Genomic DNA, 72,089 nt, shown 5'->3' with positions numbered 1-72,089 from the left:
GAGGGGTGGTTGAACAGTAGCTGGTGGAGTAGCGCGCGGTGGAGGCTGGATGAACAGGAGCCCATGGAGGCTGGAGGAGGTCGACGGTAGCCCGTGGAGGCTGGAGGAGGTCAATGGTGGAGATGAACATTATCCCGTGGAGTCCTGTTTTGCGGTACGCCACACCCCTCCCGATGAACAGGACTCCCGTTTCGACCGTAGCGCTCCAACACAAGTCCGTTTCGTCCGTTTTGCGGTACGCCACACCCCTCCTGATCACCAGGACCCCCATTTCGACCGTAGGAGGCCCGTTTCCTCCGTTTTGCGGTATGCCACACCCCTCCCAATGAACATGACCCCCGTTTTGACCGTAGGAGGTCCGTTTCCTCCGTTTTGCGGTACACCACACCCCTTCCGATCAACAGGACCCCTGTTTCGACTGTAGGAGGTCCATTTCCTCCGTTTTACGGTACGCCACACCCCTCCCGATCAACAGGACCCCGTTCCGAACGTAGGAGGTCCGTTTCCCCCGTTGTGCGGATGCTAGGCCTTGTTTCCATCGCCTGTTCCGTCCAAGCCCTCCCGATGAGCACGACCATGCATTCCGTTCCGACCCAGCCGGTTGGCTCCCCATGAACACGACGACAACGCTGTTTCTTCATTCTGACCCAGCCATGTACGTATGCGCGAGTAGGCGTTCGAGACCCTGCCCGTATGTACGTACGTGGCCGTATTTTCTTTCTTGCACCCTCGCCGCTGTACGTACGTGTACATGCTACATGCGCGCCTCTAGTACGACACGTGCGCGCCTCTACTACGACACGTGCGCGCCTCTACATCGACCAGTATGTACGTACACGTTCGCGACCAGAATGACAATGCTACGTACGCTTCGACCAGGTGGGTCCCGACTGTCAGGCACTTCCTTGCCTGCGAAGATGTAGCTGGTGGGTCCCAGCAGTCAGTGGGTCGAATTGTTTTTTTGCCTGGACGCAGTTCCTTGCATGCAAAGATGTAGCTGGTGGGTCCCAGCAGTCACGGGGCGAATCATTTTTTTTGCCCGGACGCACTTCCTTGCGTGCGAAGATGTAGCTGGTGGGTCCTAGCAGTCAGGGGGGCGAATCGTTTTTTTTTGCCCGGACGCACTTCCTTGCGTGCGAAGGTGCAGCTGGTGGGTAACAGCAGTCAGGGGGAAATGTTTTTTCGCGAAATACGATGGCACGTCCGTGTTGGGGAACGTTGTAGAAAATAAAAATTTTCCTATGGTTTCACCAAGATCCATCTATGAGTTCATCTAAGCAACGAGTGAAAGGGGAGATGCATCTACATACCACTTTGTAGATCGCGAGCGGAAGCGTTCAAAAGAACGGGGTTGAGGTAGTCGTTCTCGTCGTGATCCTATCACCGGAGATCCCAGCGCCGAACGGACGGCGCCTCCGCATTCAACACACGTACGGTCAGCGTGACGTCTCCTCCGTCTTGATCCAGCAAGGGGGAAGGAGAGGTTGATGATGATCCAACAGCACGACGGCGTGGTGGTGGATGCAGCAGAACTCCGTCAGGGCTTCGCCAAGCTGCTACGGGAGGAGGACAAGGTGTAGCAGGGGGAGGGAGGTGCCAAGACACAGGGTGCGGCTGCCCTCCCCCTTGCCCTCATTTATATAGGCCCCCGGGGGGGCGCCGGCCCTGGGAGATGCAATCTCCCAAGGGCGGCGGCGGCCTGGGGGGTGGAGTGCCCCCCAAGGCAAGTGGTGCGCCCCCAACCTAGGGTTTCCAACCCTAGGCGCAGGGGGGCCAAAAGGGGGACGCACCAGCCCACTAGGGGCTGGTTCCCCTCCCACTTCAGCCCACGGGCCCCTCTGGGATAGGTGGACCCACCCGGTGGACCCCCGGGACCCTTTCGGTGGTCCCGGTACAATACCGGGTGACCCCGAAACTTTCTCGATGGCCGAAACAGCACTTCCTATATATAATTCTTTATCTCCGGACCATTCCGAAACTCCTCGTGACGTCCGGGATCTCATCCAGGACTCCGAACAACATTCGGTTTGCTGCATATTCATATTCATACAACCCTAGCGTCACCGAACCTTAAGTGTGTAGACCCTACGGGTTCGGGAGACATGCAAACATGACCGAGACGGCTCTCCGGTCAATAACCAACAGCGGGATCTGGATACCCATGTTGGCTCCCACATACTCCTCGATGATCTCATTGGATGAACCACGATGTCAAGGATTCAAGCAACCCCATATACTATTCCCTTTGTCAGACGGTATGTTACTTGCCCGAGACTCGATCGTCAGTATCCCAATACCTCGTTCAGTCACGTTACCGGAAATTCACTTTACTCGTACCGTAATGCATGATCCCGTGACCAGACACTTGGTCACTTTGAGCTCATTATGATGATGCACTACCGAGTGGGCCCAGTGATACCTCTCCGTAACACGGAGTGACAAATCCTAGTCTCGATCCATGTCAACCCAACAGACACTTTAGGAGATTCCTGTAGTGCACCTTTATAGTCACCCAGTTATGTTGTGACGTTTGGTACACCCAAAGCACTCCTATGGCATCCGGGAGTTACACGATCTCATGGTCTAAGGAAGAGATACTTGACATTGGAAAAGCTCTAGCAAAACGAACTACACAATCTTGTGCTATGCTTAGAAATGGGTCTTGTCCATCACATCATTCTCTTAATGATGTGATCCCGTTGTCAACGACATCTAATGTCCACAGTCAGGAAACCATGACTATCTGTTGACCAACAAGCTAGTCAACTAGAGGCTTACTAGGGACGTATTGTGGTTTGTGTATTCACACGTGTATTATGATTTCCGGATAATACTATTATAGCATGAATAAAAGACAATTATCATGAACAAGGAAATATAATAATAATCCTTTTATTATTGCCTCTAGGGCATATTTCCAAAAGTCTCCCACTTGCACTAGAGTCAATAATCTAGTTACATTGTGATGAATCGAACACCCATAGAGTTCTGGTGTTGATCATGTTTTGCTCGCGAGAGAGGTTTAGTCAACGGATCTGCGACATTCAGATCCGTATGTACTTTGCAAATATCTATGTCTCCATCTTGAACATTTTCACGGATGGAGTTGAAGCGACGCTTGATGTGCCTGGTCTTCTTGTGAAACCTGGGCTCCTTGGCAAGGGCAATAGCTCCAGTGTTGTCACAGAAGAGTTTGATCGGCCCCGACGCATTGGGTATGACTCCTAGGTCGGTGATGAACTCCTTCACCCAAATTGCTTCATGCGCTGCCTCCGAGGCTGCCATGTACTCCGCTTCACATGTAGATCCCGCCACGACGCTCTGCTTGCAGCTGCACCAGCTTACTGCTCCACCATTCAACATATACACGTATCCGGTTTGTGACTTAGAGTCATCCAGATCTGTGTCGAAGCTAGCATCGACGTAACCCTTTACGACGAGCTCTTCGTCACCTCCATAAACGAGAAACATGTCCTTTGTCCTTTTCAGGTACTTCAGGATATTCTTGACCGCTGTCCAGTGTTCCTTGCCGGGATTACTTTGGTACCTTCCTACCAAACTTACGGCAAGGTTTACATCAGGTCTGGTACACAGCATGGCATACATAATAGATCCTATGGCTGAGGCATAGGGGATGACACTCATCTCTTCTTTATCTTTTGCCGTGGTCGGGCATTGAGCCGAGCTCAATCTCACACCTTGCAGTACAGGCAAGAACCCTTTCTTGGACTGATCCATTTTGAACTTCTTCAAAATCTTATCAAGGTATGTGCTTTGTGAAAGACCTATGAGGCGTCTCGATCTATCCCTATAGATCTTGATGCCTAATATGTAAGCAGCTTCTCCAAGGTCCTTCATTGAAAAACACTTATTCAAGTAGGCCTTAATGCTGTCCAAGAATTCTATATCATTTCCCATCAAAAGTATGTCATCTACATATAATATGAGAAATGCTACAGAGCTCCCACTCACTTTCTTGTAAACGCAGGCTTCTCCATAAGTCTGCATAAACCCAAACGCTTTGATCATCTCATCAAAGCGAATGTTCCAACTCCGAGATGCTTGCACCAGCCCATAAATGGATCGCTGGAGCTTGCATACTTTGTTAGCATTCTTAGGATCGACAAAACCCTCCGGTTGCATCATATACAGTTCTTCCTTAAGATGCCCGTTAAGGAATGCTGTTTTGACGTCCATCTGCCATATCTCATAATCATAGTATGCGGCAATTGCTAACATGATTCGGACGGACTTAAGCTTCGCTACGGGAGAGAAAGTCTCATCGTAGTCAATCCCTTGAACTTGCCGATAACCCTTAGCGACAAGTCGAGCTTTATAGATGGTGACATTACCATCCGCGTCCGTCTTCTTCTTAAAGATCCATTTGTTTTCTATCGCTCGCCGATCATCGGGCAAGTAAGTCAAAGTCCATACTTTGTTTTCATACATGGATTCTATCTCGGATTGCATGGCTTCTAGCCATTTGTTGGAATCTAGGCCCGCCATTGCTTCTTCATAGTTCGAAGGTTCACCGTTGTCTAACAACATGATTTCCAGGACAGGGTTGCCATACCACTCTGGTGTGGAACGTGTCCTTGTGGACCTACGAAGTTCAGTAGCAACTTGATCGGAAGTACCTTGATCATCATCATTAATTTCCTCTCCAGTCGGTGTAGGCACCACAGGAACATTTTCCTGAGCTGCACTACTTTCCGGTTCAAGAGGTAGTACTTCATCGAGTTCTACTTTCCTCCCACTTACTCCTTTCGAGAGAAACTCTTTTTCCAGAAAGGATCCGTTCTTGGCAACAAAGATCTTGCCTTCGGATCTTAAGTAGAAGGTATACCCAATGGTTTCCTTAGGGTATCCTATGAAGACGCATTTTTCCGACTTGGGTTCGAGCTTTTTAGGTTGAAGTTTCTTGACATAAGCATCGCATCCCCAAACTTTTAGAAACGACAGCTTAGGTTTCTTCCCAAACCATAATTCATACGGTGTCGTCTCAACGGATTTAGACGGTGCCCTATTTAAAGTGAATGTAGCTGTCTCTAGAGCGTATCCCCAAAATGATAGCGGTAAATCGGTAAGAGACATCATAGATCGCACCATATCTAATAGAGTGCGATTACGACGTTCGGACACACCGTTACGCTGAGGTGTTCCAGGCGGCGTGAGTTGTGAAACGATTCCACATTTTCTTAAGTGTGTACCAAATTCGTGACTTAAATATTCTCCTCCACGATCCGATCGTAAGAATTTTATCTTTCGGTCACGTTGATTCTCTACTTCATTCTGAAATTCCTTGAACTTTTCAAAGGTCTCAGACTTGTGTTTCATCAAGTAGACATACCCATATCTACTCAAGTCATCAGTGAGAGTGAGAACATAACGATATCCTCCGCGAGCCTCAACGCTCATTGGACCACACACATCAGTATGTATGATTTCCAATAAGTTGGTTGCTCGCTCCATTGTTCCGGAGAACGGAGTCTTGGTCATTTTGCCCATGAGGCATGGTTCGCATGTGTCAAATGATTCATAATCCAGAGACTCTAAAAGTCCATCAGCATGGAGCTTCTTCATGCGCTTGACACCAATGTGACCAAGGCGGCAGTGCCACAAGTATGTGGGACTATCGTTATCAACTTTACATCTTTTGGTATTCACACTATGAATATGTGTAACATTACGTTCGAGATTCATTAAGAATAAACCATTGACCATCGGGGCATGACCATAAAACATATCTCTCATATAAATAGAACAACCATTATTCTCAGATTTAAATGAGTAGCCATCTCGTATCAAACGAGATCCAGATACAATGTTCATGCTCAAACTTGGCACTAAATAACAATTATTGAGGTTTAAAACTAATCCCGTAGGTAAATGTAGAGGTAGCGTGCCGACGGCGATCACATCGACCTTGGAACCATTCCCGACGCGCATCGTCACCTCGTCCTTCGCCAGTCTCCGCTTATTCCGCAGCTCCTGCTGTGAGTTACAAATGTGAGCAACGGCACCGGTATCAAATACCCAGGAGTTACTACGAGTACTGGTAAGGTACACATCAATTACATGTATATCAAATATACCTTTAGTGTTGCCGGCCTTCTTGTCCGCTAAGTATTTGGGGCAGTTCCACTTCCAGTGACCCTTCCCTTTGCAATAAAAGCACTCAGTCTGAGGCTTGGGTCCATTCTTTGACTTCTTCCCGGCAACTGGCTTACCGGGCGCGGCAACATCTTTGCCGTCCTTCTTGAAGTTCTTCTTACCCTTGCCCTTCTTGAACTTAGTGGTCTTATTGACCATCAACACTTGATGTTCTTTCTTGATTTCAACCTCTGCTGACTTCAGCATTGAAAATACTTCAGGAATGGTCTTCACCATCCCCTGCATACTGTAGTTCAACACAAAGCTCTTGTAGCTCGGTGGGAGCGACTGAAGGATTCTGTCAATGACCGCCTCATCCGGGAGGTTGATCTCCAGCTGGGACAGGCGGTTGTGCAACCCAGACATTTTGAGTATGTGCTCACTGACAGAACTGTTTTCCTCCATCTTACAACTATAGAACTTGTCGGAGACTTCATATCTCTCGACCCGGGCATGAGCTTGGAAAACCATTTTCAGCTCCTCGAACATCTCATATGCTCCGTGTTCTCAAAACGCTTTTGGAGCCCCGGTTCTAAGCTGTAAAGCATGCCGCACTGAACGAGGGAGTAATCATCAGCACGTGATTGCCAAGTGTTCATAACGTCTTGGTTCTCTGGGATGGGTGCTTCACCTAGCGGTGCATCTAGGACATAATCTTTCTTGGCTGCTATGAGGATGATCCTCAGGTTCCGGACCCAGTCCGAATAGTTGCTGCCATCATCTTTCAGCTTGGTTTTCTCTAGGAACGCGTTGAAGTTCATGTTGACATGAGCGTTGGCCATTTGATCTACAAGACATATTTTGCAAAAGTTTTAGACTAAGTTCATGATAATTAAGTTCATCTAATCAAATTATTTAATGAACTCCCACTCAGATTAGACATCCCTCTAGTCATCTAAGTGTTACACGATCCGAGTCGACTAGGCCGTGTCCGATCATCACGTGAGACGGACTAGTCATCATCGGTGAACATCTCCATGTTGATCGTATCTTCCATACGACTCATGTTCGACCTTTCGGTCTCTGTGTTCCGAGGCCATGTCTGTACATGCTAGGCTCATCAAGTTAACCCTAGGTGTTCTGCATGTGTAAATCTGTCTTACACCCGTTGTATGTGAACGTAAGGATCTATCACACCCGATCATCACGTGGTGCTTCGAAACGACGAACTTTAGCAACGGTGCACAGTTAGGGGGAACACTTTCTTGAAATTATTATAAGGGATCATCTTATTTACTACCGTCGTTCTAAGTAAACAAGATGCATAAAACATAATAAACATCACATGCAATTATATAGTAGTGACATGATATGGCCAATATCATGTAGCTCCTTCGATCTCCATCTACGGGGCTCCATGATCATCTTCATCACCGGCATGACACCATGATCTCCATCATTGTGTCTTCATGAAGTTGTCACGCCAACGACTACTTCTACTTCTAGGGCTAACACGTTTAGCAATAAAGTAAAGTAATTTACATGGCGTTCTTCAATGACACGCAGGTCATACAAAAAATAAAGACAACTCCTATGGCTCCTGCCGGTTGTCATACTCATCGACATGCAAGTCGTGATTCCTATTACAAGAACATGATCTCATACATCACAATATATCATTCATCATTCATCACAACTTCTGGCCATATCACATCACATGACAATTGCTGCAAAAACAAGTTAGACGTCCTCTAATTGTTGTTGCATCTTTTACGTGGCTGCAATTGGGTTCTAGCAAGAACGTTTTCTTACCTACGAATAACCACAACGTGATTTTGTCAACTTCTATTTACCCTTCATAAGGACCCTTTTCATCTAATCCGCTCCAACTAAAGTAGGAGAGACAGACACCCGCTAGCCACCTTATGCAACTAGTGCATGTCAGTCGGTGGAACCTGTCTCACGTAAGCGTACGTGTAAGGTCGGTCCGGGCCGCTTCATCCCACAATACCGCTGAAGCAAGAAAAGACTAGTAGCGGCAAGCAAGTTGACAAGATCTACGCCCACAACAAATTGTGTTCTACTCGTGCAATAGAGAACTACGCATAGACCTAGCTCATGATGCCACTGTTGGGGAACGTTGCAGAAAATAAAAATTTTCCTATGGTTTCACCAAGATCCATCTATGAGTTCATCTAAGCAACGAGTGAAAGGGGAGATGCATCTACATACCACTTTGTAGATCGCGAGCGGAAGCGTTCAAAAGAACGGGGTTGAGGTAGTCGTTCTCGTCGTGATCCTATCACCGGAGATCCTAGCGCCGAACGGACGGCACCTCCGCGTTCAACACACATACGGTCAGTGTGACGTCTCCTCCGTCTTGATCCAGCAAGGGGGAAGGAGAGGTTGATGATGATCCAGCAGCACGACGGCGTGGTGGTGGATGCAACAGAACTCCGGCAAGGCTTCGCCAAGCTGCTGCAGGAGGCGGACGAGGTGTAGCAGGGGGAGGGAGGCGCCAAGACACAGGGTGCGGCTGCCCTCCCCCTTGCCCTCCTTTATATAGGCTCCCAGGGTGGGGCCGGCCCTGGGAGATGCAATCTCCCAAGGGGGGCGGCGGCCTGGGGGGTGGAGTGCCCCCCAAGGCAAGTGGTGCGCCCCCCCACCTAGGGTTTCCAACCCTAAGCGCAGGGGGGGGGGGCAAAGGGGGGGGGGGCGCACCAGCCCACTAGGGGCTGGTTTCCCTCCCACTTCATCCCATGGGGCCCTCTGGGATAGGTGGCCCCACCCGGTGGACCCCTGGGACCCTTCCGGTGGTCCCGGTACAATACCGGGTGACCCCGAAACTTTCCCGATGGCCGAAATAGCACTTCCTATATATAATTCTTTACCTCCGGACCATTCCGAAACTCCTGTGACGTCCGGGATCTCATCCAGGACTCCGAACAACATTCGGTTTGCTGCATATTCATATTCATACAACCCTAGCATCATCGAACCTTAAGTGTGTAGACCCTACGGGTTCGGGAGACATGCAGACATGACCGAGACGGCTCTCCGGTCAATAACCAACAGCGGGATCTGGATACCCATGTTGGCTCCCACATACTCCTCGATGATCTCATCAGATGAACCACGATGTCGAGGATTCAAGCAACCCCATATACTATTCCCTTTGTCAGACGGTATGTTACTTGCCCGAGACTCGATCGTCGGTATCCCAATACCTCGTTCAGTCTCTACCGGCAAGTCACTTTACTTGTACCGTAATGCATGATCCCGTGACCAGACACATGGTCACTTTGAGCTCATTATGATGATGCACTACCGAGTGGGCCCAGTGATACCTCTCCGTAACACGGAGTGACAAATCCCAGTCTCGATCCGTATCAACCCAACAGACACTTTCGGAGATGCCTGTAGTGCACCTTTATAGTCACCCAGTTACTTTGTGACGTTTGGTACACCCAAAGCACTCCTACGGTATCTGGGAGTTACACGATCTCATGGTCTAAGGAAGAGATACTTGACATTGGAAAAGCTCTAGCAAAACAAACTACACGATCTTGTGCTATGCTTAGAAATGGGTCTTGTCCATCACATCATTCTCCTAATGATGTGATCCCGTTGTCAACGACATCTAATGTCCATAGTCAGGAAACCATGACTATCTGTTGACCAACGAGCTAGTCAACTAGAGGCTTACTAGGGACGTATTGTGGTCTATGTATTCACACGTGTATTACGATTTCCGGATAATACAATTATAGCATGAATAAAAGACAATTATCATGAACAAGGAAATATAATAATAATCCATTTATTATTGCCTCTGGGGCATATTTCCAACAGTCCGGTGGGTCCCCGCTGTCAGGTGGAGGAATAATTAATTTCTGCGTAATAAGGAGGCACTTCCTTGCTGCGGCCGTGGACCCAGTTGCCAGCCTCTCCACATACAGTCCACGTCCGATGGAAACCGTTCCTTGACCATGTTGACCATGCCGCGCCGAGAGCACCTGGGCGGTGGACGATGGCGAGGCCTAGGAAGGGGACGACGGGGAGCCGAGGAAGACATGGCAGTGGAAGCCTGCGCGGAGAGGAGTACGAGGGTTCACTGGTTCGGCTGCGGTGTGAGGCTGCCGTCGCCGCAGGGCCTGGCCAGCAGTTGGAATAGTAGGGGGCGGTGAGGCCTCTGCGGCAGCACATCCGGCCACGGGAAGCAGGAGCATGCGGCACGACCGACGCTGCTTTGGGCGGCTGGAGCAAGAAGACCAAAGGTTGAAGAAGCACTACGGCCGTTGGATGGACATTGTACGGTCACTGGAGCTAGAATCGTTTATATTGACTAAGTTAACAAAGCCCTCCGTCCCCGTCAACTTAGTAGGCCCACAAGTCAGCCTCCCACAAAGGTGGGTCCCAGCTAGCAGGGGGGTATTCATTTTTTTGTGTGTAATAAGGAGGCACTTCCGGTGGGTCCGAGCTGACAGCAGGGGGAACGTTTTTTTCGTGAAATACGGTGGCCCGTCGGGAGGGTCCCAGCAGTCAGGGGCAACCGTTTTTTTCGCGAAATACTGGTGGCCCGTCTGGTGGGTCCCTGCTGTCAAGTGGAGGAATAATTATTTTCCGCGTAATAAGGAGGCACTTCCTTGCGGCTGCCATGGACCCAGCTGTCAGCCTCTTCATGTACAGTATTCTTCCGATGGAATTCGGTCGTTGACCACATTGACCACGCCGCGCTGAGAGCACCACGGCGGTGGACGATGGTGAGGCCTAGGAAGGGGACGATGCGGAGCCGGGGAAGACGCGGTAGTGGATGCCCACGCGGAGAGGAGTACGAGGGTTCACTAGTTCGGCTGCGCTGCCGTCGCCACAGAATAACAGGGGGTGTGGGTGAGTGGAGTGGAGGGATGGCCTGGCCAGCGGTGGGAGTAGTATGGAGGCGATGAGGCCTCCGCGGCAGCACAGCCGGCCACGGGAGGCAGGAGTAGGCGGCACGACCGGCGCTGCTTTGGGCGGCTGGAGCAAGAAGACCAGAGGTTGAAGAAGCACTACGGCCGTTGGATGGACATCGTACGGTCAGTCGAGCTAGAATCGTGCATATATTGACTAAGTTGACAAAGCCCTTCGTCCCCGTCAACTTAGTAGGCCCCGTCAACTTAGTGGACATCGTATGGGGAGTATTCTTTTTTTCGGGCGTAATAAGGAGGCACTTCCTTGCGTGCGAAGATATAGCTGGTGGGTCCGAGCTGTCAGCGGCGGTAACGTTTTTTCCGCGAAATACAGAGGCCCTTTCGGTGGGTCCCAGATGTCAGGTGGAGGAATCATTATTTTGCGCGTAATAAGGAGGCATTTCCTTGCGTGCGGCCGTGGACCCAGCTGTCAGCCTCTCCACGTACAGTCCACTTCAGATGCATGTCGGTCGTTGACCACGTTGACCACGCCACGCCGAGAGCACCAGGGCGGTGGACGACGGCGAGGCCTAGGAAGGGAACGACACGGAGGCAGGGAAGACTCGGCAGTTGTTTCCCACGCGGAGGGGAGTACGACTGTACGAGGGTTTACTGGTTCGTCTGCCGTCGCCGGAGAATAACAGCAGGTGTGGGACTGTGGGTGAGTAGAGGGATGGCTAGGCCCGCGATGGGAGTACGGTGGGGCGGTGAGGCCTGCGCGGCAGCACAGCCGGCCGCGTGGAGGAGGGAGCAGGCAGTCCCGCCGGCGCTTGTTTGAGCGGCTGCAGCAGGAAGAGCAGAGATTGAAGAAGCACGACGGCCGTTGATTGGACATCCAACAGTATACAGGCCATCTGTGGAAAGCCTCAAATCTGTGGAAAACAGCATACAACCCATCTGCCATTATTTCAAATAGTTTACAGCCCATTTGCTAATTCTTACGGGTTTTTTGGAGCCCATATTCTTTTTGTTAGCATTACAGCCCATATTGTGGCCACGGTTAAAAAATTATACGAAATTTTGCATATGTCGGTGCGGTCTGAACTGTTTTTAATCCCGAAATTTCGAGTCACATTCAGACTGATTTTAAAAATAAATGTATATCAATATAAAATCCAATAAATTGTCCACGCATAAAAATCAATGCAATTTAAAATCTCGAAATGAAAAAAAGATATTTGAAACTAATTGCCGGTTTGATGTGTTTTAAAAATGTACAACCCATTTCTCATTACTGATAGGCCATTTTCTCGGCCAGCCGAATGAAGCTCTCCTCGTCTTGAAAGATTTGCAGCCCAACAGGCCTGATAAAGCGACTTACTTGACAAATCACAAAAAAACTGGGCTAGCCATTTTCAGAAAGAAAAAAAACTACTGGGCTGGTCTGTGGTAAACATAAAAGAAAAGGCTGTCTAGACAGGCCAGAGTGTCCCGCACAGCCCAGTTGACACCCTGCTTCCGTCTCAAAAACAAATTAGATAAATGCCACTCCAATTATGGCGATTCATAAAAATGCCACTGCAATTTCCAAACTTTGAAAAATGCCACTGCAATTTTTGCAAACTTTGAAAAACGCCACTGCAGTTTGCAAACTTTGAAAAACGCCACTCCAGACTTCGAAAAATGCCACTAGAAATGGCATGAAATGGCATTTTTCAAAGTTTGGAAATTGCAGTGGCATTTCTCGGAGGCATTTATCAAATTAACCCAAAACAAAAATAAATGGGCGAGCTGCTGGGTCCCTGGTGTCAGCCGCTCGTTGTGCAATTCTCTCGTTTATTGACTACGTTGACAATGGCATGGGACCCAGATGTCAGAAATCCACTAGGAGGAGCCATTTTTTATTGGCTTGAAATAAGGAGGCACTTGCTTGCGTACTGCCATGACCTTGGCGGGTCCCTGCTGTCATCCTCTCCACGTACAATCATCTCCTGATTGTGTACGCGTCAACTTGCTAGGCCCACAAGTCAGCCTCTAAACCCGTGGAGGACAAATACAACCCATTTAAAAAAATAACAGCCCATTCCATACGTTCAAACGGAAAGTTCAACATTCAGAGCAAAGTAACAGGTCTGATCCACATATAGAGTACTGAACTTCCACGTTGACAACCATCATAGCCAAGTTAACTATCTACTCCCACTAGACAAGTACTAACTTACTCTTAGCTAACTAGACGATGCCGGCCGCCATCTGTGGTACACGCTAAACGCCGGCACCGGCGTCCTGCGCCTCGCCTCGGACTTGCCAGAGGTGCGATAGGGCGCGTTGCTCGCGCGCGTTGGCCCTTTCCATGCCGGCGTGGTCCACCGAAGCTTCGGCTTCCAAGCGGGAAACCCACTTGACGAGCTGGTAGTAAAAATCGGCGTCGCGAACGCGTGCGTGCCCGACAGCCTCCAGGGCTATTTGCCGGGCGCCGGCCTCCACGTAGTCGGCCCAGTTGCGGGCGCTCTGCTCGCGACTCAGAGCGTCGGTGCGCTGCTGCTCCATGTCCCGCTGGCGGCGCAAATCGGCGATACGCTGCTCCTCCGCCAGGCGGTCGCGCTCCAACAACTCCTGCTCCTCCGCCATGCGGTCGCGCTCCAACAACTCCTCGATCTGCGCATTGCCATCTAAAGACAGATAGAATGCCTCCTCCCTCCGTCTGCCTTCCGGTGAAAAACCGAACACTAGTTCCGGCGGTGACCGCCTCCGGCGTCGCCTACCGCGGACGGGCGGGGGCATGGCGGACGTGGCGAGCGACGTCGGGCCGGTGGGGGCTTATGAGGATATGGCGAGTTGGGTCACGGTGGCACCGGAGAAGGCCGGGAAACAGTACTTATAGGGGGAAGGTAGCGCGACGGTCATCGGAATTCAATGCATAATGGCTTAGCGCGCCAGCTTGCCGTGGAAAACTAGGGAAACTGAAATTATGACTGTGCCGTCCCGTCCCGTCTGGGTCGCACGCCGGCATGGCGGTCAAACAAGTGCACTCGAATCATCTCCCTCCTTGTCAATAATGATTCCACGGATTTAAAAAGCCCGCAACAATTAAAGCGTATCTTTTTTCGTATCAGTTAGCTGCCTTAATTACGGCCGGCTGCATGCAGGCACTCAGAATCGCTCGCAGGCAGTACGCGAAGCAGCATGCAACGAGTCGCAGCCGAGGGCACGCATGCAGCCACTTAAATCGCTGGAATTAATTAGGCTTAAACTTCTGCATGCCGTTAATTATTGCCATGCCTTGGTCTTGCTGCTTTGCTCACGGGACTAATAAACCCGGACGGAGGGAGTACCTTGGTTGGTGAGAGGTTTGAATTAAGCCCTGCAAACCGGAAAGGAGGTACTAGTACGTGCGTGATCCGCTATTTATTCGTGTAGGATCGAGTAGGTCGTTTCTTGAATTGAGCCCTGCAAACCGGAAAGGAGGTAGTACGTGCGTGATCCGCTATTTATCCGTGTAGGATCGATAGTGTAGCTTGTCAGTTTCTTCAGAGGTAGGCATTTTTATCCGTGTAGGATCGATAGTGTAGCTTGTCAGTTTCTTCAGAGGTAGGCATTTTTATTCAAAAAACTGCCACTTCGCATCTTGCGTCGCAAATAAAACTGCCAGGAGCGCATTTGTAGGCTAGCTAGTGATCGATCAGTAACTTGTAAACACTGAGCGAACAGAAATAAGTAACTGTTAATGCATCTCAATGATTCACAGATCATATACAAATATGTAGCTCCAAAAGCAAAGATCAGCCACTTCGGATCTTGCGTCGCAACTAAAACTAACTAGTACGATTCCCATACATAAGATCAACATGTTAATGCATCTCAATGATTCACAGATCATATACAAATATGTAGCTCCAAAAGCAAAGATCTAGAAAAAACATCTGTTCTTCCTACTAACATGGATGCTTCTATTGGCCAACATTCAGTACAGACTGAAAGACAAATTTGTTTGTGAAGTCTACAATTCCTCTTGCAAACGTAAGTGGTTTCACCAACAGCTGGAACCATGAGAATGAACCACACATGATGGAGGAACATCCACTGCAATATGATTTGGTCTTCTCTCGATCACACCGCGAGACTATTTTCGGAATACAAACTTTAACTTAGGCAAAATGATGCCCATTGTATAATCAGACCAAAGCAATGAAGCACCAACTGTTGGCCAGTAAATAGTACAGTACTACTTTTCTGCAGTCCATGAAGTGACTATCCAATCTTTGTGTCTATTTTCAAATGGCACTGCATGCAGTGACTATACTATTCTCTTGTGCAGTTCAACCAAAATTGCGGACACTTTGTTTGTTTGCCAAATAGCAACGGGCAGACATCTCTGTCTGCACAAATATCAAGCAGCTAGTAACATATCAAGCAGCTAGCAAACCACTAGTATTACTATCTAATGACAGTACAAAAAGAGTAGCAAGATAGTAGCAAACCATGTACCTTCGTAATGAACAGCTCATAGTGCCACCAATTGGATATAAAGGTTTGGAAAAAAACATGCTCCTAATGTTGAACCAGTTGGACTTTTTGTGCAGCTCCACTAAAATCGAGCATCCCTGTTTGCATAGATATTGAAAGTGTGATTACTATAAAAGTGGCACTAGTTGAAGCATAGACTCACAAATATAAGCATTCCAATTTCTTAATGGGAAAAGGTAGCAAGACTGTTTCTAACAACCTGTTTGAAGGAATAAATAAAGCAACAGCGGCTGATGTCAGGAAGGCATACATAGTTTTTTCTGAAAAACTGAGCCATTCCTGACCTTTCCTCTTCTTTTAAGCAAATTTTGTGCAGTTCTACTAAAATAAAATGCCATCACCGCCTTGACAATTCAGTGACACTGTACAAAAGGAAATGACTTAACATTACATCATGATGTCAGGTATGTAGTCGACAGGCATTAGAGACAAACATACAGACCTCCTCCGATAACATAATGAACATTAATTTTAACAAAGGTGTGACTAGCTTTACCGGGATAATTTGAGTGAACTCTACACCATTCGAATACTACAAATATACACTAATCCAGTGGCTAGTGCAACAGTAGAGTAGTTAGTTTATTACAGGGTACAGTACAATGGTTTTACTGAACAGATTTCAATAAACTCTAGCACTGGAAGGTTTCTATAAGAATTAACAATACAAAATGTAAAGGTAACAAGTTTCAGCATTGGTATACTAGTGGCATTAGACAAAATGTAAAGGTAACAATACATCCACAATCAACAGCTAACCCTGAAATAATCCAGTGACATTAAATGGCATTGCTTAAATTTATCGGTGGCATTAGACTGAGAGCGGCATTAGTTAAATGTGGCTTCACTTTAGCAGTAGCATTGCTTGACTTGACTGCTGGCGTTATACTAACAGCAAAAAAAGTGGCAATAAGAGCATGGGAGGCCCATTCGGACAGTGGGCGCACCAGTACGATGTACCTCCACGGACGCAGAGTGGTGAGGGAGGTATGGTTGCCCAGAGCAACAAATATCCAGGCAGCATATGTGGATTACGTCCCATTTTTGTTCTCTTTAGCCACCTTTTTCCTATGTGAGGACAACAAACCGATCGACCTGGTCATTCTCTATTGCGTTGTCATGCCTTTCTACCCTTCTTCAACCAAGAGACACGAGACTCGTTCCTTAGCTACTGATTTTCCCCTTTTCAACCTAGATGCGGGTTCGATGCCTACTCTCTTGGACAGTACAGTCTCCCTTCCTTTCCTTATTCAACCCAGACATGGATTAGTCTGCATGAAGTAGGGTTTCCTTTAATAGTGCAAATTATGGTTTTCGTCTGCGTGGCGAGCAGAGCAGAGGATAGCAAATTGGGAAGATGGTGGAGTGGAAAAAGATCCACATGCAACGACGTGCCAGATGGGGCAATAGAACAAGGGTATGGTTCGAAAAGAGGTAGCATACCTGAGGGTCGGCGGGAAGTGGCTTCGCTCGTGGTCGTCGTCCTCCGCACACACTACGGCAGCGAGCTTGGGGACGGAGGCCATCCAGCGCGGGCGCTAGGTCTGAGAGGACGGCCTTGTCGTCAGTGCGTGACCTCGCTCGCCGACGACGAGTGCGTCAACGCTGCACGTCCTTTTCTTCCCCGGCGGATCTGTGACCACCGGTGAGGAGGGAGAGAGGGGCCGTCTTTTTTAGATCTGGAGAGAGGGTGGTAGTGTGAGAAGCAAGTGGGCAGCCCTTGGCAAGAAAGCGCTGAAGCTCCAGCCTATATATCTTTTTTATACTACTAGTACTGGAGGTGGAGTAGTGGTAGAGTAGTTTATATTTTCTCTGCGTACAGTACCAGTTAGTCGTGCTTCAAAACTGAACGGCACGCCATTAAAAAAATAAAGGTCGATAACTAATGCGGCACCTCGGGCCAACGCGGCCAGATCGCATTTTGCACGAGAAATTACACACCATGTTTCGTTGACATGTGGTCCCGTTCCAACATATCAGTGAGACGACGGCGAGTAGTAGGAGTATTTCCGAACCGACGTGTAGGCCGGGGCGCCCCTTCGTGAACCGTGGCAAACTGGCAACCGCCCACCGACTCTTCGCCTTTCCCTCTCGATTTGGAACTGCTGTCGCACGCTCTTCCTCTCCCTCCTCCATTTTCCTTCAGCCCTTCACCCTTTCTTCTGCCATTGTTCGATCATCTTCTCCATGGAGGGAACAGGACGGAAACGACCCCGTTATTCTTGCCCCGATCTGAAAGATGACGTGGTGGAGGAACTCATTGATCGGTGCGACGTCATCACCTCGGCTAGCATGGCAGGTTCGTTCAAGCCCATTCTTGACTCAACTAATAACATCATTACAAGGAACCCAAGAGTCAAGGAGCGGTTTGATCTCCCCTATCTTCTTCGCCGTGACCCTGATGACTGGCGCCGTCACGACGGAGGCCTCGCCCTGTGCAAGTTGATGCCGCTTGATAATGATACGTATGATGTTAAGATGCCATCGCTTGAGGGCAAGGCTTGGGCAGGCGCAAATGGAGATTGGGTTGTTTACATTGGGTCCAACTGCGAGTGGGAACTTGTGAATGTGTACACTCGTGACCGGGTTCCACTTCCAAAAATCTCAGCAGACTGCCCAGAGGTTGAGCACACCGGTATTGTACGCACGTTCAAATACAATCATGGTGACTGTCTTCTACGGAAGATAGCAATTTCTCGAGTTCCCAACCGCTCTTGGAATTACAACAACTATGAAGTTGTTGCTATCTTCGACAAGCTTGTTGCCGTCCTTGCTGGTTTGACTCGATGGATATTGCTCAAAAATCAGTTTCTGTACACGGATGAGTACTGTGATGCAATTGAATACGAGGGCCTTGTGTTTGCTGCCACCACTCGTGGCACTGTTTTTGCATGGAGTCGTTGTTTCGGTACGTTTGTCTTCCACCGTAATTATAATTGTTTCATCCACATGCATGCGGGTTAGCAAGTTTCCCTTTACTAATTAACCTTCTTCTTGTGTTTCCAAGGTCCTGCGAACATTCCACCACCTATACTTGAAGATTTTTATAACCAAGGGGGAGATGACGATGGTGATGATCACGAGCATGAGGACGAGCAGCGCCCATATACTATTTGGCGCCTGGCAACTAATTCCGATGGATCACCTCTTCTCGTGTGTATACAGCCCACTGATGATGTTACTGCTAAGGAAGCAGGTGTAGTCTCCCATGGTCGCACTCTCCGGACCTATTCCAACACCCGTTGCATGGTATTCGGGATGGATACTAGTGTGCTAGCGCCAACTCCTTCTCCCTGGTACAGAATTGATAGTCTTGGAGAAAACTCGCTCTTCCTTGGACAAAACTATCCAATGATGGTGAAAGGCGATCCAACTGCTGTTGACACAACGTTACTACCATTTATGAGAAGCAACTGTGTCTATACCTCGGACATTTGGGTGGTTCCCTACCCTGGTACTGATATAGTAGGCCGCTTCAGCCTGGATGATCAGTCCTGCGTTGGTCTCCAGATCGACAATGGATGGCCCGTCCCAGAGAATCACTTGTGGTTCAAAGCAAGCGTTTCCAACGCCGAGGAATGGTTGAGTTGAAGTTCATTTCATTGCTTGTTATTTGTTGTGTGGTGAAAACTTTAGTATTTATAATGTATCCTCGTTGTCGATGTGGGTTGATGACCTGTTGTATGTAATAAAATGATATGCCTGTGATAAACTTACTAAATTTATGAATGGCTTTCGAGTCGCTTCTGTGAGTGAGTGGTGCGACGAGGCAAAAAAATATTTTCCGAATACATAATTGTACGTGCATTGCAACAGGTTATCGGATGAGGCCAATCAACAATAGTAGTACACTATTTGTACTAGCTTCACATGCTTCGCGCGTTGTGCGGGTGTTTTTACTGTAGCCATATTGTACTACGTAACCAGCACCTCGAATCCTCGATACTAGTAGTACTATATATAGTAAGTAGTAGGAGTAGTAGGGTGGCATGGGCCAGAACAAGCATTCACGTCCAGGAGTACGGCACACGCCACCAGCACGACTTCCATCTGACACCATATTTCTTGGAGTCCGTGCTAGAGCAATCTCTTCAACCTCATCGTTTCTCTAACTCAGCCATCGCGCGGCGGGCGAGGTGGGGGTTTGCCGATAGTCGGTTTCCTTAACTGCGGTCCCACTTGTAAGGCCAACTGCAACGCACGACCCCAAACGGACCTCCGTTTTGCACGAACTCCAACGATAATTTTGACTAGAAAAGCAAGACCAAAGAAAACAAGAACCACAAGAATACATTTTACTACTCCTGTAAGTTGGATTAGTGCCTTCTCGATGCATTCATTGTTGATCTGCGGAGGCTCGATCTTGCGTGCTTCTTTCTTCTTCGAGTGTAAAGAAGTAGACGTTGCTTCCTCGCATCTAGTCTCATGTCTAGCCTCTATTCTAGTACTCCCTCCGGTCCGTTTTTCTCTGCGTCTAAGCAGCAACACGCATACCAAGTAGGAGTATCAACAAGTGCACTAATCTCATCTATAGCCTCTGTGCTAGCTAAAAGTGATAGAACATCTACTAAATTGCGCTCTATCAATATATGGATGTACTCTTCTTCCCAATACAAAAACTTGCATCCATTCTACTCCCTCCGTTGCACAATACATGCCTTCTATTTGTCAAAATATATATGTATCTAGACATGTTTTAGTATATAGGTACATCCATTTTTGGACAAATGGAAGTCAAGTATTTTGGAACGGAGGGAGTACACAATAAAATTTTTAAGTTAGCACAACTAGTCTAATCCGAGAGCACAACCGAAGATTTGGTCGGGTTCTTCCTCCTTTTGCCGACACGTGGGACATCCAGCATCCAGGTCGTGTCATGAAAGAAAATAGAGTGGTAGTTGAAGCCACGAGATGTGCATCTTGGGTTAAACTGTAAATAGAATCTTACTACTCTTGAGTAACTCCAAAAGCGGCCACCGAAGATCTTTCTTGGATTTGTTTTTCATCACCAGCACGTCGAGGTGAAAGATGTGCAGGTTCAGTGGGTCCTCTTGCGTTTTCACTGACATGTGGGGCCGCATGTGAGCAAACAGACGATGGGCTCCGCGCGTCCGCTGGCTGGCTGAGAAGAGAGATAGAGGAGGGCTGAGCACGGACTGCAGGAAATTTGTTCTACGTACCTCGATATAGGCTCGATATAGTGGGCTGGCATGGGCCATAACTAGCATTCACGTCTAGCAGTACGGCACACGCCACCAACACGAGTCCCATCCGACACCAATTTTCTTGGAGTCCGTGCTACAACCATCTCTTCTCCCTCCTGTTTTCTCAGCCATCGCGCGGTGGGCGGGGTGGGGGTTTGCCGATAGTCGGTTTGCTCAACTGCGGTCCCACTTGTAAGTGAAAATGCAACACCGCACGCATTCCCGCTTGAGCGGCGTGCCGGACCAACCGTGTGGGGGTGCGACGCGAACACGGCAGGCTTTTCCTTTTGAACTCGTAACTTGTAAAATTTGGTTCTGCTCCATGGCGCGATCGATAGATAGAAAATAACGATTTTGCCTAGAGTAATGAGAAGTTTGGTTCTGGCGCCGTTCATGCATGGAGTACGTACGAAAATTATGAAGTTGATGCGAAAGGTAAGATAATTACTGTAGTATCATATACTACTACATGGATTTGACGGAAAGATAAAAATACATACGGATCCATCAACGACATCCTCACGCCCTAGTGCGCCGGGTCACCAACCGACGTGTGAGGAGCAGCGGCGTTGGCGGCGAGCTCAACGTGCTTCTGAACAGTGCCGTCCAAGGTTGCCCTGCGGTCCAAGAAGGCCAGCGTCCTATCGTCCTCCTCTTGCATGTAGTAGTCCTTGTGGACGATTTGCGCGTAGACGTGGGTGATTATGTCGATGGTGTCTTGCTGCGCCAGGCGCTGCGCGGCGAGCGCGACCTCGAGGTGGACATTCTCCGGCGCGACGGCGGGCAGTCGCAGGGCCACCAGTGCGTCGAAGAGGTTGTCACCATAGTGGCCGTTGAGGGTGGCGGGCATCGCAGAGCCTGGGCGCGTCGGCTGGAGGCTTACGTCAAAGTCGTCCGCGAGCTTCTTGACGACGGTGAACTTGTCGAGGAAACCGACGAGGACCTCGTCGAACAAGGAGACGAAGCTGTCGTCCAAGCGGCCCCTCGCCCTGGCGGCCTCAAGCAATACTACCTGGAGACGTTCCTCGTTGCCGGGCCGCAGGCGGCGTCGTGGACCATCTGGCACAGCCGGCTGATGCTCGCGCTCATCGCCTCCATGGGTCAACTGATCTTGCGATTCGAGTGATCACTCTTGCCCTTGGTTAGCGTGCGTAGGTGCGTAGGATTTCGTACTACTCCTCGGCCCTCTACTGCACCTGCCTTTGGCTGTATGATAGGTGGGCCAGCCACCCCCTGGGCCCACGTGTCATTCACCCAAAGGCAGTTGCCGTAAGTCAATGAAGCTGCGTCCCCCTCCGTGCCGGTGCAGTATAGTCATCTCACCGGACCTCTAGTTGGGGCCAAACGAGAGAAGTTTGATGTTTACTGGTTTATTGGTCCCCTTTGCATTTTGCGCCAAGTTTTGACCTTTGATTTAACTAATAAAATGTTAATGCATGTAAACAAAAATGTTGTGTAAGTCACATTACGAAAACCAAATAATCCCAAAACACTTAGGCACGGTGCATTAACTCCCTCCTTGTTTCTTATTTCGTGACATATCAACCAATGAGAGATGTGGGCCGTGCATGCTTTCAATGACTTGAGACTACCAAACATGACATGCAGTGTTTAGTTCATTGCATGTAATCCTATTAGTAGTTAGCAAAAAAACATTAAGTTCTCTCGCCGATAGGAATAAAACACCATGTATTTATTTACAGAGGGAGTAGTACATTTTTTGTGACATGCATTACTACTAGATATTGCTAGTCAAATACTAAAATCCAGATGGACGTGGTAGTACTCCTAAATCCAGACGGTGGTGCTACTAGTACTAGCACTGTACTACCCGTTGGTCAAATTATTACGTGCTGCTCCTCACAGTGAAGTGACAAGACCCTGCGCCGGAGATGACACCTGAGTATAGGCGCCGTGTTCGGCATACCATAGTCAGCCTCACCGTCTGCAGTCACTATCATCATGGCTGTAGAGCTAGCCTGCTTACAACTAGCCCTGTTCGACATAATTTCCCGTGCGTAGATGCCCGTGCATTGCACGGAACACCAAGATTGGGGGTGGACGGCTCCGGCAGCGGCCATCGCGCCAGATTTTTCCACCGCCTTCTAGATGTGGTGGGGAGGAGATAAGGCTGATTGTGAGAGACAAGGAGTTGTTTGTAAATAGGGAACAAGTACGGGCATCTTTTTGCAAAAATGGAGAAGCTTGGTTTGTATGCGTCAGATCTAGATCCGACGGCTATTGGTGAAAGATGGGAGGCACAACATCATCACCAACTCAGGACCTGTTTGATTCGCAGGATTTTGAAAACGCAGGAATAGGACACGGCAATATTACAAGTTTCAAACTGATATTACAAATGTTAGGAGTAATGCTGCACCTAGGAAGAGGGAATTACTAGGAAGTTTACGTAAGAACTTTCGTTACTTTAGGTGGATGCAGCATTATCATACAAACTAAAATCCACCGCCCTGACAAGTTACTAATGGGCAAATAAGTTTTCGAGTCTCTGGCCACTTGATGTTTCAAAAACAAATTCAGCTTCTGCGGAGACTTTGTCATTTAGGCTTAGACGCTTGCGGTGATCAGCACGCCATTCATTGTTGCGCCAGAGAACGCCAAACCTCATTACCTTGAGCACACTTGCCTCCAGAACAAAGAACCTGGCCAATTTAATCTCAGATGTGCTGCCTCGGTAGTCGATCAAATCAATTTCTGTAAGATGGAGATCAAGGCATTCGATGAGATTGTTATAGTGCAGCACATTTTTCACTTTCGGGTCTTTTTTTATCTGCAAAAGAAGAGAACATATTAGAGCAGCTGGCTGCATAAGATTGCCGTGTCATCAAGAGGTACCAATATCATTCGCTCATACGATAGGGTTGGCTGGCTAGTGATATTTTTTCACTCTCTCTCTCTCTCTCTCTCTCTCTCTCTCTCTTTCTGTTTCCTCTCATTTAACTAGGAGCACGTGAAGAGCTTGGGCATTTGTTGCCTTCCACTATGTGGCCGATGCCATATTTCGCAAAAGTATGCCACATAATACGCATCGATGTCAAATCAAAAGATTTTGGCACCGCTCTCGCGATGTGAGAGAGTTGGCACCGCTGTGCACACAGACCCACATGTATAAACAAATCAATCAAACCAACTACACCAGCCTCTCACTCTCCCAAACAAGTGTTTTTTATTGCCTCAGTCCTCTCTCTCTCCCACGCAGTGTTTTTTCATTGCGTGAGTTAATTTGGCACCGGAGCAAAGTAGGTGATCCAGATTGGGGCACCAGGTGAGCAATGGAGGGGCATCGATGCCAAATGCATCACAAGTGAATTTGGCACATGTTTTGGCCTACATAGCCCACTTTTGTACTCCCTCCGTCCCAAAATTCTTGTCTTAAATTTGTCTAAATACGGATGTATCTAGTTACATTTTAGTGTTAGATACATCCGTATCTAAACAAATGTAAGACAAGAATTTTGGGACGGAGGGAATACTACCTCGTATTTAGTATAAAATTTTGACCATAGATTTACCTAAGAAAATGCCAATGCATGTCACTAAAAATTACACCATTTGAAATTATGTTCAAATACGAATCCAACGATATAGTTCTTAGTGACATGCATTAACATTTTGTCAGTTAAATCTATGGTCAAATTTTGATACTACAAAATTGGAAGAGTAAACCAGGACGGAGGTAGTACTTGCTCTTAGGGTAACCATAGAGTTACTGGAGTAGTCTAAGTTACTTTCCACTATGACTAGCCTAGGCTACTATAGTAGTAGTACAACATAAAAACGATGCAGGTGATCACGTGAGAAAAAATACTAAAAACATTTCTTTCGGTGCAGTGCGTAGATGCAGTTTTGAACACTACACTTGTCATCGTAATTTGGGAAAATTACGAAAAAATTGAGCTACGTTGTGATTACCGTTTACTTATAGGAAAGAAGTTTCACCTCGATGAGTAGCTTCTCCGTGCACGGAAAGCATGTAAGGAATCCAACAACTTGATCCAGATTGGGGCCGATAGATTTTAGTGCTAAGATCTTCACTGTGCGCATGGACTGGGTCAAGCTTGTGGGAATCATTTTCTGGAAGACGGTCGTAAATACATCAAGAAGAAATTTAAAAATGTGAATTTCAAGAAGACGGAGAAGAAGATGAGTGTTGTACCTGAACGATTACGGATCCAATAAAGAGTTCGGAGAATTTGGCAGACGAGTACACCAACGCTGTCAATTTCGGCGCGTCAATGACCCTGATTTTTGTTGGACCTTCTAGATCCGATACAAGCAATCTCTCAAGGAAAGGCGCATTCTCAATGACCATAACGTGGAACAGCTGGAATGATCTCTTCCCAATTGATGTCTTGTTGCGGGGCCAGCAAGACACATAAATCCATCGGAGATTCGTCGAGGCGATGTGGAGGCTAATGAACCCGTGGATCTGCTCAAGACGAAGGTACTCGAGCGCAGTACAGCTGCGGAGCAGGTGCTCCATAGCCTTCTTCGAGATGACAACGTCGAAGAGGTCGAGCTGCTTGAGTTGAGGGAGAAGAAGGGCGGGCGCGGCATTAATCTGGGGAAGATAGCAGGAGCTGAAGCTGGCGCGGCGCAGCGTTGGCGTGAGGCGGAGCGCGGACGGCGGCAGAGAGCGACATCGTCCAGCTTCAAAGCTGAGCTCCTCGAGCTGATCTAGGGCGGGGGATAAGAACCACTCGTCGAACTTGGGTTGGACCTTGCAGTTGGTACTGAACATGCGGATGTCAAGGCGTCTGGCTGGCCCAGGGTGCGATGAAAGGATCTTGGAGACTGCGGCCATGCGTTTGCAATCCCCGTCGCAGAGGCAGCTGTCGACGGTGAGGTTGAGGGGGACGCAGCGCCAGAGGGGGCGCCACCGCCGGGAGAGCAGGGCGGTCCGCACGGCAGATTTGGTGGGGAGGAGGCCGATGATGACGAGCAGCATGTCATCGGGGAGGCTGCTGATGAAGTCCAGGCTCGCCGGATGCGGTTTTGGCTCGAGCCGCCTCCGCTTGTTGGCTGCCTCGCCGTCCATCTCAACCGGCGGCGACGCCGGTGTACACGTGTGCTGGTGTGTGTTGTGTGCTGGGTGTGCGCGAGTGCGTCCTTCTGTGCATGCCGCCGCGCAGTGGTGAATTGTGCGCGAGTGCGTCCTTCGCGCGCAAGAAGTTTGTCCTCAATGCGCCCTCAATTTACTAGCGTGCGGGGTGCTACCCCGAGTGGTTTCAACTTTGTTTACTTCACCGCGTGTCAGATGGGCCTCTAGTTTACTTATTTTCACCCACTGCCACATGGGCCAGCACACCAAGATACAGAACACGAGCTGACAACGCAGCATGTGGATTGGTTGACCGGTCAACTAAACAATATACGGAGCTATACGCTGACACAGTGAGCGTATAATCCGTCGGTATAGAGAGTTCGAGTGAGAGGGGAGGCCCGTGAGAGATAGCAGAGAGAGAGAGAGAAAGAGCTACTCCCTCCGTTCGATAATGTAGTTACAACATTTTTTTAAGTCAAACTTTTGAAACTTTGACCAAGTTTATAAAGAAATTACTTATATCTACAATACCAAAGATAAATGATAGTATGAAGTAAGTACATGTTGTGATGAATCTAATGATCGTTCCAGATGTAAATGTTTTTCTCCACATATACCTGGTCAAACTTTTCTGAGGTTTGACTTTTCAAAACATCCATATGCTTATGGACGTGACAGAGTCCCTAAGAGAGAGAGAGAGAGAGAGAGAGAGAGTGAAAAAAGTGTGTGTGCGTGTGTGAAAGAGACATGGACAACACACGATAAAAGTAGAGAAAAAGCGTGCGTGTCTTATGCAAACATATCACACATGCATCTTCGACAACGGAGGCAAGGTGAGGAGATAGTGTGTGGTTGTTTGGAACCGAGAGAGGAAGACCCCTAGCACGTGGCCAAGAGGGGTCTGACAAACAAGGGAGAGAGGTCGAGAGAGACGTACGGAGAAAATGCAGACATGGGGAGGAGAGAGTGTATGTTTGTCATAGAGAGATCCCCTGGAGATCGTGATGGGACTACATGGGTGGGAGATCGAGTGACAAGGTGTGTGCGCGATAGAAGATGCCCCGAGAGATATCGAGATAGACGTATGGATGGAAGGAGACAATACGTGTGTTCCTGATGGCTAGTAAGAGATAATCATACTTAGGAGGGGGGGGAGTGCTTGCGCCTATGGCCCTGTTTGGATACTCTAACTCAGTTAGAGGTTAGAGTTAGATTCATACCCTGAACTAACCCTGAACTAACTCTAAGTAAAGAGGTGTTTGGATGGCAGGGTTAGATGGAGCGCGGATACGGCGAGGCACCTTCACGGGCGGTGCGAGAGGGAGGGAGGGAGAGGACGAGAAGCTTCGAGGAAGTGGGGAGGGATCTGCTGCGGGGAGAGCGAGAGAAAAAAGTGTTTATTAGTGGTCCCGAGAAGAACTAACCCAAATAAGCACCTCTTGGATGGGTTAGTTTTTTTGGATGGGTTAGATGCATCTAACCTAAACTAACCCTCCTGTTTGGATCTTTTTGGGTTAGTTGACTCCAAACTAACCCAAACTAACTCTAACCCATGGATCCAAACAGAGCCTATGATGGAGTGAGGGATTATGGTACTTAGGGGGGTGCGTGTCACATGGAGAGAGAACAAGGGCGGAGAGTGTTGGATGGGTCTATATGTATAGCGCGAGCGAGACATGTGTATGTGTGAACCAGGGAGATATAAGGCCAGTTTGGCTTGCGTCGTGAGCATCTTTTGCGTGGCCTGGGGTTGTGGCTGGATTTCATGCACGCTTGTTTGGTTGCTACCCTGTGAAAAAGAAAGCCCGCCTGGGCTGGGTTCCCTTGCATTTAATTAGCCTGGCTGAACTCCAGACACTGCAAGTAGCCTGGCCCAAGCGACCGATTTCGAACGCCTGGCCGTGCCTGGTCGTGCGGCCACGAGGCTAACAGCAACATGGATGGATATTAGCATTAATAATTGATGCATGGATTGATTGATGGGACGTTGATGCTTTGCCTGGCCCAGGCATGAACCAAACGCTTCAGCACCACACAAGCCTGGCCAGGCAGAAATATTTTACATCTCACGTCCACACCAGGCAGTACCGGCCATCAAGGCATGAGGGTCAGGTCACGAACCAAACTGACCAATAAAGTTTGAGAGAGATTGAGGAGCCCCGATAAGGCTGAGTGGTGCGTCAGATAGCTGAGAGGGGGAAAGAGATATTCCATCCGCTCGATAATGCAGTGCATGTAAATTTTTTAGAAGTCAAACTTTGGAAACTTTGATCAGGTTTACGCAAATGTTATTTATATCTACAATACCAAAGATACATCATACAAAACTACATCTCATGGTGAATCTAATGGTATATGTTTGCCGTACTAGATGTAATTGTTTTTCTCCACGTACATGGCCAAACTTTGTGATGTTTGACTTTTCAATAAATCTATATGCTATGGACGGAGGAGAGTGCCTCAGTCGAGACAGATCAAGTGCGTGTGAAGGAGAATGAGTAAGTGTGCAAAAAGAGTATGTGTGTGAAAGAGAAAGTGACAACAAACGATAAATTAGAGAGAGAGAGTGTGTTTTTTCGTTTCTTATGCGAACATATCACGCATGCATCTCCGAGATGGAAAAGCGAGGCGAGGACATACACGAAGATAGCTAGTGTGTGATTGTTTGCAACGGAGAGAGACACCCATGTAGCACATGTCCAATAGAGGTCTGGCCAACAAGGAAAAAAGGTCGAGAGGGACACATGGATGGCATGGACGCATGGGGAGGGAGAGAGGGTGTGTTTGTGATAGAGAGATCCCCTCGAGATCGTGAGGGGACTATATGGGTGGGAGATCGAGGGAGTGCGTGCGCGATAGAAAGATGCCCCGAGAGAAATCGAGATAGACCATGCACATGTTTGTGATGGAGACTAAGATTAGCTAGTCATATACATATAGGGGGGACTGCGTGTGCCTACAATTGAGTGAGAGACCATCATACTTGGCTAGCTGGGCATGAGATTGTGTGTGTGTGCGTGTGAGATGGAGAGAGAACGAGGGAGAGAGATAGAGTTTTAGATGGGCCTATCGAGTGCGAGTGAGATATGCATGTGTATGTGTGACCCAGGTGGATGGAGAGTTTGAGAGAGGGGGGGAAGAGCTCCGAGACGACATAGTGGTGCGTGAGAGAGTTATAGGCAAAGAGCCAATGAATTTGTGTGCGTACAATGAGTGCACCCAAGATATCTAGCTTGGACTAGCTAGAGTATCATACATAGTGTGCGAGAGAGACCTATAGATGGTGTATATATGAATGCGAACTAGAAAGACCCCCCCCCCCACACACAAAGAGAGAGAGAGAGAGAGAGAGAGAGAGAGAGATGGAGAGAAAGGGAGAGGGACCAACAAGGTTTTTTTGTCGGATGCGTGCGACCAAATTGAAGATTGTTGGCGAGAGAGAGTGAGAGAGAGAGAGAGAGAGAGAGAACAGGAGTCCGGGAGAGGGGGAGGTCGCGTTTTATGCATCAAAGACTGATATAAACCATGTTTCGATATAAACTTGCATTCAAATATTTAAATTGGAGAACATGTTGTCTGCAATCCACACATGAACGGATATATGCGTATATCAAACAAGTTCATTAATTTGACTTTCAACATGTTCATGGAGTACTATAATACTGTACAACATGCTACTCGATTGAGGTGTTCAATTTTGGATTTAGTTCACTATTTTGACCTACTGAACGAGCTAGTTCATTGAATTGAGATATTTCATTTTGGGTTTGATTCGTGTTTTTGAGTGGGTCAACTATTTGTCATATAGTAAATCGCTAGCAACGAGCATGTAAAAACACATTACTCCCGAGCATCATCTCTCCATCTAAAAAAGAAGTGGCAAGCTAATATTTCAAAATTTGATTCGAATCGACTTGGTAAGGTAGACGTGGATGCTCGTTCTCCCAAAATTTGAACGAACCGTTAAACATCCTCTCTGCTCGGTGGAATTCGCCCGAGCAAATAAATGGGAGACGCGAAATTACCGTCCTATGTGGGACACGCATCAATTGGCCCGTTGTACATCGAGGGTAGGTTCGTAACTTCATCCAAGTGCGCCTTCTCCTCGGCCGAAATGACATGTGCCAAATAATTCATAAACCATGGTCGGCAAAACACGCTCTCCTCGCACGAAATAGCTCGCGCCCACTATTTCAAAAACGCTCTCCTCGCCCGAAATCGCTCGCGCCCACTATAGTTCAAAACACGCCCTCCTCGCCAGAAATCACTCCCGCCCACTATTTGGGGAGAAGCAAAGTTACTCTACTATCCCCGACCCTCAGTACACAGACCAAAGCCGAGAAGCCTATAGGCAAGGGTAGAACTGTAACTCCCCCTCACATTTCGGACAAATGCGTCTGTAAGACATGGTTCCACTCCCCTCCCAATTCCCCCCCGCCCGCCCCCATTCATACCTCGTGGGCGCCAAATCACCTTCTCCTTGGGAAGCTCCCTTCTCCCGAGCCGCGAAACCTCAGCCCCACCTCCATGGCACCCCCCACCGCACCAATTTCACAGCCGTCCTCCTCCCTAATGCCGGAGACGCTGTCCAATTGCCGTCGTGCACTGGGCCGTGTGCCTCTTACTCCGTGCTGCTGGTGCTACCTCGACGACGGCCGCGTGAACCGTACCGGAGCCGACTCACCCCCGCCGTTGTTCACGGCGCCGGAGCGGCTCCAACTTCGGATCTGTCCAGAGTCCTGGCGCTGCTTCCGCGTAGCCGTCGACCGTCGCGACATCGCTCTTTCCCTGCCGCCGGTCGCCACCACAACCGCGCCGGCCTCACCGACTCGGCAGCTGGACCTGCCTACTTCACCATGCTGCCAGATAGGTTGCACCCTCATCTCAAATCACTTTATTTAGGCGTTAATTGTCTGAATTTTTATTCTGGGCCAATCGATTCCCAATGGGAAGCAGAACCCCTCGAGGCGGCGGAGCTCCTAGGCTGTCGGTTGGCTGGTGTCTAACGTAAGGGTGCAGGGCCGCAAGTTCGCCGCGGAAGCAGCGCTTAGATGGCTATCTTTTAGAGTTATGTGGGTTGAAGGTACTACCGCCGCCGGATCTGGATGACGGGGAGTCTTTGTGGATTGGCCCGGGGGCGGCGCAACCACGGCAGTGCGGTGGGGCGGGGAGCGGGGTTTTGGCCGGGGTCACAAACGGTGGAGGCAGGTTTCTCTATCGTTGATCGCTGGCTCTTCGGGGAAGATTCCGAACAGTGTCAGCCGGGAGGCACAAGACGGCCATCAAGCCATCCGGCGTAGATCGGACAGTACCAAAATAAAATAAAATCGTGTGACCCCAATTTAGTCTTCACTCAACAGACGTGTGACCACTCTCGTACCTTGCTGTTGATCTCTTAGTGTATTTCTTCAGATCAAAGAGATATGTCGTTTTTAACATTATGTGTTATCTGCATCTTCAGACACACCGTCTTCCGACTCACCGCAGCTGCTCCAACAAGGGAAGCATACACCAGAAGGGAGCTACAGTCCCCACTCAATAGTTCCCTGCATCGAATGCGCATGCCCGACATGGACAGCCACAACAACTGCAGGGCCATCGACAAGTCAGCACATGATGCTCACTCCTATGGATGGCAGCCAGATAGGTTGTACCCTCATCTTACTTGTGTGCAACATTTATGGCTTTGTTATTCATCTAAGCACGGAAAATAGATCATCACATTTCACTGTATATTCATGCTGATCTCTTATGGGTCTTGTTCAGGAGTTCACGCTGTTCCATAGTTCAGCTAAGATACTTGTTCTTTAGGTAACGCTGTTCCATAGTTATCATCCATCAGCCAATGCTATCCCACAGGCTGGTGATTATAGTATTATACCACTTCTAGTATTACCTATGTTGTTCTTTAATACTTTTGTGTGCCATCTAGTTAATCTCGAGTACAAACGATACATATTCTGTAGCTTTCATCTGTGTTCTCCCTTTAGTTTATGAGACCTGTTGCTGCTAGTTAACCCCAGTCCTACTATTTATGTCGTCTCCTACAGGCACTCATTTACATAAATCTAACTACTAGTTGTCTTCCATGCATGTCAGATATAATTGCACACACTGATATATCCACAAGAACCTCACGGAGCAATGTAAAGGCCAATAAACTTGATGTCAATGATACCCAATATGATGGAACATGTAAAGGCAGTTCTTCAGAAGACTTGCAGAAAGATGATGAATCCTCTTCACCCCACAAGGTCCTTGCTCTAACTTGGCCTGTGATATGGGTACAACATGCATATAATGTCCTGGAGTGTATCTACTCTGTTGCAATGCCATGTGCTTAGCATGCTGATCATGCATGTAAATATGTCATGCCTTCCTGTTTTTCAGTACCTATTCCATTCATGATAACATGTTTTCAAATTCAAGTACTGTCATTCTACTCTATCGCAATGCCATCTGCTTAATTTGGACATCATGCTTCTGAATATCTTATGCATTGTTATTCATCAGTATGTACTTCATCTGTCTGCCATACCATGTTTTTTTACATTGAAGTGCTGTTCTAGTGCTCTGTTGCAATGCCATCTTATTTTCCCAATCATACACGTGTATGTTGCCTTAGTTATTTCTGTACGTATTCCGCTAGCATATAGTTTTACATTCAACTAGTGTTTTTTTGCTGTGTTGTCCTGTCGTATCCCTAGCTCTTACACCATACTCCCTCCGTCCGGATTACATGTTGCCGAAATGGATAAAAAAGGATGTATCTAGAACTGAAATACGCCTAGACCCATCCATTTTTTTCCGGATGGAGGGAATACATGTCAATATGTCATGCCTTTCTATTCTTCAGTACCTATTCCATCTCTCTGCTGTCGCATGTTTTATAATTAAAGCACCATTCTTCTATACAAGGCATGCAAGGGGAAGACGACTATGTTAGAATCTGAAGGGTTACAAACAAGGCCTTTGCAAAAGATCCAAACGCCAGGAGATAATAAACCAACTCCAGTTTTTATAGATACTGCTCCAGCATAGAGAAACCCAACTCCTACTGATAATAAGCAGATTCCAGTGGCCAAAGAACTAGTCCGCTCCAGTCCAGCAAAAATATGTCAACTCAATTCTAAGAAGCGTGTGCGTATCCTTGCATCATGAAATTTTATAGCATGCTGATCATATTTTCTACATGTTTCTTACCCATCTCTCTTTTAGAAAATAAGCTTAACAGATAGAAGAATTTCTGCAATGGTATCGTTTATGAGGAAAGATTTTTGCAGGAATTCTCTGTGCTCCAATGTAGATGTAAGTACCTGTTGTATATCACTATATTTTTACATCAGCATGTATTTTGTTAATCAGCGTGAATCCAACCTTTATCTGATCTAAATTTAGTTGTAGCAAAATGTATGATTAAAGGCCACAATGTTGATTTTTGTAAGGAAAACTGCCTGGTAGTTTTGCATCCTGAGCTGCATGAGTGTACTATCTCATATCAGTGGGTTTGAATACTTTGGTTCTGCAGTGGGTTTTTCAGTGTTTTTTTACTGTGTTGTCCTGTCGTATCCCTAGCTCTTACATCATACTCCCTCCGTCCGGATTAAATGTCGCAGAAATGGATAAAACTGGATGTATCTAGAACTGAAATACGCCTAGACCCGTCCATTTATTTCCGGATGGAGGGAATACATGTCAATATGTCATGCCTTTCTATTCTTCAGTACCTATTCCATCTCTGTTGTAGCATGTTTTATAACTGAATCACCATTCTTCTATATAAGGCATGCAAGGGGAAGACGGCTATGTTAGAATCTGAAGGGTTACAAACCAGGTCTTTGCAAAAGATCCAAACGCCAGGAGATAATAAACCAACTCCATTTTTCATAGATACTGCTCCAGCACAGAGAAACCCAACTCCCACTGATAATAAGCAGATTCCAGTGGCCAAAGAACTAGTCCGCTCCAGTCCAGCAAAAGAATGTCAACTCCATTCTAAGAAGCGTGTGCGTATCCTCGCATCATGAAATTTTATAGCATTCTGATCATATTTTCTACATGTTTCTTACCCATCTCTCTTTTAGAAAATAAGGTTAAACGATAGAAGACTTCCTCCATTGGGATCGTATTCGAGGAAAATATCTTGCGGGAATTCTCTGTGCTCCAATGCTGATGTAAGTACCTGTTGTATATCACTATATTTTTACATCAACATGTATTTTGTTAATCAGCGTGAATCTAACCTTTATCTGATCTAAAATTAGTTGTAGCAAAATGTTAAAGGCGCCAATGTTGATTTTTGTAAGGAAAACTGCCTGGTAGTTTTGCATACTGAGCTGCATGAATGTACTATCTCATATCACGCACATTACTGAATTGTAGTGCTTCTTTGGTTGCCCATTCATTCATTGTGTCAATGTTGCTTTCGTGCTACCTTACCTAGCTGATGATAGCTGTGCCATATTGTGTTAATTTGGTGTAGGCTAGTTGCCCAAACGTTTGTTGTGTCAATGTTGCTTTCCTATTATCTGACTTGGCCAATGATAGCAATGCTAGTGTGTTAATTTTGTGCAGGCTGCTGAAGATAAGAAGACAAACTCTGAAAACAGCAAGGCAACCCCATTGTTTCTTTCCAGTAAATCTAGGCCAGGTAATATGGCAATAACTCATGATTAATCTGTTTGGCTCTCGTCCTAATTTATGTTATGATGCAGTGGTCGAGACACTCTCCACTATCAATAATACAAGCCTACCAAAATTGCCATCTGAATCTGTTCAGTATCCTCTGTCTCGAATGCAACGGAATAAATGTATGTTTGTGAACCAATTAATGGCTGAAGCAATGATGGAAATGGTGGATGAATCAGAGGTGCAGAGTCGTGCGACACAACAACTGATCAATGTTTTCAGAGACAGTGTAGCAAAGCAGAAAGAACTTGCCCACATGCTTATGGGCATCATCTGTGCTGAGGTTGCAGATTGTGACGTTGTAGATGGTTAGGTTCTACTCATTTATTTGCACTGGCAACAATCTTTGATTGCCCAGTGGATGTAATTTCCTGTAATATATGCTGGATGTGCAACGTTATTCCCTGTATGCCGTACCTTTGCTTGATCGGTTTTGGTCCTGTGCATAATTGCTCGTCGTAATGGGCTCAAATTATCTAATTTGGCCTAAAGACATGTACGAACTTTAGTGGGCCCATTAAGTTAATGGGCCGTTACTAGGCCAAAAGTTAATGGTCGACCCTCTTACCTCCCGGGTCGTTAACAGGCCAACATCGAAGTGGGCAACATGTGGCCCCAATTTATTTCACGGGCCATTAACAGGCCGTTACTAAGTTTGGGCTACATATGGCCCAACTATACTGTAGGCCTTTAGCAGGCCGAAAGAGACAGCGGGCTTGTACTGGACCATGAAGACCATGGGCCGCTAAGAGGCCGAAAGTCAGGTCGTATTGTAAATGGCCCAACTGTGTTGTGGGCCTTTAGCAGGCCGAAAGAGAAACCGGGCTGGTATTGGACCATGAAGGGCATGGGCCATTAAAAGGCCAAAACTAAGGTCCGACTGCAAATGGCCCAACTCATTTATGGTCCGTTAACAGGCCGAAAGGCACACATGGCCGAGAATTGGCCCAACACTTAAATGGGTCGCTAAAAGGCCAAAACTCAGGTCCGACTACAAATGGCCCAACTGATTTATGGGCCGTCAACAGGCTGAAAGTGACACTGGGCCAGAAATTGGCCCAACACTTAAATGGGCCGCTAAAAGGCTAAAACTCGGGTCCGATAACAAATGGCCCATCAGATTTATGGGCCGTCAATAGGCTGAAAGACACACCGGGCCGGAAATTATCCCAACATTTAAATGGGTCGCTAAAAGGCCAAAAGATGTACATCCTGAAAATTGGCCCATCCATTAAATGGGCCGTTAATAGGCCAAAATCTCATCGGGCCGATATTGAGCCCAAATATATAGCGGGCTGTTAACGGGCTCGAACTGACGATGGGCTGCAATGGTGTCAAATCTTTAACGGGCCGTTGACGGGCCGAATTGGCACATCTCGTATGGGCCGTGGGCTTAAATGGACCTAACACAAGTAGGCCTTATATGGGCTGGCCTGCTAATTTTTACTGGGCCGACCTTTTCACAGGAATGGGCCTCTATTGGGCTGTGCCACATGTCGACGTATCATAGGCGCCTTCCGTCCAATGAGTGGATGACATCTGTCCCAACGATGAGCCGACACGTGTTTCCTCCAGCCAATGATGATTTTACATGTGGAAAATCCCCATTGGTCGGGGCTGTTAACGGGTTATCGGATTCAAAACCCGACCCGATAGCTTAACGGTGTTCCGTTATGGTGGATGCCACGTGTCGGTCACCCTTGACGAAAGCACTTCTGTGACGCGCGATTTATCGTCATGGAAGTGGACACTTCCGTGATGATAATTTTGGTAATGTCATGGAACACTTCTACGACAACACAGGTATGACTATCTTGATTCTGTCATAAATTTGTCATGGATGTACATGCATGACAAAAAATGCGACCTACTGTGACAAACACGTATCATCACGGAAGTGTATTTTTTTTGTAGTGAAAACCAACCCTAACTCTTGTTTCCCCACACATACGGACTCTAAAAATAGCCTATACTTATGTATTTCGAAATTACATGGGCCTGGCCCAATAAAAAGGTGACGCATCACCTAGAATAGCTTTTGGACGAAAATTATGAAGTAGCATCTTGTATATTTCGTCCAAGGCTTCATGCACTCATTATGGTGGCTTCAATGTCCTGAAATCATCACTTGTAACTTCGTTCTTGTTCCCCTTGTGCATGCCATCATCTCCATGCTTGTTCTTGCTCCAATGTTCAGCCTTCTCCAAGCTAGACCCTTCATTTGTAAGCAAAACAAATGTATCCAATTTAGGCAACATCATATTCTCATGAACATTAGAATTATTACCAAGAAACGAAAGTACCTGGTAATTTAATTGGCGTGCGCGAGCTCTAGTAATTGGTCCAGTATGTATAGTAGCAGGGGCTGTGGGTGTAACAATGGTATTGATGTCCTCATCATCCTCCCCTTCTTGAAATGAAGTCGTCCTCGATGGAAGTTCATCTTCCTCACCCAAATAAGGCTTCAAATCTGCAATGATAAAAGTGGGACTAACCCCAAAATCTGCAGGCAGCTCAAGTTTATATGCATTATCATTTATTTTCTCTAACACCTTAAAGGGACCGTCGGCACATGGCATTAGCTTTGATTTGCGCAAATCAGGAAATCTATCCTTACGCAAATGTAACCAAACAAGATCTCCAGGTGCAAACACAACATGTTTTCTACCCTTATCTCCAGCAAGTTTATATTTAGCATTCATACGCTCAATGTTTTCCTTAGTTAACTCATGCATTTTTAAAATCAATTCAGCACGTTGTTTAGCATCAAAATTAACCTTCTCCGAAGATGGAAGAGGCAACAAATCAATAGGTGCATGAGGTAGGAAACCATACACAACTTCAAAAGGGCACATCTTAGTAGTAGAATGCAATGAACGATTATATGCAACTTTAATATGAGGCAAGCATAGTAGACAATGTTCTATTGACTACTTCAGTTTGTCCATTAGTTTGGGGGTGACAAGTAGTACTAAAAAGTAGTTTAGTCCCCAACTTAGCCCATAAACATCTCCAAAAGTGGCTAAGAAATTTAGTATCACGATCTGAAACAATAGCATTTGGCTCACCATGCAAGCGAATAATTTCATGAAAGAACAAATCAGCAACATTAACAACATCATCGCTTTTATGACATGGTATAAAGTGTGCCATTTTCTAGAATCTATCCACGACAACAAATATGCTATCCCTCCCCTTCTTCGTTAGAGGTAAACCTAAAACAAAGTCCATAGATATATCCTCCCAAGGAACACTAGGTACAGGCAAAGGCATATATAAACCATGAGGATTGGGTCGTGATTTCGCTTTTTGACATGTAGTGCAGCGAGCAATAAAACACTCAACATCCCGTCTCATCTTTGGCCAAAAGAAATGTGTAGCAATTATGTCCTCCATCTTCTTCACGCCAAAGTGTCCCATTAATCCTCCTCCATGCGCCTCCTGCAACAACAAAAGATGAACGGAGCTAGCTGGAATGCATAGTTTGTTAGCACGGAACACAAATCCATCATTAACGACGAACTTGTTCCACATTCTTCCTTCTTTACAATTCTGCATTACATCTTTAAAATCAGCATCGTGCACATATTGATCTTTGATGGTCTCCAAACCAAATATTTTGAAGTCAAGTTGTGAAAGCATATTATAGCGACGAGACAATGCATCAGCAATAACATTTTCTTTTCCCTTCTTGCGTTTACTGACATAAGGGAAAGTCTCAATGAATTCAACCCATTTAGCATGTCTACGATTCAGTTTAGCTTGACTTCTGATATGTTTCAAAGATTCATGATCAGAGTGTATAACAAATTCTTTGGGCCATAAATAATGTTGCCATGTTTCTAAAGTCCGAACAAGAGCATATAATTCTTTATCATAAGTAGAATAATTCAGACTAGGCCCACTCAATTTTTCAGAAAAGTATGCAACAGGTTTGCCATCTTGTAATAACACACCTCCTAATCCAATTCCACTAGCATCACATTCAAGCTCAAAAGTCTTATTAAAATCAGGAAGTTGGAGTAAAGGAGCATGTGTCAACTTATCTTTCAATACCGTGAAGGCTTCTTCCTGTGCGGTACCCCAAACAAAAGACATATCTTTCTTTGTAAGCTCATTGAGAGGTGCAGCAATGGTGCTGAAATCTCTCACAAAACGCCTATAGAATCCAGCAAGGCCAAGAAAACTCCTCACTTGTGTGACCGTTTTGGGCTGCGGCCAACTCTCAATAGCTTCAATCTTGGCTTTATCAACTTCAATTCCCTATGGAGTAACAACATAGCCAAGAAAAGATACTCAGTCGGTGCAAAAGGTGCACTTCCTAGGGTTACCAAACAAACGTGCATCACGCAGAGCAATAAAAACAGCACGTAAATGTTCCAAATGTTCCTCCAAAGATCTGTTATAAATCAGTATATCATCAAAATAGACTACCACAAATCATCCAATGAGAGCATGTAAAACTTCGTTCATTAATCTCATGAAAGTACTAGGTTCATTAGTTGACACAAAAGGCATGACTAACCACTCATATAATCCAAACTTAGTTTTAAATGCAGTTTTCCATTCATCCCCCAATTTCATACGAATTTGATGGTATCCACTACACAAATCAACTTTGGAGAATATTTTAGAGCCACTCAATTCATGAAGCATATCATCTAACCTAGGAATAGGATGATGATAACGAATAGTAATATTATTAATGCCTCTACAATCAACACACATACGCGATGTACCATCCTTTTTCGGTACTAGAATAATAGGAACATCACAAGGACTAAGGGATTCGCGTATATAACCTTTGTCGAGAAGCTCCTGTACTTGACGCATAATCTCCTTTTCGTCCCCTTTGGATTGGTACGGTATGGCGCACGATTCTGCAGTGAAGCACCGGGAATTAAGTCAATCTGATGCTCAATCCCTCGAATAGGCGGTAATCCCGGTGGCACGTCTGGTGGAAAGACGTCAGCTAACTCCTGCAAAATGTTAGTGACAGCAGGAGGCAAAGAGGAAGGCACGTCCTCGAATGAAAATAATGCCTCTTTGCACACAAAAGCATAGCAAACAGATTTGCTGAAATCTAGCTCATCAATATCAGTTTTGGTGGCAAATAAACATGCATTTTTCAATTTAATTTCAGAAACAACACTAGATGGTTTATTATTAGGCTTCATTTGTTGCTCAAATTCTTTTGCCGCAATCTGTTTTTCACTCTTTTTTTCTCCTGTTTTGCTTTATTAGCTCTATTAATATCATCTTTCAAAATGGAAGCAGGAGTCATAGGAAGCAAAGTAATATTTTTAACCTTATGAACAAGAGTATACTGATTGTTTCTACCATGGTGCACATAATTTTTATCAAATTGCCATGGTCGACCATGTAATAAGGAACATGCTTGCATAGGTACCACATTACAATCAACATAATCAACATATGTAGAGATACTAAAATGCACACGAACAATACGTGTTACCGTAACCTTGCCGATGTTGTTGAACCATTGGATGTAGTAAGGATGTGGATGTGGTCTTGTGGTGAGAGAAAGCTTCTGCACCATCTCCATGCTAGCCAAGTTGTTGCAGCTCCCTTCGTCTATGATGACACGCACAGAACGTTCCTTCACAACTCCCTTTGTATGGAACAAAGTGTGCCTCTGATTTTGCTCAGCTTGTGTGACCTGCACACTCAAAACACGTTGAGAAACTAAACATTCATACCTGTCAGCGTCTTCAAGATCCATGTATTGCGTTTCATGATCAGAATCATCTCCACCATGTTCTTCACGTGTAATAAGAGCCAAAGTCTCCTCATCATAGTCACTAGCGGACTCATACACACCATACTCAGTAGCAATCATCACACATTGAGATTTGAATTCTCTCGCATAATGACCTCTTCCCTTACAACAACGACAAATAATATCACTTGTGTGCCCTGCTGATGCCATGGAAGAAGAAGAACTTTGTGCAGGCCCGACAGGTGCGCTCTTGGCAGATAATGGTGGTTGTGCCTGCTTCCTTGTATCACGGCTAGAGGTGGCACCTGATGGAGGTGCTGGTGCAGTGGAAGTAGAAGATGCATGCGATGTCCATGATGAAAGTCGACCTGCAAAAAAGTTAGTTCGCGCCAATGCTTGTCGATCCCGCACTTCACGTTCAGCTTTATAAGCAAGATGGAATAAACGAGTGATATTAGTATACTCCTTATACTCTAGAATGGTCTGAATCTCTCTATTTAATCCACCCATAAAACGTGCAAGCATAGCTTCATTATCCTCAGCAATACCACATCTAATCATGCCAGTTTGTAATTCCTTATAATATTCTTCTACAGAATTTTTCGCTTGTCTTAAACGCTGCAATTTTTGAAGCAATTCACATTGATAATATGGTGGAACCCAATGAGTACGCATAGCAGTTTTCAAAGCAGCCCAAGTAGTTGGAATAGGATATAATCTACAATGTTCAGACCACCATACACATGCAAAACTAGTGAAAGCACAAACAGCAGCAGCAACCCGTCTCTCCTCGGGATATTGTAAACATGTAAAATGTTGTTCAGTTTCTAACTCCCAAGTAAGATATACATCAGGAATGTATCTGCCCTCAAATGGCGGAATATTCAATTTTAGTTTAGGAATATGGACATCATCTTGTACCTGAGATGGTGGTGGTGCAGGCCTACCGTTGCGAATATATACCTGAGGTCGACCTGCTGGTGGTGGTGCTGGTGGCTGCACGTAGTGCTGATTTTGATCAACCTCATCCTCGTAATAGTCCGCCACCTCTGCAGTAGCAGCAGGAGCTACAGAAGCACCACCAGCAGTAGGAGCGGCACCAGCATTTTGTGCTGGCTCAATAGGAACACGCTGTGCTCACCCTACTATATTGTGGCGTAGCGCTGGTTGTAGGAGATGTTTGAGTAATTCATCGAACTTGGCGTCCAATTTGGTGTCAATTGTCTTCTCAATGTCATCCATCTTCTCCATTGCCTTTCTAAAGCTGACCATCACGTCTTCCACCTATTGACCCAACATTTGATGAAACTTATCATGAAGCTCCTTGTTCGTCAAGTTCTCCCAGTCAATCTCATCGGCTTGTGATCCTGCCATGGTTAGCAGCAATAGAAACACACAAGAATATGATCCTACAGACTACTAACAACTGGTGATGGTGGGTGTCACAAATCTGTCAAGCAAATCCCAAATTCTTACCAGTTCTTACCCAACAGAAGGTGGTGATCAGCAACCGTTGTAGTCAAAACTCTCAAAGCTTGGATAGCGCGATTACCAGGGATAGTCAAACGCACGGCGTAGATGTATGTGGAACTGGGAAGGCTTATAATATGGTAGCAAAAAGGGTCAGCAATAATCAATTCAGAGATGCAAAGTAGAATAAACGCTCAACGACGGTATGTGCTGGTCCTAGGCTAGACCGTGCTAGAGACGCGAGCCTACAACACTAACAAAATCACGGCGCGACACGTAAACAAGGGAAAAGCACACTCTGGATTTTTTTTCGCTCTTTTTTTTGCTCCTTTTTTTTGCAAAAATTCACTATAATGGCGAGTGTCTCAAAACTCTTCCCAAGTGAGGGTAACAGGATAGACACGAAATTTTTTGACTACTAATTTTTTTTCGACTGCCCGGATCCAAAAACTGGAAACGGCTCAAAAAAAACTTTCTATAACGGTGACTGTCTCAATACGCTTGGAAACACCTAAAAATAGGATAGCCAGATTTTTTTGTTAAGTGCGTCTTTGGAAAATTTTGGGCCTAAACGGAGGGTGGTTTCCGGACTCTTTTTTTTCGAAACCTACTCCGGCAAGGAAACACGAATCGGAAATTAGATGGATCTCGAAAACAAACCTAATATGAAAAGAACTCGGATTGTGGTGGATATATGGTGGTATATGGCAACGGTGGTGGTATATGGCAGCGATGGTAGGATATGACAACGGTGGTGGTATATGGCAGCGGTGGTGGTATGTGGCAGCGGTGATAAGATATGGCAGCGGTGGTGGTATATGGCAGCAGCGATGAAGATGGTGCGGCGGCGACGTGACAAACTGTGACAAAACTCGAAACTCTAAAGGACTCGACGCTAAGACCAGCAACTAGACACGACGATGCAACCACAAATTCAACAAAGCAAAATACTGAAAAGACTATGCAATGGCTCAGACTCGTTCGGATAGGATGAACTAACCCTAATTTTTTTGGCTTTTTCGTGGACTGTAAGTAAGAAGAACAGACTCGATCTAACTATGAAAAACAGTAAAATCTCACTGAGCAACCTAGAAATCTGATACTACTTGATAGAGGCAAAAGGTGTCCCGTCTTTCAATGAGATGGTGGCTATCGTTTTGGTGGAAGTCGACTTTGATGATACGACTACGAACGTGCGAGGATGTCGCACCTTAGCAATTGCTAAACCAACTCCGAGATGTTATTGACCACGTCGGAGCACAATCAACCTGACCACGAAGGTCTATTTCCTGCGAGCAAACGAAGAACAAGCAAGAAACCGAGATTGCAATCTGGATAGTGCGAATATAAGATGAAAGCTTTATTGATCTAGATGGGGTTCTGTGACGTCTTTGTCTGGTCGTTGAACACAAACGAAGTACATGAAGTTGCAGCTATGGCGAACTTTAATCTAAACAAAACCCAAAGTCTAAACGACACCCTAAGGGCTATATATATGGAGGAAGAGGGGGGGGGGGATTTCGTGTCCCCTGAGGGAGGGGTCCGAGACCAACCCTAACTCTTGTTTCCCCACACATACGGACTCTAAAAATAGCCTATACTTATGTATTTCGAAATTACATGGGCCTGGCCCAATAAAAAGGTGACGCACCACCTAAAATAGCTTGTGGACGAAAATTATGAAGTAGCATCTTGTATATTTCGTCCAAGGCTTCATGCACTCATTATGGTGGCTTCAACGTCCTGAAATCATCACTTGTAACTCCGTTCTTGTTCCCCTTGCGCATGCCATCATCTCCATGCTTGTTCTTGCTCCAATGTTCATCCTTCTCCAAGCTAGGCCCTTCATTTGTAAGCAAAACAAATGGATCCAATTTAGGCAACATCATATTCTCATGAACATAAGCATCATTACCAACAAATTGAAGTACCTGGTAATTTAATTGGCGTGCGCGAGCTCTACTAATTGGTCCAGTATGTATAGCAGCAGGGGCTGTGGGTGTAACAATGGTATTGATGTCCTCATCACCACGAGGGTGGAGGGTGCCCCCCCATAGGGCGCACCCCCTGTCTCGTGGGCCCCTTGGGCACCCACCGATGTACTTCTTCCTCCCATATATACCCATGTACCCCCAAACCATCAGGGGAGCCACCGAAGAAATATTTCCGCCATCGTAACCTTCTGTATCCGCGAGATCCCATCTTGGATCCATCACCGGCGTTCTGCTGGAGGGGGAATCCACCATAGAGGGCTTCTACATCAACACCATAGCCCTTCCAATGAGTTGTGAATAGTTTACTACAGACCTTCGGGTCCATAGTTATTAGCTAGATGGCTTCTTCTCTCTTTTTGGATCTCAATACCATGTTCTCCCCCTCTCTTGTGGAGATCTATTTGATGTAACTCTTTTTGCGGTGTGTTTGTCGAGATTCGATGAATTGTGGGTTTATGATGAAGTTTATCTATGAGAAATATTTGAATCTCCTATGAATTCTTTTATGTATGATTGAGCTATCTTTGCAAGTCTCTTCGAATTATCGGTTTGGTTTGGCCTACTAGATTGATCTTTCTTGCCATGGGAGAAGTGCTTAGCTTTGGGTTCAATCATGCGGTGTCCTTTCCCAGTGATAGCAGGGGCAGCAAGGCACGTATTGTATTGTTGCCATCGAGGATAAAAAGATGGGTTTTATATCATATTGCATGAGTTTATCCCTCTACATCATGTCATCTTTCTTAAAGCATTACTCTGTTCTTATGAACTTAATACTCTAGATGCATGCTGGATAGCGGTCGATATGTGGACTAATGGTAGTAGATGCAGGCAGGAGTCGGTCTACTTGTCACGGACGTGATGCCTATATACATGATCATACCTAGATAATCTCATAATTATTCGCTTTTCTATCAATTGCTCGACAGTAATTTGTTCACCCACCGTAATACTTATGCTATCTTGAGAGAAGCCTCTTGTGAAACCTATGGCCCCCGGGTTTATCTTTTATCATATAAGTTTTCAATCTACTTTTATTTGCATCTTTACTTTTCCAATCCATATATAAAATACCAAAAATTTATTTATCTTATCATAAGTGGTCGTGAAGGGATTGACAACCCCTTTATCGCGTTGTGCGAGTTCTTTGTTTGTTTGTGTAGGTTCGTGGGACTTGTGAGGAGCCTCCTACTGGATTGATACCTTGGTTCTCAAAAACTGAGGGAAATACTTATGCTACTGTGCTGCATGACCCTTTCCTCTTCAAGGAAAACCAACGCAAGCTCAAGATGTAGCAAGAAGGATTTCTGGTGCCGTTGCCGGGGAGGTCTTCGCTCAAGTCAAGACATACCAAGTACCCATCACAAACTCATCTCCCTCGCATTTACATTATTTCCCATTTGCCTCTTGTTTTCCTCTCCCCCACTTCACCCTTGCCATTTTATTCGCCCTCTCTTTCCCAATCTGCTCTCTTTCGCTTGCCTTTTTCTGTTTGCTCGTGTGTTATTTATTTATTTCATGGCCATGGCTGAGTCAAGAAGATCTAAAGGTGTGCTTCCAAGTTCTAGTACCTTGGATAGTCCCTCTATTCTCTCTAAACTCCTTAATAACAATGCTTTAGAAAAACCTACCGGGGTTATTAAGGAAAATTTAAATAATTTTGATGAAGAGGACCCCAGAATCTTTCGTTATTTATTTGATGAGTCTTCCAAAGATGCTTGGGATAGGTTATTAAGAATTCGGGCTAGTTATGTGCCACAATATCAAATTGAGGTTTACTTAAAAAGTTTCTATGTTGGCTTACCCGCTTCTTTCAAGCAAGTTCTAGATTCTATTTTTGAAGGGGGTTTTCTTGAAGGGGATGCTATAGATACCTATGAAAGAATGAAAACTATATTTGGGCACCCCATGCATGATAAGGTTGAATCTACCACCCTCTTATGTTTCTATCAAAACAAAATTATCAAAGAAATGAAGGCTAGCTTAGATGCAAATTTCCGTAACATGCTTAATCTTACTTCCTCCATTAATGGCAATGTGCTCTCCCAAAATAGAAGAATGAATGCCATAGAAAGGAAATTCGCTCTTTTCTTTCCGAGTGTCAAAGATGGCACTAGTTAGATCTATCTTCGCTTTTATGCATAGCTAGGGGCGTTAAACGATAGCGCTAGTTGGGAGGCAACCCAATTTTATTTGTGTTTTTTGTTTTTGTTCCTGTTTAGTAATAAATTTTGCTTCTACTTTCTGTTTAGATGTGTTTTCATGTTTTATTTAGTGTTTGTGCCAAGTAGAACCTATAGGATAACCTATGATATGAGTTAATTTTATTCTGCTGAAAAACAGAAACTTTGCGCTCACGAGAAAAATTTCAATAAATCATAGAAACTTGCTTTGGCGTTGATTCTTTTTGCTGTAGGTCAATAGACAAATTGTTTAGGAATTCCTATTTTTTTGGATTTTTGGAGTTCCAGAAGTAACCGAAAGTTATAGATTGCTACAGACTGTTCTGTTTTTGACACATTCTGCCTTTCATGTGTTGTATGCTTATTTTCATGCATCTATGGCTAGTATGTAAGGGTATGAACCATACATAACTTGGAATACAGTAGGTTTAACACCAATATAAATAAAGAATGAGTTCATTGCAGTACCTTATGTGGTGGTTTTTCTTTCTTGCACTAACGGAGCTTATGAGATTTCCTGTTGAGTTTTGTGTTGTGAAGTTTTCATGTTTTGGGTAAAGATTTGATGGACTATGGAATAAGGAGTGGCAAGAGCCCAAGCTTGGGGATGCCCATGGCACCCCAACATATTCAAGAATAGCCAAAAGCCTAAGCTTGGGGATGCCCCCGGAAGGCATCCCCTCTTTCCTCTTTGTTCATTGCTAACTTTACTTGGATCTATATTTTTATTCGCCACATGATATGTGTTTTGCTTGGAGCGTCGTGTATGATATTAGTCTTTGTTTGTTAGTTTAACACAATCATCCTTGCTGTAACACACCTTTTGGGGGAGGCCTACTTGGTTGGAATTTATTAGAATACTCTATGTGCTTCACTTATATCTTTTGAGCTAGATAATTTTTGCTCTAGTGCTTCACTTATATCTTTTAGAGCATGGCCGTGGATTAATTTTGAAGAAAATTTTAACCTCTCATGCTTCACTTATATTATTCTGAGAGTCTTATAGAGCATCATGGTATTTTCTATGGTTATAAATTTGGTCCTAGAATGATGAGCATCCAAGTTGGGTATAATAAAAACTATCATAGAAAGTGAATTGGATGCTATGATCAATTTGATACTTGATAATTGTTTTGAGATATGGAGGTAGTGATATTAGAGTCATGCTAGTTGGGTAATTGTGAATTGAAATAATACTTGTGTTGAAGTTCGTGATTCCCGTAGCATGCACGTATGGTGAACCGCTTTGTGATGAAGTTGGAGCACAATTTTATTTATTGATTGTCTTCCTTATGAGTGGCGGTCAGGGACGAGCGATGGTCTTTTCCTACCAACCTATCCCCCTAGGAGCATTTGCGTAGTACTTTGTTTTCAATGGCTTGTAGATTTTTGCAATAAGTATATGAGTTCTTTATGACTAATGTTGAGTCCATGGATTATACGCACTCTCACCCTTCCACCATTGCTAGCCTCTCTTGTGCCGCACAACTTTCGCCGGTACCATACACCCACCATATACCTTCCTCAAAACAGCAACCATACCTACCTATTATGGCATTTCCATAGCCATTCCGAGATATATTGCCATGCAACTTTCCACCGTTCTGTTTATTATGACACGCATCATCATTGTCATATTGCTCTTTGCATGATCATGTAGTTGACATCGTATTTGTGGCAAGGACACTTCATAATTTTTCATACATGTCGCTCTTGATTCATTGCATATCCCGGTACACCGCCGGAGGCATACATATAGAGTCATATCTTGTTCTTAGTATCGAGTTGTAATCTTGAGTTGTAAATAAATAAAAGTGTGATGATCTTCATTATTAGAGCATTGTCCCAGTGAGGAAAGGATGATGAAGACTATGATTCCCCCACAAGTCGGGATGAGACTTCCGACTTTATAAAAATAAAAGAGGCCAAAGAAGCCCATGAAAAAAAGAGAGGCCAAAGAAGCCCACCAAAAAGAAAAAAAATAACAAAATAAAAATAAATAATAATAATAAAAATAATGAGATAAAAATAGAGAAGGGACAATGCTACTATCTCTTTTTCCACACTTGTGCTTCAAAATAGCACCATGATCTTCATGATAGATAGTCTCCTATGTTGTCACTTTCATATAATAGTGGGAATTTTTCATTATAGAACTTGGCTTGTATATTCCAATGATGGGCTTCCACAAAATGCCCTAGGTATTCATGAGCAAGAAAGTTGGATGCACACCCACTTAGTTTCTTTTGTTGAGCTTTCATACATTTATAGCTCTAGTGCATCTGTTGCATGGCAATCCCTACTCACTCACATTGATATCTATTGATGGGCATCTCCTTAGCCCGTTGATATGCCTAGTTGATGTGAGACTATCTTCTCCTTTTTGTCTTCTCCACAAACACCCTTCTATTCCACATATAGTGCTATGTCCATGGCTCACGCTCATGTATTGCGTGAAAATTGAAAAGGTTTGAGATTACTAAAAAATGAAACAATTGCTTGGCTTTTCATCGGGGTTGTGCATGATTAAATACTTTGTGTGATGAAGATAGAGCAACAGCCAGACTATATGATTTTGTAGGGATAACTTTCTTTAGCCATGTTATTTTGAGAAGACATGATTGATTTGATTAGTATGCTTGAAGTATTACTATTTCTTATGTCAATATGAAATTTTATTTTGAATCATTTGGATCTGAACACTCAAGACACAATAAGGAGAAATACATTGATAATTATTCTAGGTAGCATTCCACATCAAAAATTATATTTTTATCATTTACCTACTCGAGGACGAGCATGAATTAAGCTTGGGGATGCTTGATACATCTCCAACGTATCTATATTTTTTGATAGTTCCATGCTATTATATTACCTGTTTTGGACGTTTATGGGCTTTACTTTACACTTTTATATCATTTTTGGGACTAACCTACTAACCGGAGGCCCAACCCGTATTGCTGTTTTTTTTGCCTATTTCAGTGTTTCGAAGAAAAGGAATATCACACGAAGTCCAAATGGAATGAAACCTTCGGGAGCGTAATTTTTGGAACAAACGTGATCCAGAGGACTTGAAGTGCAAGTCAAGAACCTCCTGAGGCAGCCATGAGGGTGGAGGGTGCCCCCCCTATAGGGCGTGCCCCCTGGCTTGTGGGCCCCTCGGGCATCCACCGACGTACTTCTTCCTCCCATATATACCCATGTACCCCAAAACCATCAGGGGAGCCACCGAAGAAATATTTCCGCCATTGTAACCTTTTGTATCGGCGAGATCCCATCTTGGAGCCGTCGCCGGCGTTCTGCTGGAGGGGGAATCCACCATGGAGAGCTTCTACATCAACACCATAGACCTTCCGATGAGTTCTGAGTAGTTTACCACAAACCTTCGGGTCCATAGTTATTAGCTAGATGGCTTCTTCTCTCTTTTTGGATCTCAATACCATGTTCTCCCCCTCTCTTGTGGAGATCTATTTGATGTAACTCTTTTTGCGGTGTGTTTGTCGAGATCTGATCAATTGTGGGTTAATGATCAAGTTTATCTATGAGAAGTATTTGAATCTCCTTTGAATTCTTTTATGTATGATTGAGTTATCTTTGCAAGTCTCTTCGAATTATCGGTTTGGTTTGGCCTACTAGATTGATCTTTCTTGCCATGGGAGAAGTGCTTAGCTTTGGGTTCAATCTTGTGGTGTCCTTTCCCAGTGATAGCAGGGGCAGCATGGCACGTATTGTATTGTTGCCATCGAGGATAAAAAGATGGGGTTTATATCATATTGCATGAGTTTATCCCTCTACATCATGTCATCTTTCTTAAAGCATTACTCTGTTCTTATGAACTTAATACTCTAGATGCATGCTGGATAGCGGTCGATATGTGGACTAATGGTAGTAGATGCAGGCAGGAGTCGGTCTACTTGTCACGGACGTGATGCCTATATACATGATCATACCTAGATAATCTCATAATTATTCGCTTTTCTATCAATTGCTCGACAGTAATTTGTTCACCCACCGTAATACTTATGCTATACTGAGAGAAGCCTCTAGTGAAACCTATGGCCCCCGGGTCTATCTTTTATCATATAAGTTTTCAATCTACTTTTATTTGCATCTTTACTTTTCCAATCTATATCATAAAATACTAAAAATATATTTATCTTATCATATTATCTCTATCAGATCTCACTTTCGCAAGTGGCCGTGAAGGGATTGACAACCCCTTTATCGCATTGGTTGCGAGTTCTTTGTTTGTTTGTGTAGGTCTGTGGGACTTGTGAGGAGCCTCCTACTGGATTGATACCTTGGTTCTAAAAAACTTAGGGAAATACTTACGCTACTGTGCTGCATCACCCTTTACTCTTCAAGGAAAACCAACGCAAGCTCAAGACATAGCAGCGGGGCTCGGGGGCTCTCTTTCGGAGGGCCTCAGACCTAGCTGACATGACAAGGGAGGCACTCGGGCACCACTTGGAGGTGTGCTTCGCGGCACGTTTCCCTCAGGAAAGCACAGGGCATGGAAAGCCCAACATTCAGGAGTTCATTGCCAAGACCACTCAGGAGCTTCAGAAAGCAAGGGCCATACGGGTTGACTGCCGCTCGCCTGGCGTGGCTCCCCATCCGGGCGAGGATGGTGGGCTGCGTGTCTGCATCGATGTCCCGGGACTCAACTGAGCCGCATCTCAGGAGCGCTTCTGGCCTTCGCGCGTGGGATGCTGCAAGGGTCCACCACATAGCTACATTCGCATGCCTTTCGGCCTGCCGAACACGGCTGCCACCTACCAGGGTCACATGCAGAGCATCCTGGCGGCTCAAGAGGCCAGGCACCATGCGATCCTAGGGGAGATGGAGACGGTCCTCAAGGGACCACATGGCCCCCTAGAGCCTCCTGAGGTTCAGGGCCTCGGTGGCTCGTGAGGGTCGGCTCCTTCACCGCGCATCTCCAGCTGCCCCAACACCTCCTCTACAACGGAACCAGGTGACATCTCTCAAGTTCATTTCAGCTAGGAGCCCCCTCAGGGCTGCATCATTCCCAGGCCGCGTGGGTCCGCCCCTACGGCATGTATCTCTTTTTATGTCTTTGGCTTACCTTTTTGGGGGCGCCCCTCGGGCTGCATCATCCCCAAGCCGCTTGGGCTTGACCCAGTGGCATGTATCCATTCCACATTTACCTGAGCTGATTGCCCTTCATGCTTAATCTGCCTATGATTATCACCTACTCAATTGCCACCTACCACGGGAGCCGCTCGCGCTGGTGCCGCGTTTGCGCATGGGTCCATCCCTGCAACGCCGACAAATCTGAGTGGCTGAGCTCTGGCCCGCGGTATGCCCTGCGCGCTTCACCTCACCAGGCCCTCAGTGCCCTTCCTTTCTCTTGGAGAAACCAGTGGTCGACTGGCAATCATAGTGGCAACCCATGCCTTTCTTGTGCTGATTTGCACGAACCTATGAGGTCTACAGTGGGCGGCACCACGAGCTCCCTTAAAAGGGGGGATCCTGAGCATCGCGACTCATGAGCTCTTACTGGCTCTCCAGCCCTCACCCCCTGGCCTTGACCACGGCATCATGACCTGGCATACCAGCGGTGGCTGAGCTCGCTCGAGGGCCGGGACCCGAGGACGTAGATCATGAAGGAGAGTGCAGGGAATAAGGGGGAGGCTCGCACGGGCCTAACCTAGCTGTGCCATGGCTGCCGATGCTCAAGTCTGGCGCAACGCAAGGGGACAACTCCAGATTACCGAGATAAGTCTCGCGCTTGGAAAAACTGATTGTTACAACGCGAAATTCTCACTTGATGCGGCCCTGTGGCGGAAATGTTGCCTTCCTTTATTACCTCTCGGTGGCCGCTTGCGCGCTAAAGGGGACCTCCTGAGCATCGCGCCTCAGGGCCTCATACTGGACCTGGGGCCGCTCACCTCCTGGCCTTGACCACGGCATCGCGACCTGGCATACCAGCGATGACTGCAACCTGCCTCGGGACCGGGACCTGTTAGCATAGAGCACCGAGCCGCCGCAAGGTTAGAAAGGGGGAACCAAGCCGGGACAGGACAAGCATTCGCACGATTTAATAATAAGGATAACATCAACAAAAGACATCACATACCCTTTATACGCCCCCGCGGGGTGTTCCACGATTCCTCACAGGGAACGAAAGACAAGAACTTTGTGGAGCCCTAACTACACGCGCCTTCGTGGCCGACGCCATCATCAACAGTGGGCCATGAGAGACCGGTGCCAACCCCATCTAGATCAGCGGCGGCGATGGCCAGACGCCGCCGCCTTGCTCCGGGCACGGCGAGAGCTCGGGGGTGCGTAGCTATCGTCGCTCGTCTTTGGAGTCTCGTAGAGTCGGGAGAGTCGCTGCTGCTGCAGCCGGAAGAGCCGCTGGAGGAGCGGATGGCGGGCCCAGCCCCTGCCGCATCGATATCTTGACTGCCCCCTCCGGGGCAGCACTCCAGGCGGCTGCCTTCCTTGTCGAAGACCTTGAAGGACAACGTGGAGGCGCCATCGTATTCAAAATGGATCGCGAGGGCGCCCCCCATTCGGCAGACCCGAGCGACCTCGCCCCAGCCCCCGATCATGAAGATCTTGCTCGAGGGAACGACTTCAACCTCCGCTCCAGTCGTTGGGGCGCCACAATTGGCGTGCTGCAGCCAAAGCTCGAGAGGCCCCCTCGGCGGCATCTCGGTGGAGAAGAACGAAGGGAAGCGGATTGAGGTGCTTGGAGGCATCGCCGCCTGCAGCACGAGCTCGCGAGAGGAGTCTGCGGCGTGGACTCCAAGGGCGACAGCGCGCGCCACCATGGCGTGCCGACCGTGGCTGCGGCACGAGCGACGCCGCTCGCCGCCCCTTTCTCCGGAGCCCTCGGCTTGGGTGCACTGGGGTAGCTGGTACCTAGGAGCTGGCCGCTCGCACCAAGGCCTCGCCATCTCCAGCCTCATGACCTTGCCACGGCAGTGGACCGGCCTCTGTTGGAAATATGCCCTAGAGGCAATAATAAAAGGGTTATTATTATATTTCCTTGTTCATGATAATTGTCTTTTATTCATGCAATAATTGTGTTATCCGAAAATCGTAATACATGTGTGAATACATAGACCATAATATGTCCCTAGTGAGCCTCTAGTTGACTAGCCCGTTGATCAACAGATAGTCATGGTTTCCTGACTATGGACATTGGATGTCATTGATAACGCGATAACATCATTAGGAGAATGATGTGATGGACAAGACCCAATCCTAAGCATAGCACAAGATCGTGTAGTTCGTTTGCTAGAGCTTTTCCAATGTCAAGTATCTTTTCCTTAGACCATGAGATCGTGTAACTCCCGAACACCGTAGGAGTGCTTTGGGTGTACCAAACGTCGCAACGTAACTGGGTGACTATAAAGGTATACTACGGGTATCTCCGAAAGTGTCTGTTGGGTTGACACGGATCGAGACTGGATTTGTCACACCGTATGACGGAGAGGTATCTCTGGGCCCACTCGGTAATGCATCATCATAATGAGCTCAAAGTGACCAAGTGTATGGTCACGGGATCATGCATTATGATACGAGTAAAGTGACTTGCCGGTAACTAGATTGAACGTGGTACTGGGATACCGACGATCGAATCTCGGGCAAGTAATATACCGATTGACAAAGGGAATTGTATACGGGGTTGCTTGAATCGTCGACATCATGGTTCATCCGATGAGATCATCGAGGAGCATATGGGAGCCAACATGGGTATCAGATCCCGCTGTTGGTTATTGACCGGAGAGCCGTCTCGGTCATGTCTACGTGTCTCCCGAACCCGTAGGGTCTACACACTTAAGGTTCGGTGACGCTAGGGTTGTAGAGATATTAGTATGCAGCAAACCTAAAGTTGTTCGGAGTCCCGGATGAGATCCGGGATGTTACGAGGAGTTCCGGAATGGTCCGGAGGTAAAGAATTATATATGGGAAGTCAAGTTTCGGCCATCGGGAAAGTTTCGGGGGTCACGGTATTGTACCGGGACCACCGGAAGGGTCCCGGTGGTCCACCGGGTGGGGCCACCCATCCCGGAGGGCCCCATGGGCTAAAGTGGGAGGGGAACGAGCCCCTGGTGGGCTGGTGCGCCCCCCTTGGGCCCCCCTGCGCCTAGGGTTGGGAACCCTAGGGGAGGGGGCGCCTCCACTTGCCTTGGGGGGCAAGGCACCGCCCTTGGCTGCCGCCCCCTAGGAGATCCCATCTCCTAGGGCCGGCGCCCCCCTGGGGACCCTATATATAGAGGGGGGAGGGAGGGCAGCCGCACCCTTGCACTTGGCGCCTCCCTTCCCCCTTGCTACACCTCTCCCTCCCGCAGACGCTTGGCGAAGCCCTGCCGGTATCCCTGCTGCATCCACCACCACGGCGTCGTGCTGTTGGATCTTCATCAACCTCTCCTTCCCCCTTGCTGGATCAAGAAGGAGGAGACGTCACGCTGACCGTACATGTGTTGAACATGGAGGTGCCGTCCGTTCGGCGCTAGGATCTCCGGTGATTTGGATCACGACGAGTACGACTCCCAAAACCCCGCTCTCTTGAACGCTTCCGCTCGATCTACAAGGGTATGTAGATGCACTCCTCTAGATGAACTCGTAGATTGATCTTGGTGAAACCGTAGAATTTTTTTTATTTTCTGCAACGTTCCCCAACAGTGGCATCATGAGCTAGGTCTATGCGTAGTTCTCTTTGCACGAGTAGAACACAAATCTGTTGTGGGCGTAGATGTTGTCAACTTTCTTGCCACTACTAGTCTTATTTTGCTTCAGCGGTATTGTGCGATGAAGCGGCCCGGACCGACCTTACACGTACGCTTACATGAGACAGGTTCCACTGACTGACATGCACTAGTTGCATAAGGTGGCTAGCGGGTGTCTGTCTCTCCCACTTTAGTTGGAGTGGATTCGATGAAAAGGGTCCTTATGAAGGGTAAATAGAAGTTGAGAAATCATGTTGTGGCTTTTTTGTAGGTAAGAAAACGTTCTTGCTAGAACCCTATTGCAGCCACGTAAAAGATGCAACAACTATTAGAGGACGTCTAACTTGTTTTTGCAGCAATTGCTTTGTGATGTGATATGGCCAAGAGTTGTGATGTATGAGATCATGTTCTTGTAATAGGAATCACGACTTGCATGTCGATGAGTATGACAACCGGCAGGAGCCATAGGAGTTGTCTTAATTATTGTATGACCTGCGTGTCAATGATTTAACGCCATGTAATTACTTTACTTTATTGCTAAACCGTTAGCTATAGTAGCAGAAGTAATAGTTGGCGAGCAACTTCATGGAGACACGATGATGGAGATCATGATGATGGAGATCATGGTGTCATGCCGGTGATGAAGATGATCATGGAGCCTCGAAGATGGAGATCAAAGGAGCTATATGATATTGGCCATATCATGTCACTACTATTTGATTGCATGTGATGTTTATCATGTTTTTGCATCTTGTTTACTTAGAACAACGGTAGTAAATAAGATGATCCCTCGTAATAATTTCAAGAAAGTGTTCCCCCTAACTGTGCGCCGTTGCGACAGTTCCTTGTTTCGACGCACCGCGTGATGATCAGGTGTGATAGATTCTAACATTCACATACAACGGGTGTAAGACAGATTTACACATGCAAAACACTTAGGTTAACTTGACGAGCCTAGCATGTACAGACGTGGCCTCGGAACACAGAGATCGAAAGGTCGAACATGAGTCGTATGGAAGATACGATCAACATGGAGATGTTCACCGATGATGACTAGTCCGTCTCACGTGATGATCGGACACGGCCTAGTCGACTTGGATCATGTAACACTTAGATGACTAGAGGGATGTCTAATCTGAGTGGGAGTTCATTAAATAATTTGATTAGATGAACTTAATTATCATGAACTTAGTCTAAAATCTTTGCAAAAATGTCTTGTAGATCAAATGGCCAACGCTCATGTCAACATGAACTTCAACGCGTTCCTAGAGAAAACCAAGCTGAAAGATGATGGTAGCAACTATACGGACTGGGTCCGGAACCTGAGGATCATCCTCATAGCTGTCAAGAAAGCATATGTCCTAGAAGGACCGCTAGGTGAAGCACCCGTCCCAGAGAACCAAGACGTTATGAACGCTTGGCAGTCACGTGCAGATGATTACTCCCTCGTTCAGTGCGGCATGCTTTACAGCTTAGAACCGGGGCTCCAAAAGCGTTTTGAGCAACAAGGAGCATATGAGATGTTCGAGGAGCTGAAAATGGTTTTCCAAGCTCATGCCCGGGTCGAGAGATATGAAGTCTCCGACAAGTTCTATAGTTGTAAGATGGAGGAAAATAGTTCTGTCAGTGAGCACATACTGAAAATGTCTGGGTTGCACAACCGCCTGTCCCAGCTGGACATTAACCTCCCGGACGAGGCGGTCATTGACAGAATCCTTCAGTCGCTCCCATCGAGCTACAAGAGCTTTGTGATGAACTACAATATGCAGGGGATGGTGAAACACATTCCTGAAGTATTTTCAATGCTGAAGTCAGCAGAGGTAGAAATCAAAAAGGAACATCAAGTGTTGATGGTCAATAAAACCACCAAGTTCAAGAAAGGCAGGGGTAAGAAGAACTTCAAGAAGGACGGCAAGGATGTTGCCGCGCCCGGTAAGCCAGTTGCCGAGAAGAAGTCAAAGAATGGACCCAAGCCTGAAACTGAGTGCTTTTGTTGCAAAGGGAAGGGTCACTGAAAGCGGAACTGCCCCAAATACTTAGCGGACAAGAAGGCTGGCAACACTAAAGGTATATGTGTTATACATGTAATTGATGTGTACCTTACCAGTGCTCGTAGTAGCTCCTGGGTATTTGATACCGGTGCCGCTGCTCATATTTGTAACTCAAAGCAGGAACTGCAGAATAAGCGGAGACTGGCGAAGGACGAGGTGACGATACGCGTCGGGAATGGTTCCAAGGTCGATGTGATCACCGTCGGCACGCTACCTCTACATTTACCCACGGGATTAGTTTTAAACCTCAATAATTGTTATTTAGTGCTAGCTTTGAGCATGAACATTGTATCTGGATCTCGTTTAATGCAAGATGGCTACTCATTTAAATCTGAGAATAATGGTTGTTCTATTTATATGAGAGATATGTTTTATGGTCATGCCCCGCTGGTAATGGTTTATTCTTAGTGAATCTCGAACGTAATGTTACACATATTCATAGTGTGAATACCAAAAGATGTAAGATTGATAACGATAGTCCCACATACTTGTGGCACTTCCGCCTTGGTCACATTGGTGTTAAGCGCATGAAGAAGCTCCATGCTGATGGACTTTTAGAGTCTCTCGATTATGAATCATTTGACACATGCGAACCATGCCTCATGGGCAAAATGACCAAGACTCCGTTCTCTGGAACAATGGAGCGAGTAACCAACTTATTGGAAATCATACATACTGATGTGTGCGGTCCAATGAGCGTTGAGGCTCGCGGAGGATATCGTTATGTTCTTGCTCTCACTGATGACTTAAGTAGATATGGGTATGTCTACTTGATGAAACACAAGTTTGAGACCTTTGAAAAGTTCAAGGAATTTCAGAATGAGGTAGAGAATCAACGTGACCGAAAGATAAAGTTCTTGCGATCAGATCGTGGAGGAGAATATTTAAGTCACGAATTTGGTACGCACTTAAGTAAATGTGGAATCGTTTCACAACTCACGCCGCCTGGAACACCTCAGTGCAACGGTGTGTCCGAACGTCGTAATCGCACTCTATTGGATATGGTGCGATCTATGATGTCTCTTACCGATTTACCGCTATCATTTTGGGGATATGCTCTAGAGACAGCTACATTCACTTTAAATAGGGCTCCGTCTAAATCCATTGAGATGACACCGTATGAATTATGGTTTGGGAAGAAACCTAAGCTGTCGTTTCTAAAAGTTTGGGGATGCGATGCTTATGTCAAGAAACTTCAACCTGAAAAGCTCGAACCCAAGTCGGAAAAATGCGTCTTCATGGGATACCCTAAGGAAACCATTGGGTATATCTTCTACCTTAGATCCGAAGGCAAGATCTTTGTTGCCAACAACGGATCCTTTCTGGAAAAAGAGTTTCTCTCGAAAGGAGTAAGTGGGAAGAAAGTAGAACTCGATGAAGTACTACCTCTTGAACCGGAAAGTAGTGCAGCTTAGGAATATGTTCCTGTGGTGCCTACACCGACTGGAGAGGAAATTAATGATGATGATCAAGGTACTTCGGATCAAGTTGCTACTGAACTTCGTAGGTCCACAAGGACACGTTCCACACCAGAGTGGTATGGCAACCCTGTCCTGGAAATCATGTTGTTAGACAACGGTGAACCTTCGAACTATGAAGAAGCGATGGCGGGCCGAGATTCCAACAAATGGCTTGAAGCCATCCAATCCGAGATAGAATCCATGTATGAAAACAAAGTATGGACTTTGACAGACTTGCCCGATGATCGGCGAGCGATAGAAAATAAATGGATCTTTAAGAAGAAGACGGACGCGGATGGTAATGTTACCATCTATAAAGCTCGACTTGTCGCTAAGGGTTATCGGCAAGTTCAAGGGGTTGACTACGATGAGACTTTCTCTCCCATAGCGAAGCTGAAGTCCGTCCGAATCATGTTTGTGATTTCCGCATACTATGATTATGAGATATGGCAGATGGACGTCAAAATGGCATTCCTTAACGACTATCTTAAGGAAGAACTGTATATGATGCAACCGGAAGGTTTTGTCGACCCTAAGAATGCTAACAAGGTATGCAAGCTCCAGCGATCCATTTATGGGCTGGTGCAAGCATCTCGGAGTTGGAACATTCGCTTTGATGAGATGATCAAAGCGTTTGGGTTTATGCAGACTTATGGAGAAGCCTGCGTTTACAAGAAAGTGAGTGGGAGCTCTGTAGCATTTCTCATATTATATGTAGATGGCACACTTCTAATGGGAAATGATATAGAACTTTTGGACAGCATTAAGGCCTACTTGAATAAGTGTTTTTCAATGAAGGATCTTGGAGAAGCTGCTTACATATTAGGCATCAAGATCTATAGGGATAGATCGAGACACCTCATAGGTCTTTCACAAAGCACATACCTTGATAAGATATTGAAGAAGTTCAATATGGATGTCAGGACCCCGACTCAATGCCACATCGATCTAGCATGTAACACCTCATATCACTTTGCGGCCTCACGCACGGTATTCCCACGGGTGTCGCCTTACCTTAGCCCGGGACCGTTTGCGCCTTTTGGCACACGTATATGACGGTGTCGCTAGCATCCATATGATAAGGAGCCCGGGCTGACATGGCTAGTCGTAAACCCAAAGTGGCACAGACTTACAGGGACAGGCATCCATGACCCAACATCGAACGTGTCGGTCATCAGCGAGTGAATCCAGGCTGTAGCACTGGGCTAGCAGGACTCCGGTGAACCGGGCTGTAGCGGGCTAACAGGACTCCAGTATTCATCGCGTGACATTTCCCCGAAGGGACAGACACAGGAACGAAGAAGGACACATGCCGGCCAGCCTAAGTGTTCCGGAGCAGTAGCAAGCTACCATGGCTCAGTGGAAACACTAGGAGACATTTCCCGGTAAGAGAGGCTACTAAAGATAAACAACTAGATGGTCAGATCCCACACATACCAAGCATTTCAATAACACACACACAATATGCTCGATATGTGCAAATACAACATGGCATCACAACATGACTCTACGACTCAAGTAATTTATTCAATAGGCTCCGAGGAGCGAGGTATTACAAACAGGGGTCTCACGACCCAACATTCAGAGCATACAAGTCAAAGCACAAGCGGAAGCTATCATGTCTGAGTACAGACATCTAGAAATGAAAAAGGCTGAGAAGCCTGACTATCTACCAGATCCTGCCGAGGGCACAAGATCGTAGCTGAGGTAACAAGCTAAACGTCGAAGACCACGCGGAAATACTAGTGAGACTGAAGTCTCTCTGCAAAAACATAAAATAGGCAAACGTGAGTACAAATGTACCCAGCAAGACTTACATCAGATCTATCTACATATGCATCATTATCAACAAAGGGGTGGTGGGGTTTAACTGCAGCAAGCCAGCTTTGACTCGGTGGCTATCCTAAACTACGACTGCAATGTAACTCTTTTGAGGTGGCGCACACGAGTCCACATATTCACCATATCAATACACCACTATGGATCCGCTCCCGTCTCCCTACGAGAACGCCATCCATAGCACTCACGCTTATCTTGCGTATTTTAGAGTATCCACTTTCACTTGTCTATGAACTGATATAAGCAACCCAGAGGTCCTTTTCCGTGGACACGGCTATTCGAATAGATGATGTTAACCCTGCAGGGGTGTACTTCTTCACACACGCTCTCACCACTTACCGCCGTTTACACGACATGTACTCGGCAACCTTCAAGCGGAAGCCCAACGTGGGTGTCGGCCACGGCCTACCTAAACACTCAAGTCTCTAGTCCAGGTTTATCGCCTATTCGGGTTCCATCCATGAGGAGATCCGGCCGGAGTTTCGCTCACAGCCCCAAACGATGTGTACAGGGTTCCGTGACACCAAACGGGCGCCCGGTTTACCCGGCCACGTGCCTACCGCATCACAGCCCACCCCTACGGTCAGCGCTGTCCACGGCCTCCAGCATACTACAAACACCAGAAACTACTTGCAACTCCTGGACAGAGGACAAGGGTGATTAAGAAGCCGAGAGGGTCCATTGGTTTCGGGCCCAATGCGTGGTAGTAGCTGAATCATGGATCACAAACACAGAACTCAGTTCCTGAGGACGGCTGCAATGAGACAACCCACCATGTACTCCTACATGGCCTCTCACCGCTACCTTTACCAAATCGTGTTCACACACTTAGCTCACACACAGTAGGACATGTTCACACACCTCTGATTCATCCCCGATGAATCAGACCTGACTCAACTCTAAGCAGTAGCAGGCATGACAACAAGCATGAATGAGTAGGCACAACAGGGCTCAAACAACTCCTACTCATGCTAGTGGGTTTCATCTATTTACTGTGGCAATGACAGGTCATGCAAAGGACAAAGGGGTTCAGCTACCGCAGCAAGTAACAGATGAATCGGTGTTGTCCTAATGCAGTAAAAGAGAGCAGGAGCGAGAGAGTAGGATTGTATCGGAATGAACAAGGGGGTTTTGCTTGCCTGGCACTTCTGAAGATAACATTGAGTCTTCATCAGTGTCAACGATCACATCATCGGTATCACGTCTATCGAGAGGGGACAAATACCGGCAACACAGAAGGGAACACAATCAATGCAATGCACAATATGATGCATGATCATGACATGGCAAAATGAATGTGTTTTGGGCTAATGCAACTAGCACCAGATTAAATGAAGTTGGTTTGAATCCAAGATTCAAATTCAAACTCCATATGTGGATATTTAAATGCCCTTTATTTGATTTGTGCTAAACAGCAGCTATAAGTTGTTCTAACATGCATGAAAATGGTACAGATGGATTCCTTGAATTTTTCTGATAATTTTTCATATATAACTTATTTCATTTGGAGTTACGGTTAATTTTCTATGATTTATTGAAGTTTTAGCTATTTTCTGAAATTTATAAATCATTTAGGATTTATTTAAATTCCAGAACAAATACTGCGTCAGCATGACGTAATAGTGACATCAGCAGGGTCAACCGAGCGCCCCAGGTCAAACCTGACGTGTGGGACCCACACGTCAGTGACAGGGGGGGTTAACAGGGGTTTATTTAGTTTAATTAAAAGGTTAGGGGGGGGGTCGGGCCCACTGGTCAGCGTCAGGGGGGGTTTATTAATTAAAATAAACTAACTAATTAACAGGGGGGGCTGGCCCCACCTGTCATCGACCCAGGGGGGGTCAAACCCCTGGTCAGCGGGGCCTAACCCGCCGGCGGCTTGACGCCGGCGAGGCCGAGACGGCGGAGAGGGTCGGAATTCCTCCTCCGGCGACCAAATGGCCGGCGGAGGGCAGCTACGTGACGCTGAAGATCCCGCGCGTCGAGTGGTGCGGTCAGTTAGGCCGGGGGCGACCTATATCGACGGCGGCGAGCTCAAAGGCGGCGGCCGGAGTTCGGTGGTTGCGGCTGGAAGGGCTAGAGGGCACGGCAGGTTGCACGGGTGGGCGCGCTCGGCTCCTGGAAGGGTGCTGAGCACGTTGCCGTGCTCGGGAGTTGGCTACGGTGACTCTAGCACCGTCTGCGACATCGCCGGCGGCGAGGAGCTGTCGGCTCCGACAGCCGGGGTGGTTAGAAGGCACGGACGGGCACGGGGAGAGAGGGGAAATGGACAGGGGCTCACGAGGGGTCGGGAGAGAAGCTCGGTGGGCTCGGGGAGGCCTCTGCAACGGCGAATTGACGACGGCGATCTCCGGGCACCGGAGATGAAGACGACGACGCTCCGGTCGACTGCGGCCTCCTCTGGTCGCGTGCGTCGCGTGTGTAGCTCCACGGGGTCAGGGCGGAGCTCAGGGATGCATAGTGGGAGCGAGGGGGTGGCTGGCCGCGGTGTTTCTCAGCGGAGTGGCCATGGCGGCTTCGGCCATGAGGGGAAAGAGCAGGGGAGTGAGAGGGAGAGAGCAGGGAGAAGTGAGAGGGGTCGGGGCTGCGTGGCGTCGCGGGAGGAACCAGGGGAGGAGGAGGCAGCAGGAGGTGGAAGCAGGAGGTGGCGCTCGGGCGCGGGCGCGTCGACACGCCTCTGCCTACTGGCAGAGGTTGAAGACGGTGGGGAGCTGGGCTGGGCCTCAGCCGCATTGCTGGGCCAGGTGGGGCGCCAGATGGGCTGCAGGTGAGTAGGTAGGCTTCTGCTCTTTTATTTCTGTTTTGTTTTATTTTTTTCTATTTCTGCAATTTGTTTTTGATTTGTTTTAAATATCAAATCATTTTATAAAATCCTGGAAATAAATAAGGGTGCTTTCTGAATTATTCCAGTGACCCTTATCAATTTCCAACATTTATTTGAGCATTTAAATTATTTATAGTATTTAAATGCCCAAAGTCAAATACAATATGATTTAATTCAAAAATCCAAAAATGACCTAAGGATATATTCATCATTTTTGGCAGAGGTTTCCACCTTAACCAGAAATCATGAACTTTTCTTAGGGGCCTTTTGGGTTTATTGAAAAGATTTTAACTTACCCTAGTTGAGTTGATTTAATGCTAGGGTTTGAACATCCCCATTTCAATTTTAGGCAAAAATTTAAACATGATGCATCACCAAAGGCTAGTACTAGTGCAATGCCAGAAGCTAGGGATGTGACAACTCACCCCCACTAAACAAGAATCTCGTCTCGAGATTCAAGCGTAGGGTAAGGTGAAAGGTAAACGCAACTAGTATAATCTTCACGATCCAGGTTGCACTTCATAGAAACGTTGATTCGAACACCATCTTTGTCTTGATGTCTTGTTCTGAGAAATCCTGTCAACATGACCTGGAGAGAAGGAGACTCTAGAAGGGTCGATCTCCTCGAAGATCGAACAACTCACGGAATGAGACATAGGACCATCTCTCGGGTTGAGACACGAGATACACATCAAGAGGGGTGAAAAGAAACGGATGACGAAGGTTCACTAGGTAGACAACAATTCCACACCTAGGAAGGTGGTAAACGATTGCCAACGTAGCGAAGAGTTGAGTTGCCATGATACCACGACGAAACATCCTGGAGGAAGGTGATCGTAGAGTATTACCTTAAGTGGCAAAAAGAATTACTTTTGATTCAGAGATCATTGAAACTCTTCATACCAGCATAAGGCAATTCACAACGATCGTTTGGAGGGGGTCTGTAGAATGGCATACTCGGACTTGGATGATGTGGATTACCTTGTTGAAGACAACGTAATGGATGAATTTGCTTATCACCGGAGGTGGAAGAGACCCATGGTAGAATGGCACATTGGCGGTGCAAGCTGGGAACAAAATGCAAATGCTGGGAATGATTCTGGTAACTGGGGAAGAACCCAACAATAGAGAGTGAATTCACTGTTGGAGTGGTTATAGCATAACCGAGGAAATCTGGGGCAATCCCAGCTAGTGCCGATGATAAGACGTAGCGCTTGTGCGTGCTCTCAAGAACTTGAGCATTTCCACAATCATCAAGGTTTTATCAACAACCGCGTCAAGGGTGCTGACAACACAACATACTACCATGATGAATAGCGATGGACGATGCAGATGCAAAGGAGGATAACACTTTCTCAGATTACACCTTAGCGAGGCCAAGGAAACAAAATCTGGACGATCGACCGAGAGACATTTAGCACTCCGCTTCTAATGTTCTCCTTGATGTGCTAGTGTAACCCATTCATAGAAATGGTTTGATATCTAGAACATCAAGTAAAAAGGTCGGACTTCGGGAGCACAAGAATCCATAAGGAACAATTAGGGAGGTAAATCCTACGAAATCCTTATGGGGAGGTGGCCAACTGCTTCAATCAAGATACCACAATAATAGGTCCTTCGGCTGGGTGGTGCTGGCCACGACATCCACCTTACCGGTTATCAAGGGACCAATATTATAGTTCTTGGGAAATGTTCCAAACCATCATATCTGCCTGAGATTCAGATCTGGTTGGTGTCAGGATATTCCAGACTCATCGAGTCTAGGAAGAAAAATGAAAGTTTGCAACACAAATCGACGAGATAATGTTGCGGGATTCTCGGGGAGTGAACTACGATAGCAAGCTCCAAAACATGAGCTGGTTCTGCTACAAACATGTGAACACGTTGTCCCAGACAAGCATGACCATAAAGTAGTCTTATAATAAAACACTACCGAGTTCAGGAGGGGGAACCATCAGCGAGGATATCGAAGTTTTGTACAAATCCGTCTGGTACCTTCGGGACTAGCACTTAGAACTTATTAATCTTGAACAAATCAATCAGTGGCTTGGTGTGCTAGGGACCCATATGGAATGGAGGTTGCAAGTCTCCGAACCACAGAATACTTCGCATGTATGCATGACTGATTTGGGATGATTCCAAAGGAAACAACATTGACTTTCTCGAATCCACGGCGGCAACTTGCATCAAATGCACATGGACTGGAGGAAGTCACTTCTTACATCCGAACATTTGCTCCATGAACTAGCATGAAGAAATGCTTTCAAAAGTTTCCAACACTAACTTAATGTTCAACAACATCATGGAGGAGATAAGAATGTTGTCAATGGGCTCAACAATAACTCATCAGAATTTCCATATCACTGGACTTCCACCATCGTGTGAACACGGTGATAGCATTGGTCAGCCCCAAAGATATAATGGTGTATGCTCGAGGGATCAACCACGAGTAAGACAACACTACGAACATCGTTGGTTCTGACTTGATTTGACGATAGCCCACACTCAAATCAAAGGATTGATAAGACAATAGGTCCAACAACTGATCACAAGGACCAATCGATGAAGATATCATCTTTCTTCAACACACACTACACAAGAATATCCCTTTGGAACGAACTAAGTCAGACAAGCTTTTATCTTCCAACTCTCCAAGTTGTTGTCTAGCTTAACCAACTAGCTCAGGGATATCTAACACCGATTCTTGGAGAGAAGGTGGTTCACAAGAAACCAACTTGATCACGAACTCAACATAGCGGTCAGGTGACAACCCGGTAACACCTCCAAGAAGATATTTGGAAAGTCACGAACCACCGGTATGTTACTAAGCTCGAGAACAATCTTGCTTTTGAGGGCAAGACGATATGATCAAATGAGTGAGGACTTGACAAAATCCTAACTCATCAATCAAAGAGTGCACCAGGAAATAAAGACTAGGTAGCACGATCAATCTTAGAATGGTGATTCAATAACCAACATACTAAGAATAAGATTATTGTCCATTAACTACCAAGCAATGGGGTTGCTAGGAGTATTGAGTTCACACATCATGATTCACTTGTCGGCACTCCGGCTGCAACAACACGGAACCGAGGAATGAACAATGATGGCAAGAAGTATCACTGTACCAAGAGTTCATAGGATGGTGTGCAATTCCTATAACAATCCCGATATAAAGATGGTAATACTTCAGGGTAGAACAGGATCAAAGGCTGGATTAGCAATTTGATCTGCGGGGCACAACTTCTTTGACCCAATCCTGGATATGGAAGAGGTACTGGAGTTTGTTTCTCCTAGTCATTCTGCGATAGAATGGCTTGACGGACCACAAGAGTATTAGGCATCGATAAACGAACGCACGCATACTCTTGACTATCAATTGATAGACGAGGGTCAGAATGCAACTAAAGAGATCAACTCAAAGGATCATATAATTTTCTGAGTTGTGGACGCATAGATTAGTATGTCGAACCAAGTTCAACATGTTTCTTCCGGATAACCCATGCAGAAAGGTAGAACTAGCAGAGTCACGATTTATGAATGGAGAACTCCTCAAGAGTACTCTAATTGTGATCTTTTGATCCAATAAACATCTGCCATAAGCGGTTCATAGTATTTGGAAGAAGGAAATACCACGGACCTCGAGGACTATCGCAAAGTTACTAATATCCTGAAGGAACTAGCAAACACTATCAACATGAAGTAAGTAGAGTGAATCTCGGGTTCAAAGCTCAAGGAGTAGAATACCTACTACTAAGTAGCATCACGGAATGCTTTCGAGAATAAAGGCCAGAATCTTCACACTAGGACACAAATCATGGCTAGACCACTAGATGATCCCCTAAGCACTTAGGGTCATAATAATAATTCCAACATATATGTCGAGGCAATAATTACCTCAACACACCGATTAGTGTGGTTAATCTGGCCCATGGGAACATCGGAAACAGAAGGAAGGGATTTGCAAATGCATCAGACTACTTAGAAACCTGGGATGACTCGGACAGCATAACGGCTGTAAATGCTCAGAAAAGATTTGAGACATTCACAAAAATGGTGGCATAACCACTCAGAAGCACAATATCAAGGTTCCGAGATCAACAATTAACATACGGAAGTAGTAGGAGCTGAACTGAGGCTTGAATCAACAATCTTATAAGTCTACGGATTAGTAACACGTGATCCTGATAGAAAGAAGAGATATCCTAGTTCTTAATCCCCGTAGAAGAGAAGATGACTCAGATCAGAGGGGCATAAGGTATAAGGAATAAAAAGAGCCTTACGTTCCATCCCACAATCAATTCCCTTATATAACTAAAGAATTTCTAGACTCAACTTCGACCAGTTTGGCTTGGTAATCCTACAGGCAGTCAAGCTCTGATACCAACGCTGTCAGGACCCCGACTCAATGCCACATCGATCTAGCATGTAACACCTCATATCACTTTGCGGCCTCACGCACGGTATTCCCACGGGTGTCGCCTTACCTTAGCCCGGGACCGTTTGCGCCTTTTGGCACACGTATATGACAGTGTCGCTAGCATCCATATGATAAGGAGCCCGGGCTGACATGGCTAGTCGTAAACCCAAAGTGGCACAGACTTACAGGGACAGGCATCCATGACCCAGCATCGAACGTGTCGGTCATCAGCGAGTGAATCCAGGCTGTAGCACTGGGCTAGCAGGACTCCGGTGAACCGGGCTGTAGCGGGCTAACAGGACTCCGGTATTCATCGCGTGACATTTCCCCGAAGGGACAGACACAGGAACGAAGAAGGACACATGCCGGCCAGCCTAAGTGTTCCGGAGCAGTAGCAAGCTACCATGGCTCAGTGGAAACACTAGGAGACATTTCCCGGTAAGAGAGGCTACTAAAGATAAACAACTAGATGGTCAGATCCCACACATACCAAGCATTTCAATAACACACACACAATATGCTCGATATGTGCAAATACAACATGGCATCACAACATGACTCTACGACTCAAGTAATTTATTCAATAGGCTCCGAGGAGCGAGGTATTACAAACAGGGGTCTCACGACCCAACATTCAGAGCATACAAGTCAAAGCACAAGCGGAAGCTATCATGTCTGAGTACAGACATCTAGAAATGAAAAAGGCTGAGAAGCCTGACTATCTACCAGATCCTGCCGAGGGCACAAGATCGAAGCTGAGGTAACAAGCTAAACGTCGAAGACCACGCGGAAATACTAGTGAGACTGAAGTCTCTCTGCAAAAACATAAAATAGGCAAACGTGAGTACAAATGTACCCAGCAAGACTTACATCAGATCTATCTACATATGCATCATTATCAACAAAGGGGTGGTGGGGTTTAACTGCAGCAAGCCAGCTCTGACTCGGTGGCTATCCTAAACTACGACTGCAATGTAACTCTTTGAGGTGGCGCACACGAGTCCACATATTCACCAACCAATACCCCACTATGGATCCGCTCCCGTCTCCCTACGAGAACGCCATCCATAGCACTCACGCTTATCTTGCGTATTTTAGAGTATCCACTTTCACTTGTCTATGAACTGATATAAGCAACCCAGAGGTCCTTTTCCGTGGACACGGCTATTCGAATAGATTAGGTTAACCCTGCAGGGGTGTACTTCTTCACACACGCTCTCACCACTTACCGCCGTTTACACGACATGTACTCGGCAACCTTCAAGCGGAAGCCCAACGTGGGTGTCGGCCACGGCCTACCTAAACACTCAAGTCTCTAGTCCAGGTTTATCGCCTATTCGGGTTCCATCCATGAGGAGATCCGGCCGGAGTTTCGCTCACAGCCCCAAACGATGTGAACAGGGTTCCCGAGACACCAAACGGGCGCCCGGTACACCGTGCCACGTGCCTACCGCATCACAGCCCACCCCTACGGTCAGCGCTGCGCACGGCCTCCAGCATACTACAAACACCAGAAACTACTTGCAACTCCTGGACAGAGGACAAGGGTGATTAAGAAGCCGAGAGGGTCCATTGGTTTCGGGCCCAATGCGTGGTAGTAGCTGAATCATGGATCACAAACACAGAACTCAGTTCCTGAGGACGGCTGCAATGAGACAACCCACCATGTACTCCTACATGGCCTCTCACCGCTACCTTTACCAAATCGTGTTCACACACTTAGCTCACACACAGTAGGACATGTTCACACACCTCTGATTCATCCCCGATGAATCAGACCTGACTCAACTCTAAGCAGTAGCAGGCATGACAAACAAGCATGAATGAGTAGGCACATCAGGGCTCAAACAACTCCTACTCATGCTAGTGGGTTTCATCTAATTACTGTGGAATGACAGGTCATGCAGAGGATAAAGGGGTTCAGCTACCGCAGCAAGTAACAATATGTCGTTGTTGTCCTAATGCAGTAAAAGAGAGCAGGAGCGAGAGAGTAGGATTGTATCGGAATGGACAAGGGGGTTTTGCTTGCCTGGCACTTCTGAAGATAACATTGAGTCTTCATCAGTGTCAACGATCACAACGTCGGAACATCCTCTACTGGGAGGGAACAGATACCGGCAACAAAGAAGAAATACAATCAATGCAATGCACAATATGATGCATGCTCATGACATGGCAATATGAATGTGTTTTGGGCTAATGCAACTAGCAACAGATTAAATGAAGTTGGTTTGAATACAAGATTCAAATTCAAACTCCATATATGGTTATTTAAATGCCCTTTATTTGATTTGTGCTAAACAGCAGCTATAAGTTGTTCTAACATGCATGAAAATGGTACAGATGGATTCCTTGAATTTTTCTGATAATTTTTCATATATAACTTATTTCATTTGGAGTTACGGTTAATTTTCTATGATTTATTGAAGTTTTAGCTATTTTCTGAAATTTATAAATCATTTAGGATTTATTTAAATTCCAGAACAAATACTGCGTCAGCATGACGTAATAGTGACATCAGCAGGGTCAACCGAGCGCCCCAGGTCAAACCTGACGTGTGGGACCCACACGTCAGTGATAGGGGGGGGTTAACAGGGGTTTATTTAGTTTAATTAAAAGGTTAGGGGGGGGTCGGGCCCACTGGTCAGCGTCAGGGGGGGTTTATTAATTAAAATAAACGAACTAATTAACAGGGGGGGCTGGCCCCACCTGTCATCGACCCAGGGGGGGTCAAACCCCTGGTCAGCGGGGCCTAACCCGCCGGCGGCTTGACGCCGGCGAGGCCGAGACGGCGGAGAGGGTCGGAATTCCTCCTCCGGCGACCAAATGGCCGGCGGAGGGCAGCTACGTGACGCTGAAGATCCCGCGCGTCGAGTGGTGCGGTCAGTTAGGCCGGGGGCGACCTATATCGACGGCGGCGAGCTCAAAGGCGGCGGCCGGAGTTCGGTGGTTGCGGCTGGAAGGGCTAGAGGGCACGGCAGGTTGCACGGGTGGGCGCGCTCGGCTCCTGGAAGGGTGCTGAGCACGTTGCCGTGCTCGGGAGTTGGCTACGGTGACTCTAGCACCGTCTGCGACATCGCCGGCGGCGAGGAGCTGTCGGCTCCGACAGCCGGGGTGGTTAGAAGGCACGGACGGGCACGGGGAGAGAGGGGAAATGGACAGGGGCTCACGAGGGGTCGGGAGAGAAGCTCGGTGGGCTCGGGGAGGCCTCTGCAACGGCGAATTGACGACGGCGATCTCCGGGCACCGGAGATGAAGACGACGACGCTCCGGTCGACTGCGGCCTCCTCTGGTCGCGTGCGTCGCGTGTGTAGCTCCACGGGGTCAGGGCGGAGCTCAGGGATGCATAGTGGGAGCGAGGGGGTGGCTGGCCGCGGTGTTTCTCAGCGGAGTGGCCATGGCGGCTTCGGCCATGAGGGGAAAGAGCAGGGGAGTGAGAGGGAGAGAGCAGGGAGAAGTGAGAGGGGTCGGGGCTGCGTGGCATCGCGGGAGGAACCAGGGGAGGAGGAGGCAGCAGGAGGTGGAAGCAGGAGGTGGCGCTCGGGCGCGGGCGCGTCGACACGCCTCTGCCTACTGGCAGAGGTTGAAGACGGTGGGGGGCTGGGCTGGGCCTCAGCCGCATTGCTGGGCCAGGCGGGGCGCCAGATGGGCTGCAGGTGAGTAGGTAGGCTTCTGCTCTTTTATTTCTGTTTTGTTTTATTTTTTTCTATTTCTGCAATTTGTTTTTGATTTGTTTTAAATATCAAATCATTTTATAAAATCCTGGAAATAAATAAGGGTGCTTTCTGAATTATTCCAGTGACCCTTATCAATTTCCAACATTTATTTGAGCATTTAAATTATTTATAGTATTTAAATGCCCAAAGTCAAATACAATATGATTTAATTCAAAAATCCAAAAATGACCTAAGGATATATTCATCATTTTTGGCAGAGGTTTCCACCTTAACCAGAAATCATGAACTTTTCTTAGGGGCCTTTTGGGTTTATTGAAAAGATTTTAACTTACCCTAGTTGAGTTGATTTAATGCTAGGGTTTGAACATCCCCATTTCAATTTTAGGCAAAAATTTAAACATGATGCATCACCAAAGGCTAGTACTAGTGCAATGCCAGAAGCTAGGGATGTGACAATGGATCAGTCCAAGAAAGGGTTCTTGCCTGTATTGCAAGGTGTGAGATTGAGCTCGGCTCAATGCCCGACCACGGCAGAAGATAAAGAAGAGATGAGTGTCATCCCCTATGCCTCAGCCATAGGATCTATTATGTATGCCATGCTCTGTACCAGACCTAATGTAAACCTTGCCGTAAGTTTGGTAGGAAGGTACCAAAGTAATCCCAGCAAGGAACACTGGACAGCGGTCAAGAATATCCTGAAGTACCTGAAAAGGACAAAGGACATGTTTCTCGTCTATGGAGGTGACGAAGAGCTTGTCGTAAAGGGTTACATTGACGCTAGCTTCGACACAGATCTGGATGACTCTAAGTCACAAACCGGATACGTGTATATGTTGAATCGTGGAGCAGTAAGCTGGTGCAGTTGCAAGCAGAGCGTCGTGGCGGGATCTACATATGAAGCGGAGTACATGGCAGCCTCGGAGGCAGCGCATGAAGCAATATGGATGAAGGAGTTCATCACCGACCTAGGAGTCATACCCAATGCGTCGGGGCCGATCACTCTCTTATGTGACAACACTGGAGCTATTGCCCTTGCCAAGGAGCCCAGGTTTCACAAGAAGACCAGGCACATCAAGCGTTGTTTCAACTCCATCCGTGAAAATGTTCAAGATCGAGACATAGATATTTGCAAAGTACATACGGATTTGAATGCCGCAGATCCGTTGACTAAACGTCTTCCACGAGCAAAACATGATCAACAACAGAACTCTATGGGTGTTCGATTCATCACAATGTAACTAGATTATTGACTCTAGTGCAAGT

Source organism: Triticum aestivum, chromosome 2B (genome assembly GCF_018294505.1).
Source record: "Triticum aestivum cultivar Chinese Spring chromosome 2B, IWGSC CS RefSeq v2.1, whole genome shotgun sequence".
NCBI classification, from domain to species: Eukaryota; Viridiplantae; Streptophyta; class Magnoliopsida; order Poales; family Poaceae; genus Triticum; species Triticum aestivum.
The sequence above is the reverse complement of the archived record's forward strand: the minus strand, read 5'-3'. Positions refer to the sequence as shown.